We start from the raw sequence: 72,089 nt of genomic DNA, 5'->3' as shown, positions 1-72,089 counted from the left end.
ATCTTCTGTTCCAATCTGGGTTTCTTGCAGGCAGATGATATCTGCCTGCAAGTGTTGAACAGCAGGGACTTCAACGAGGCTGCGCTTGGTTGCCGACAGGCCTTCAACATTGATTTGGAGTATTCGGAGGGCTGGTCTGACTGCAATGTGATGCTCAGGCGGTGTCTTCTTGGCTTGGGACGTTAAGGCTCTTCTCATGAAGCTTCTCTTAGAATGTAGTCTGCTTAGAGGATTGTTCGTTTCCCCAGGCGGACCTGGGTACTGATGGGGGGCGCGACATGAATGCTGATCAATTACCCCTCCTGGGACCCATAACTCAGCCCCACACCCATAGTAATATCTCATTAGATCACAAATTACAATTGGTTTCCTCTCATGTTATCATGAACATCATTATGTGGAAATGACACCGTTGCAATTACAAATCATGAAGGTAAAAATATGCTCCATCGATGATTCCAAAAGTCTGTCCATAAGAAATATCACTCGAAAATGGTTCCTTCCAAATATCTGGAAAGAAAATGACAGGCTGTGATATACGCGAGGTAGAATTTCAAAGTAAGTAGCTAAGAATGTTGAAGACGGAAGAAGCGCTCCTTCGTTACTGAGGATAAACTCATAATTTCCACACATTTTCCACGAGAAAGGGTTATTTCCATCCCATGTTTCTTCATGAATGAAAACCAATGCTGCCCTGCACTAGTCACTGTGTGCAGATTACATCCAGCTGCGTGGCTCTGTGGGAAAGCACCTGACTTACTGTACAATGGTTGACTCAACACATCATCCCTCCAGAGGTGCTAAACAAAGTCCCACTTTGGTGGGAAGCGAAGAGCGGTCGAAGAGAATCATCCTTACCACATGTGTGAGGAATATTTCACCCCTTACTCAGCCCTGACAGTGGAGATGAGCACCACCCAGTGCTTGTGTAGTGTGGTGTCTATTCACACGTACTCCTGTGGCGAACCCTTCCTCTGCTAGCCTGCTACTTCAAGCTTACTCCATCTCGCTCCTCTAGCCTGTTACTCCCCGCTCTCCTAGCCTGTCATGGACTTTCTCTCTCTGTATACTCTGCTAGCTTCTCAGCCCGCTAGCCTATCACACTCAGACTAAAGATTCCGCTAGCCTCTCCACTGCTAGCCTGTCTACACCCGCACCTCCAACTTCGCCCGTTCCCCCAGCGGGGGTTCAGCCAACACTGCTGGGGAGGACAAGGTGTGGAGGGCGAGGTCCCGGACTTCTCTAGAATCTATTCACTGCTTCATCTCCAACCAACTCAACTCAACTGCCTCACACGTTCCCCTTATATCCCCCTCCTCATTAAGTGCTCTCAGATGGCCCTCATCAAGCTGGCGTCCTTCTGCCGTCCCTTGCACGTGTTCTCTCCCTTATCGTCTCTATCTCTCGCCTCCTTGGCGCCTACCCCGCGTTTGCATTTGCAGCCAGCCAATCACTGCCTCTTTCCCTCATTGATGGCGTCTCTCTGTCTGCTGTCACCCAGGCCACCTGCCCACACCTGCTTATCCTGAGCTGACCTCACTGTTTGCAACCCCGTGCATGAATGTAACTGCTGGTTGCAAACCCTGCACACATTACGCCACTACACTTGTTTAGCCATGGGGCATCTAACTTTTTCTTTCATGGTTTTTCTTTTTACGAAGAAGCTTTCCAAGGTTGAAAGTGTTTATACATGAGCTCTGTCCACCCATTATCCACCCATCTGCCTATAATTAGAGGGGTGGGGGGCTACATGAACACCCTTATTTTGTTGATCCAATATGAATGAAACTTCTTTAAAAGTTATGTTGCTATTAGAGATTTTCCCTAACTGAGGCGCATCTATCGAGGCAGAGCTGATTACCTCTGCTGAATTGTCTCATCACACTACTTCCTGTGCACCTGGTGCAAGCGCGACCATTATGATCGCTGACATATCCTTGGTAATCACCCAGAAGACACATTAATTGTAAAGCCTTACATATTCCATGCCTATGCATCATTTTTCTAACTTGCGTGCTAGAATTGGGCTGTAAGGGTGAGTTGGAAGGATTTTTTTTATCATGGTGACCTGTATTTGTTGAGCTGTGTAAATCGAGTTTGATACGCATGTGCTCAGTGGTACAAAACATCTTCTGAAACCAAACAGTTGTTTGGCCTCTAACATTAACATTCAGTTCGCTATAAACTTCACGAAGTGTTTACATCATAGCCATAATCTATCTCCTTTTGGATGAAGGCCTCTCTCTCCAAGCTGTTGCCATCCCTTAAGATCGTACAATCCATCTAGTTCCTACGTACGAGCTTATCTCATTACTCCATCTGGTCGACGAGGTACTTCCTGGCCTATCGCATTCTTTGGCTGCCATTTCATCATCGGTCTCGACCACCACTGGACATCGTTCCTTCCAAGCCCACTCATTTTCACAAGTCAATACGGTGGGTGTCTCTTGCATATGCTCTCCGATCCTCGTAACAAAGGCACTTTTTTACAAAAGCTAAAAAGTCGGCAATCACGAAGCATGGTGAATTATTTTCTGCTATTACACTGAGCCCAAAAAGAGAACAGGTTGTATATGGATGCATTATATATTTACAGTATCGTAAATATATAGCAACATGACCGACGTACACAAACATTAGATGAAACCTTTAATACTGACACTTTGTTAGGTCTCGGACACTGGCTCAGGACTTGCAAAGACGGAGTTGAGCACCTTCCCCATGCTCATTTGAGCATTAAAAACAATCACTTTTACATAAAGTGTCCTGTGTCGTGTGTGCAAGTATATGCTTTGTCTTTGTATTCCAGTGATATCACATCTAATGTGTAAGCGCGTTCATACGCACACATTCAAATTTAATTTCATACGATTGGACAAAGGCACTCCGTTGAAGAGAGATCCAACTCCATGTAATTTGAGCATGTGGGAGGTTCGCGTGCCGCAGTCAGAATACCAAGTACTGCTGGATTCTTCCTGTTGTGTAAAAGTATCTCATTAGGCCTCATGATTTATTTTTAATACATGACATGAGCTGCAGTGTTATCAGTGTTATTGCAATCATGATGCCCAGACCACCACGCAGTAGGACCTGCCCTCACCCAGACACGTATCTGTGAATAAAGTAGAGGTTTTTTTAGTGGGCACCGTGGGATGTATTGATTTTTTTTTCTCACTTGGACTATGCCTACGGGGCATGCGAATTGCTACTGGTGCAATTGTTTAAGCACATAAAGCAGCCTCCATGCTATGGGAAGAGCCTTGCAGTGCGCAGGCCAACATCCTCCTAGAGGAGACACTTTATGAATCATCTTCATTGAACATTCAAGATTTCTCTGACCTTAAAGAAACATAAAATGCACTGCTTTAAATAACGATGCCTTAAAATAGCATTTAAATAAGAATAATGAGCAAGATGTGATGGGTAAGTGCCATGTCATGGGAAGATAACAGTGGTTGATCTATAGACTGGGTCAAGGCCGTAATTATAATATATATTGGGGGGGGGGGACGCATCCCCCCCCCCCAATATTCAAATATGTTCATAATGTCACCCCCCAATATATTGCTATAAACAATATACAAAAATAAAAAAATATATATATGCTATGACAAATAAATGATCAGTCTATAATTTTAATGGTAGGTTTATTTGAACATTTAGAGACAGAATAACAACAAAAAAATCCAGAAAAACGCATGTCAAAAATGTTATAAATTGATTTGCATTTTAATAAGGGAAATAAGTATTTGACCCCTCTGCAAAACATTACTTAGTACTTGGTGGCAAAACCCTTGTTTGCAATCACAGAGGTCAGACGTTTCTTGTAGTTGGCCACCAGGTTTGCACACATCTCAGGAGGGATTTTGTCCCACTCCTCTTTGCAGATCTTTTCCAAGTCATTAAGGTTTCGAGGTTGACGTTTGGCAACTCGAACCTTCAGCTCCCTCCACAGATTTTCTATGGGATTAAGGTCTGGAGACTGGTAAGGCCACTAAAGGACCTTAATGTGCTTCTTCTTGAGCCACTCCTTTGTTGCCTTGGCCGTGTGTTTTGGGTCATTGTCATGCTGGAATACCCATCCACGACCAATTTTCAATGCCCTGGCTGAGGGAAGGAGGTTCTCACCCAAGATTTGACGGTACATGGCCCCGTCCATCGTCCCTTTGATGCGGTGAAGTTGTCCTGTCCCCTTAGCAGAAAAACACCCCCAAAACATATTTTTTCCACCTCCATGTTTGACGGTGGGGATGGTGTTCTTGTGGTCATAGGCAGCATTCCTCTTCCTCCAAACCCGACGAGTTGAGTTGATGCCAAAGAGCTCCATTTTGGTCTCATCTGACCACAACACTTTCACCCAGTTGTCCTCTGAATCATTCAGATGTTCATTGGCAAACTTCACACGGGCATGTATGTGCTTTCTTGAGCAGGGGGACCTTGCGGGCACTGCAGGATTTCAGTCCTTCAAGGCGTAGTGTGTTACCAATTGTTTTCTTGGTGACTATGGTCCCAGCTGCCTTGAGGTCATTGACAAAATCCTCCCGTGTAGTTCTGGGCTGATTCCTCACCGTTCTCATGATCATTGCAACTTCACGAGGTGAGACTTGCATGGAGCCCCAGGCCGAGGGAGATTGACAGTTCTTTTGTGTTTCTTCCATTTGCGAATAATCGCACCAACTGTTGTCACCTTCTCACCAAGCTGCTGACAATGGTCTTGTAGCCCATTCCAGCCTTGTGTAGGTCTACAATCTTGTCCCTGACATCCTTGGAGAGCTCTTTGGTCTTGGCCATGGTGGAGAGTTTGGAATCTGATTTATTTCATCTGTGGACAGGTGTCTTTTAAACAGGTAACAAGCTGAGATTAGAAGCACTCCCTTTAAGAGTGTGCTCCTAATCTCAACTCGTTACCTGTATAAAATACACCTGGGGGCCAGATATCTTTCTGATTGAGAGGGGATGAAATACTTATTTCCCTCATTAAAATGCATATCAATTTATAACATTTTTGACATGCGTTTTTCTGGATATTTTTGTTGTTATTCTGTCTCCCACTGTTCAAATAAACCTACCATTAAAATCATAGTCTGATCATTTCTTTGTCAGTGGGCAAACGTACAAAATCTGCAGGGGATCAAATACTTTTTTTCCCTCACTGTACGAATGTGAAATTTCGCCCTCTGCACCTCGTGAATTCCACTGGAGATGGGCACTGCCCAGTCACGTTGTATGAGCGCCTGGACATTTTGATTAAGACATTGACTATTATGCCAGAAAATATCTGATTAATTGATAAGTCAATTAATTTTATAATGCAAACTATGACCTGTAAGACTGGGCCAATTCCTTGATGGTCATATGAGATGCCTCTGTTACACGGTGCTGCTTGAGAGATGATCTTGACTTTCCGTCTCGAGGCCAGGGGTCGGAAACCTGCAGCTCCGGAGCCGCGTTAATCTCTTTAAGGACTGCTTTGTGAAGTAAAATTAAGAAGGACCACCGTCTGGTAAACACCACACAGTGCATTGTGGCTCTTGAAATATTGAGGAGCCTTTTTACCGAATTCTAAAAAAAAATGTTTTTCCTGTTATTTTGGTTACTGATCCCTGCTCCAGGAAATGATAATCATGACATATTTTAAGAACCGATTCGAACATATGTTATTATTACATTTTGCATGGATATAGGCACCACAGGTTACATATTTACATGTTCTCCATACTGTATACATATCTAACCAGGTGGCACCGTGGTGACCGTACTGTAACCCCGTGACCTCAGTCCTTTCCCCCATCACTCCCTCCCCACCCCCCCTCAAACCACAGGGAAATTAACCTAATTGTTTTATAAACAAGGTTTAAATATGATTGTATTAGATTCGGCTATATACCGAGCTAACCCAAATGACTTTTGATATTTTCTATTTACTTGTGTCCATTTGTCCCAGTGTCTCTCTCTCTTCCTGTGTTGCTCTCTTTGTGTCTGTCCCCCATCTGTCCTCATGGTTCCCATTGTATATCTTCCCTTAACTCACTCCGCGTGTCTCTATTATCTCTCACCCCCTGTATCTCTCTTCTTGTCTCTCTCCTTGTCCCTCTGTCTTCCTATTCCTGGCTTCGCTGTGTGTGTGCCGTATGAATGTTGCGCATTTGGGGAGCGGTGGCGCAGGGGATAGTGCGCTGTACTACGAACCCGGCGACCTAAGTTAAATTCCAGCTCACGGCCAACACCTGAACCGGTGTTGGACCTCACCTAGGTCGACTTAATCTCAAATGAGTACCTGGTGCGGTGTGGAAACATCGCGATTGGAGCGTTAAAGGTGGTCAGGCGTGGTGCTGGCAACCCACCTCCTCGTGTGCCGTACCACGGCTTTCATAGGCGCTCGCCAAAAGCACTTGACTCAACATGATCGTGCTTAGCATGTGTATGTGTGTCTGGTACAACGCCGTGTGTGTGCATTTAAAAACTATGTAAGAATGTGGCTTTATACATGCTTTCGTTCCAAACAGAGGTCGCCAACCTGAAAAGCTTGCTGAATTCTCTCAACGTATAGAGTAAAGCCACACACAGGGTGTTTGACGAGCAAAGCTCAATATATGGAGCAAATGTGAGGGCACGCAAGATATGTATAATGCGTATTTAGTAGCCATGTAAGTTTACGCTCCATAGAAGCCACTGAATGACGTGGCCTCATTGGGTTTATAGATCTTTTGCAAATTTAAATCCATGGGTTTCATCATATCTGGCTTTCCATCTGGATACAGAACTTTACTTTAGAGTGACACACGGAGCCATGCACTGCTAAGGGAGCTGCTGTCCTATTTGCTGCTCTACATGCTGCTGTCCCTGTCGTTTTCACGGGCCAGGACTTCAGTCATTCGCCGCCTCTTGCGTGGGTTGATGCGATTCGATCTATCGTGGCTAGCACTGGCGGAGCCAGTGGCGAGTGGGTGGGGTGGCACGTGCCCTCCCCCCAATGATCAGATCGAAATTCCTCATTTCGATCGGATCATTGGGGTTTATTAGTAAAAAAAATCAGAATTTTGCGCCCGCCACTGTGTAGCATATTATTACGTGCCAGGGACTCTATGAGATGATAGGACAATAGTCTGCGTCCATAATTGGCAATAAGTAACGGCAAAGCAGTTATAAGTTACTCAGAATTGTGCGCAGTTGCATATACAGTACACGACTTCCCTGAATGCAAACACCTTCAGCGAACGCGATGCCGATCACACAACGCGGTTCGAATTCGACCCTCGATCGATGGCTTCGCCATCGCCGCACATGCGTCGAATAAAAAGCAAGGGACAAGTCCTTACTTACTAACAACTCTGATCATTTTTATTTGCTGGAGGGGTTGCCCCCCCTACCTGATAATCCTGGCTCCGCCATTGGTGGCAAACATTGTCCAATTAAACCTAACTTGAGTGTTCATATTTCTATTCACTCGCATTGCTCCGTAATGTGTCACCCCTATTTCCCCAGTTTTCCATTGATACTTTTTTTTATAATTGCCTGGACCGAATAAATTATACAAAATGCGTGGTTGTGCCCCAGTAAGCGCAATAAGAAAGTGTCTCTAATTACATACAATTAGCTCTCAAATCACCGGGGCAGCATACATCGAGCATGTGGCTAATAATACCCACGTGCAAGTGTTTGACAGCATATAGACATAGCAAAACAATTAATGGCAACTGCTGTTCACTTGACGATGGGATTGCAGACCAGTTGGGATTAATAGTTAATGTTATATTGCAGGAGTAGGGTAGAAGTGCTTTTTCAGACTCTTTTTGTGCAATGTAAAGTATAGCCTGCAACGTCACATCAAGGCGTGACACGGCCATTATTCATATATGGCGTTCCATCTCGCTCAGAAATACATTCTAGCATTTATGGTGGATTTCAATTTAGTTGAGTTGTCGGTATTTATGGAAATAAAGAGAAAAAAACTTTTTTTCTTTAAAAACTAGAATATCTTATCTTACACATAAGTAAGTGTACCTAAGTAAAATACAATATAAATAGGGGGCACGTCTTGAATGCAAATTGACGGCAGTTAAACAGTAATAATATTGGAAAAGACTTATCTACATAATGAAGCGTTTTCTCTCTCAATCTGAGCATATTAACCCTTTGGATTATACATACGCTTGACCTTGGAATCTTTTCAGAATATACATGGGGTATAATATGAATTAATAATCTATATTTTAATTTATAGGTTGTTCAATCATCCATCCTATCTGCTCCATGAAAGGCTGAAATGAGGTCATATAGACCTCACCATCTTCAGTACATTTGCAGTGAAAAAGTGTTGTCATAGACAATGACGAAGTACAAAAAACAACAATGACAGGTGGGTTTCTGAACAACACTACCCGCTTCAATTTCCTTCACCTGCATCAATGCTACCTGTGTGCCATTGCTTCAAAAGAGCCAGTCTGAGCTGGATAGACATACAGCAGATCTCCTCTTATCCATAATGATGTGGAAGAACATTGTTGATCCTATTATCCACGATATTTACCCTGCATATCCACGATAAATAACCGTGGATACACTGTAAGTGCAGATGAGAATATGAATGTCATTGAATGCCTTATCTGCAAAAAAAAAGAAAAACTAATTGTGAATAGGATTCTGATTTGATTTGACAAATCGCATACCGGTCAATACCCTTGGACAACCCGTGGATTACAGAAAGAATTTGCCATGCAGCTCACAATTATCCGCAAAAAATATGCGGTTAATAGGAAGAGTGTTTAGGAAGCGACTGAAGCATGCCGTGTACAATGCACAGTATGTGCACTGCACTGTGCAATGAATGCCATCCGTGCGCTGCGTGTGCAAGGCCACATACAACAGCTGTGTGCGTGCGCTGGGTGTTTAAATGTCATATTCGTGTGCTATGGAATGGACAAATACCCTTCAGGGAGCAGCAGCCGCAAAGCCACAATGCAGGGGTAGGAAAATCCGAGCGTATTTAAAACGAATAGGAAGAACAGGTATAAAAAAATAAGAATAGGTTTTACCCTTTCTGGCAATATAACAGGTATTAAGATTTTGATTTAAAGCTTTCGTGACTGCAGGGATTCATATTCTTGGTTCCATGAGTAAAGTCACGTAGAAGGGAAACAAAAAAATATAAAACAATAAAATTCTCACGACGTTTCGACTGCAACACAAGCAATCATCATCAGGTGTGAAAATCACAGCAAGAAAATTTGAAAAAGTGGCGGGTTTTTTTTACGTTAGCACCACGGAGAGCGATTTGGCAGTTATTCAGATGGACGAGTCCATCTATGTTCGGAAAAGAGGAGGGGGGAGACGAAAATAAAGGATGCGGTCTGAAAGTCACCATAAGCATGAACAATCAATTAAGACCCGAAATGGTTTATCAAATCCTTCCATTGATTGTTAAGCCAGAATCTATCTTCTCGGTTGAAATTGTCTCTGTGTTGGTATATGTAGATAGCCTCATGAACGAATCTCTCACGGTAGCCAGATGTCTTGCAAATAACCTTTGTCTTGGAGAAGTCAATGTCATGTGAGCCTACTGAATTATAAGTGATATGCCACGGCCGAGGTGTTGGTCCTACCGTGTTTTAGGTCTGCTTTGTGTTCACGAATGCGGTCCGAGACATGTCGTTTGGTTTCTCCAATTTAACTACTACCACAGAGGCAACTTAGTTTGTAGACGCCAGGGTACTGTATGTCCGGAATCACATCTTTTACAGACGGAACCAGATCACGGATTTTATGTAATGTGTTGAATCGGACCTGGATCTTGCGTTTATTCAAGATTTGGGAGAATAATAGGTGTTAAGATGTTCAAACACCAAATAGAAACCTTTTGCAAGGAATTATGTCTGCATTAACCACACATACTTGTGATGAACATGCAAATAAAACATGCTCTAACACGTAGGCTTTCACGACTAATATCCGGAATACACGTTTTTTGGGTTAAATCGTGTAAATATAGAAATGTGTCGTTCAACCTGCCACTACCCGACACAGCCAATTAGTTAGGTTCGTCACGTAAAATAACATGGAAAATCGTTACCAGTACAGCACACCAGATTTGGCTGTCGCCTGATGAAGCTAGTTGTAATTACTGGCGAAACGTCGTACTCAGTTTGTAAATGTTGTGGCTTTGCTCTCTGTGCTTTACTAGTAACGCATTGGCATGTTCTGTTTTACGTGACACACCTTACTAATTAGCTGTGGCAGGTGGTGGTGGGTTTAACAACACATAATTACGCGATCTAACCCAAAAAAACTGTATTATGGATGCTCTGGTAACATGAACATGCTCTGATAATACAAGAACAGGGCTGCACGTGTTTTTTGCAGACACCATATGGAAGGACCAAGCAGGCTCTTGAGCCTTGAGTGGGGAGCTAAACTGTGACATTTCACGGGCAAGTTAAACTATTGATTCAATAATGAATCATAATGTTACTTCTCAAAACTTTGTAGTGTGCTTGGATGTTATATTTTTTTCCAAGTGGAAACGCATTCAGATAATCTTTTTTGGCAAAGGAAATCTGAGGAACAGAGGGATTTGAACTCCCTGCACTCTTAGCGTGGCACCATCCTCCAAATCTGCCTTCCATGAACGCAGGTTGAGTAGTGTGAAGCACATTAGCACCTCTCCAGTTATTCGCATTTCCCAGCCGTCTAATGAAATGTGACCAACTGCATTATCTCCGGCTCGCGTAACACCGCAGGCATTAGAGCAGAAGGTTTCATAATAATAATGCCTACGACAGATGTTTGTCATATTTTGGTCACTGTTATGCAGTGGTCAGGTTATGAAATGTAAATAGCTTAATGCGTTTGTACTCTTTACTTAGGACACTGCTGGTGATGTGATACTGAACGTTCTCCCATAAAACGCAAATCCTCGTGGGAATTGTATGAAGTAATATGGAATTAACTCAATTATTATATTTACTATCTGTATATCTTCCAAATGTCTGTATAAGAATGTGTTTGATAGTATAAGCAACAGTGAGCATATATCATATTAAAAACTGAACACATTGGTCAATAACACTGCCTTGAAATATATACTGTATTTGGCAACGTGTCAGGCAATTGCAATGATCCTTCTTCAAAGCACGATACGTTGAAATGTAGCACGTAAATCAATTAACATGTTCAGAAGATGGGTCATTGCCCAAAACGTCAACTGTTTTTATTTTAAGGCAGTCTTATTGACCACTGTGTTGTAGTTTTATTGTTTTTGCCTATGTACCACTGTCAATGCATCAGCATCACCAACGTAATGTGTTTAGGTAACGTTGCCCTCAAGGGGAGAGCTGTCATGCAGTGAAAACACCACAACTGCATGTTTAATTCAAGGCCACATCTAACATTAACATAAAATGTTAACCGAACCTGTACTGACGCCACCCTCCCTTCCACCCCCTTTACTAGCCGGCACTGACCAGTATCGTGAAGTACGGACTAACGACTCCCAACGTTCGGTATGGCATGAATTGACAAAGCACTAAACATTTAACCCTTACAGTATTTGATTCCTTTTTAAATGTAACACATTGCATGCGGCTTTGTCTATCCATCCCACTCTTTAGTTGGCACACATGATTAATCATTACACATTTAATCAATAAATGCTACATTAAATAACAATATGCTCTTTAAAGCATTAACTATTGCTTCTGTGAAAAGCTAGAGGCACTCACTGACATAATTTGAAGCTGAAGGAAAGTTGCAATTGTATTTAAAGTACCCAGAGAGTTAATAACAATTAGGTAACTACTACTGACAAATCTGTGAATTTTAATACCTTTCTACAGGTTTTAATTTTCGCAGTGAGGGGATTTTATAACATTAATGTGAAATCGCGACTGAAGTATCATAATCTGGGTGGCACACAAACACACAGGTCAAGGCGTCTTGTGCTATCTAATATGGATATATATGGAACAGTCATGGGCATTCAGGGAAAAAAATAAAACAGACATGTTAATTCCATCGCCTGGTATACATGTGGTCATGGGTTCGATCCCGACGCCTGAATATTTGGTGTTTGTATGATCTCCCTGTGGTTGCATGGATTTTTCTCCGGGTCCTCCGGTATTTACCCTCCACATTTTAAAAATAGACTACCGTATTTTCCCGCATATAGCCCGCATACGCATATAACCCACAGACGCATATACCCCGCAAAAATAGCGGTTTGTGTAAAACAAATTTCAGATAGCCCACACCTCCATATACAACGCATGCATTTATATCGTTAACGTTGTTACCGCAGCTTAATTCCATCATATTAATACGAAGTCTATATTTATAATACATTCCACTATCAATTGTTAACATTAAAATCATAACGTGCACAAAGAAAACAAACTTACCGGAAACGAGTGAACTTAAAACAGTAACTAAGTAACAAAAGTAAATATCCAATAAATAAGTAACACATAACTGGTAGACATGTAAGTACAGTTTTAGCACTGGTAGATTGCGCACTGTGCAGAGAATCGCGGCACTACGGTAGCGCCGTTGCCTCGCCCCAAACCACCACCCCCCACACCTCTCTCTCCTCCCAGCTCTCCCGTCGCCGGTAAACAAAGTGCGCCCACTTCAAACATCGTCGTTTTATAGTACAAACAATTCGAATAATTTAAAACGTGATAACATGTGCAATTTTATTGTGAGTGGTTTATTCAGCAGTGCTTTAGTCAAAGGTAGGTGTTGCATTGTGGATAGTCCTAACATGAAAAAATGTAACGAGTTATGACATGTCACACGTGTAAAATATTTTAGGGATAGCCCACACCTCCATATACCCCGCAGGGTCTTGTTTTGTTTGTAAAAAGTGGTATATCCCGTGGGTTATATGCGGGAAAATACGGTACTTGGCTTCCATAACTCTCCACATGATAAGCCACTTTGTTGCGCTTTCATTTGTGGCCAGGCCACTTCTGAAAAAGAGATATATCGCTCAATGGGCCTCACCTGGTAAAATAAAAAAAAGTTTAGTTTAAATCTCTGATTTTTTTTTTAATTAAAGATCAAGGTAACAAAAAGTTACGAACTCTGAAGTATTTCAAGATGTTTTATAGTTGTAAAAAAAAAACAAGCTTCTGAAAAGACACACGTAGGAAAAGGCACGAAAAAACTCGCACGCATATTGGTCGATTTTATTGCCAATATTGTTTATTATATAAATAATTGATTTTATAAATTGTTAAGAGACCAAGAGGATGTGAAGTAAAGTTGTATAGCTAAAAGGTAAAAACAAATTAACAGTTAAACCAAATCCAACGTGAATAGTTGGATGGCCGGTGCTTTATTCGCAATGTTCACCTGAAAGACAGCAAACAATCTGTATAAGTTAACATTTTAACTTACAAACATAAAATAATCATCACACACATGTACAAACGTACATCAAACACTTCTAAAAATAATTATAAATATTTAAACATATTAGCAATTAATTTCAAAGCCTGCCAGTGACTCGTAACAAGTGTTTTGTTTCCCAAAATATATATACTTCCTCAGCTTTCCAGAATGTACTAAATGATTACGTATATTTTAATAAATGTAGGAATGAACATAGAATAAATGGTCAAAAACATGTATATACGTATTGATGCAGTCTATGAGAATGGTACATTCAGGTTTTCCATGTGAACAGTGTTCTGGGAAAAGAATCACATCAAGAGAATTACGTCATAAATTCAGCTCTACATTTGTCCACCTTACTGGAATATTATTTACGTCAAATATTGTGTCCAGGGACACAAATGAGATGCAGCATATAATTTATTGTGCGGTCACAGTAGAAGCATGGGGTCACATGCCATTACGGGACAAGATAGGCAGTAAATATTTAAAAGACATTACATGCATGTGACAGCATAGTAAATAACATAAGTTAGGATAAATTACTTATAACAGTGTCAGTGCATCCATCACGCTCCTTGGACAATCCTGTAAACATTGTGGGTGATTTGGTGGATAAGGGGTCTTCTCAGCCAACATTAGGAGGCACTTTCTAAGGTCTCAATAACCCAATCAACAATTAATTGCATCGTGAATCAAACAGAACTAGCGTTGGTGATAATAGACATGCCAAAAGCAGCTCGCCAACTTTAAAGCAACCTGGTAATAGACTTGTGCGTGTACTAATAATCGACACGCAGCAATGAAACTTCAGTTGAGATACTGGTTGATTAGTTTTAAGCTTTTATTTTTATTCAACTATGGAATGACAGGTGATTAATGGTAATGATGACTGAAATTACACTGTGCACACATAGCATACATGTGGCATACCCACCCTCACCCTTGCTGTTTATGGAGGTTGCATCTCTTACGATGAAAACTCTTTGCAAAAAAGTATCTTACTGTGGGCTTATCAGTCTATAAATGTTTCACTTTAACCAAGTCTAACACAATGTCCCTTCACACACAGTTGGCAATGCTAAATGACCCGTACAGATGGAAATCATTCAATCCATGCCCTGTTTCTGTGACTGCATGAGGTGTGATCATATTCATAAATGCATAGACGCATTCAGTTTTCTTAAATGTAAAGCATATCTATTTAGTCACGACTTCAGAGGGATGCAAAAATGAGCTTTATAAAAGAGACTTACCTACCAAGTAGTTTGCACCTGGGTACAACAGTACTATCGTTCTCCTAAAGCAAGAAAAAGTGCGAAATTTAAACTCGGCTCAACATTCAATTATTTCGCAAAGATTTAAGCACATTATTGCCAGTATTCTAAAGCGCAATGACAATAACATATTATCTATGTAAACCCATCAGTCGTATCATGTAATTATTATTCTAGACGTAACATCACAACAAATTGTAAACATTCTGCAGCAGTGCATTGGTATGAATTGCATTCATTAGATTTGTATTAATACATATTATACTGTGATACATTTTAAAGATATATTTTAAGATAGTAGCATTATAAACAAGTGTATTGTATTTCATGCTCGCTGGAATATTAACATTTACCATGGCATGTATTACGTTGCTTTTAGTTTGTATTACCTTTAAATTAGTACCCCTGGCATTAAGACTCTTCCTGTTGAAATATCAAGTTACATTTTCTTAGTGCATCTCGTAATTAGTGTTGTTTTGTTTTACAAATCAATTAACATAAATTATAAAGTTTTATGCGATTAAGACAAAGTATTAGGGTTACCTTCTATTGCTGGGGTGCTTATTGCTTTAGAGATCCTTTGAAATCCCCTAAATTCTCATTCGAATCAGCATGGATTAATCAAACGCGCCTGCCTATAGATATGTACGAGCGGGGTTAACTAGCGTTGAGACAACACAAAGGTAACTTCGTTTTAGCACAGCGTTAAAGTTGGATTACTTGCAGGTGAAGTTTACATTTTGAATAGACGGTCGAGTGCAACGGCAGTTAGGCCGCGATATAATTTTCCGTGAATTTCAAATACAGTACAAGAATACAACCGTTAGTCAATAGACCAGTGTGATGCTCTGAACGTAATTATATTGCAATGTTTCAAAGCAAAGTGTTTATGTCACTTATAAGATTAAAGTATTAACCGATATATTTAAAACAGCACACAGAACTATGTAATAATATTACTTTTATTCATACAATAACATTTTATGCGATCGATTTAAGCAAAGATTATTAAATCAGCATTATAGATTACGATTCAAATGTAAATTGTCTATAAAAATGATCTTACTTTAATTCACATTTAATCATTATTGATAGCAGGGTACTTACTTTATATTTAACAGCAATTGTACTATAAATAACATTTGCCTTTGCTTTTAAATTGCATCTATTTAAGTATGAAAACAAAACTGGTATTTACTTAGTGTAATTGTTTAAAATATTAGATCTTCATGCTTGCCATAATTAGAATACAGCTTAAAACAAATAAGGTTTACAGACAGCTTGCGTTTTAAAAAGTAGTTAAATTGCTCATGATCGTACTTATTCATCCGACAAACTACATATCATCGACGTATAGGTTTAAACATTTCACTACAGACAAGCGATAGCTGTAACAAAATTTGGCGCACACAAAATGCAAAATGTACACCAATTCGTAGCAAAGTACGCGAAATGTGTGCGTCAGAATTACAGCCACAAAGTCTAACACTACGTTTTGAAAAGGTCACGCGATTAAGACTAGAACAGCAGAAAAATATCGGTGCACAACAAACAAGATGTCAATAGATACCATAGGGGTGTTCCCTGTTGGCGCCCTTCATGCTCCACACTGGCGCTGCTTTGAGGAGGCCATGAGTATTGGACCACCCATTTTGACCTACAGCAACAACGACGACCGCGTTAGGGCTATGTAATACAGAATCAACGTGGATCTTGGCGAGTAAATTATGCGCTGTTCCATGAATGGTTGATAGAAGTGAGATTTTTTTTTAAACTGACGTGCGCTTCATTCTCCGAGCGTAATTTGTTGATGTGGTGACAATGTGTTTATCAGCCTGCATTCCGATTGTAATTATTTATAGGTGTCTGTGTCTGAAGCAGAATGGTCTATTTTCTCAAAGAAGCTCTGACCAATACATATTTATGTTGGTGACCTTGATACAATCATGTAGATGGCAAGGGCCAGTCTATTTATACAATGCTAATTTGAATTCTCACTAGTTGGTAACCATTTAATCAACCCCGGAGGCTTATATAAGCAGAGTTAATGTCTGACCGGGTTTTAAATTTGCACGCTATGTGCACAGGAGCCTGAACTTCAGTCACTAGCTCTTACCAGACTGAAGGCACATTGGCTTTACGGCAGCAAAGCCTTTATGTGCTGGTTTCACTTGTTAATACGCTTCATCAGCACAAGTAAAGCACTGCTTCTGAAGCATGTTGTGCTTTGGGCTGTTATAGGGAACACATCCCCCCTTTCACTAATGGGCCAAAAATGGTGTAGGTTTGTACTAAAATATCAAATAACCTGCTCCAAGATGTCACAACAGTTTAAACTCTGCAAAGCAATGTGGGAAAAGGTCACGGTATTCTATTTCCTGACTTGCAATGTGCATGCCTAGCAGAGTGAACATATAAGCAATTAAAGGCTGTAAGTGTGGGCTTCTAAATGTATAATTAAAATGTTCATAAAGCATTACATTTGGAGCATAAGTGAGTACGACTGTTACGATTGAAAACAACGTATCATCTCAAATGCATACCAGTTTCATATGAACAAAATCAACAATGTCACGTAATTCACTGAATGTCATCTAAAAAATATCAGATTATTGCACACGGAACGTGCCACCTAAATGGAATATGCAGTGTTGGATTTATAATCATAACATATTAAATTCAATCCACGGCATAACTGTATGCGATTTTCAGTAAATGTATTTTGGCAAATAGATTCTAAATACACCATCTAAATAAATATATTATAATTTACAGACCCCTTTGTCGATCCACTTCTGGAAGGCCTCTTCCACACGAGTTCAGCTATGGGGGCATTTTTATGACACTTCACTTTGCTGGTCAGTGTTAATTGATTGAGGGGACAGGAGGGGCCAGGTCTTGTTCAGATAATGCTCTCCACTGATGTTAGCCATGGCCAGCAATGAAATTCAAGTCACCGTGGGGTTCAGAACGCAGTGTAATAACCAGAGTACCACTGCTCTCCCTCTCCCCACTGTGAATGTATTTATTGACTACTATATTTACCCAAGAATGTCAGTGTGTAACGCGTGTGACTTCACTCCACGTCCCAGCCCCCCTCATTAATAATCATGAACAGGTTACGTCCTCATGGGACTGCGTAGCGATTCGCGCACTGCGCTACGAACCCGGCGACCCGAGTTCGATTCCTGCTCACGGCCACCACTGGTGACGATTATTTGAACCGGTTCTGGGCGTCCCAAAGGTCGACTCAGCCTCAAACGAGTAACTGGTGTGGTGTGTGAACATCGCCACTGGGGAGACAAAGGCGGCAAGGCGTGGTAAATCCAAGTCCCGGGCAAAGCCGGGTAGGAAAGCTAGTCATCAATAAAACTGAACATTGTGGGCGAGTCTGAATTAACTGCAATATCTTTCTTTGCGAGGCCTGGTGACCACGCTATGATCACATCTTCGCCCCACCTGTTCACTCAGTTTCATCTCGTTCTGCTGGACAAATTCACATTCGGGAGTTATCGCAGTGCCTGCTTAGTGTCCCACCAGCCCTTTAATCCACCGAACCAAAACTGGTGCTGTATATGTGTGTGTTTAAGCTCGAATAAAATATTTCAATTCATTGTCTTTTTAATGTCCGTGTCAAAGTGCCAATGCAGATTCTCACCAAAGTCATCGTATTCTCCCAAAGTAAGGGTATAGCTGTAGTCGCAGTATTCTTCAGCACTGTATAATAAGAACATACCAGACAACCATTCATACGATAAAATGTCAAAACATTCAAAGTACAGGTGGTCCTCGGAGATATGTCAGGTTATATTCCTAGAAAAGGTGCCACAAGTTGAAACGATGTATGTCTAGACCTATTTTCCCAGAGAAACAATTATATAAAAGGGGGTAATGTTCCTGATGAAAGTCCGATATGATTTTTTTTTATATATATGAATACAAATCACATGTTGAATCGACTACCAATCATATATAGAGTACAATGATATTATTACGAAAAGTTTTTACCTTGATTCCTCGTAATCCTGGCTTATTTGGACTGAATACAGTCATAGCCTTTCTGCCATGTTCTTTTCAACACCATCACGAAATCACTGACCTTTCCCTTCATCAGCCATTTTTAAAGATTAAATCAATCAAAAATGCGTATACATCAGCTAAGAATGCAGAGAAGGTTTAGCACCGGAGGGCGAAGTCGGGAGGTAGATTGACTGGGTGACGTCCTTCCCCTGCACCTCCGATTAGCACGGTGGGCTACATATGGTGTGAAAGATGTTTAACATACATATGTAATGAGCGACTACCGACACACGTCTAGTAGAAGGCTTCTTATTTATTAAGAGCACACAGAGCGATAACACTTCGTAACGCGGCTACACACTAGGCTGTCCAAACACGCAGCCCCTCTCCGTCCTGCGCTACGCTGGCTGATTGACGAGCGTAGTGGCGGCGACGGAGCTGGTCTTGCGGAAGCACAGCCACGTGGTCGAAGACGAAGAGATGACGACGGCAGCGATGCAACCAGGACCCAGACCCCACACTAACAGCCTCAAAACTCTGGTTCTGTGCTCCTTATATCTGCTTGGCATGGCCAAGCTCCACCTCTGGCCACGCTCCTTTCTAGAACCTAAGAGACCCTTCCGGATGGTTCCCGGAGCTTCTCGACTGACACCGCCCTTAACATTAACCCCAGATACGCCCCTTCATAATAAGGCATTATGTAATGCAGCTATAACCGTAATTACCCTTACAGACCGGCAGGTGTCACCCTGTCATTACACATACATGCGTACGTATGTTTGTTTGTCTGCAGAACCGGCGCCTCAGTCGGCGTCATTGCTGTAAGTGCGAGTCCAACCGCCATGATTAACAACGTGGCTGTGGCGTTTGGCGACCTGCTGAGAGTGCGGATTGACGTAAGTCGAACCGACTTTAGTCGAGGAACTGCCCGTACTGCTTAACCATCAATATTCAGTCGTGTGGCAGAAATACAATCCGCTATACAATAATCCACAAGTTGTGGATAATAATCCACAAGTTGTGGATTATTGGCGGTTCGCGACTGCTTCTGTAATACATAGCACACCTTGACGGATTTAAAGGGTATCGTGGACCGCAAAACGGCAATCCGTGGCAGTGGGAGACGGGCTAAGGCAAAGCTGCAGGAGCAAAGCTTGCAGGGAAACACAGAGGACTTTATTGAGAAATGTTTAATATATTTGGTTTAGCAAGTTTTATATTTTAGCTTTGCATCTGCACAGACTAGGTGTGCTATTGTGGCAAATCGCCCGATGCTGGATGTAATTACCAGCAAAACGTCGTACTCAAAATTGTAAATGTTGTGGGTTTACTCTGCAACACACTGGTGAGCTGAAGTAGTAACGAATTGGCGTTTTTTTACGTGATAAATCCCTTACTAATTTGGTGTGTCGGGTGCTGGAGGGTTACGACATATTTATACTAACACGATCTAACCCAAAAACCAATATTATTCATAATTTTAGTTGCGAAAGCCTACGTGTTAAACTAGGGGTGCTGTGATTTCTTAAGACATGTTTTTGTAGGGTTTTAGACTTGGATATCAAGTGTAAAAGAAATTCACAAATATTTTCACTTTATGGCAAAATTGCCTAATTGGGTCTTAGAAACACCCATAACCAATTTACTGCAGATTAATTTAACCTCAAGTCACGTAGCTGCACTTCTCCTTAGTCCGCACATTATTCGTTGATGAATGGAGTCTCGCACAGCTTTTCCTTCCGTAATCCGTGCCACACCGCATTCACGCAACATTTTTTGCAGATGATAGAACCTCCCCCAAATAATCCCATATCAACACGAATGTACTGTATATGATTATACAATGTACTGTATAATCATACGCTGTATAATCATACACAGTACATTGTGTATGTTTTCACTTTTCTAAAACATAATTCTGCAGATGTTTTAGGACTGTTTTATCGTTTTATTCACAGCACAGGTTTCACTTTGATATATATGTACTTTAGTTGTATGATGTTATAACAATAATAATCATACTTTTTTTTTATATCACACCTTTTACACCCAGAGCCCTTCATTATAAAATGCGGTAAACAGTGGTATGACACTTCCAGTCAACTGCATTTTCACCTTACAAACAAGAGTAAAGGAACTGAAAATTGCCCACACACCACGCAAAGTACATTTATTTCCATACCTGTTCGTCTGGGAGGTACTGCCGGCACCATAGTCCTCTTCGTATCCATTCTCGTACACATCTTCATAAGCCTAAGTAGATTAAGTCACATGTAAGTAAGTAGAAGATTATATTTTTATGCTGTATGTGAAAAAAAAAGTTAAAGTTAATTTGCAGTGAAATGAAATTAGTGAGGCGTGAGAAGTGGTTAATGAGGAGTGTGGGCGACGCACTCGGTGGGGGTGATGCACGAAGGTCGCAATGAACCCTGCCGTGAGGTGCCACATGCACGCCCACATGGCATCTCATCTGCCAATGAGATGCTGGTGACTCGAGTCGATTTAATTCGCAATTTTAGCAAGGGAGATGTGCAGCCCTGTAATTGCCTACTCGCACCGCTGGTGGCGGAAGGAAATCCAGCGAAGGGAGCTCTGGAGAACCGATTCCACGCTGCCCATACATCTTGGAAGAGCTTAGAGTACCCACACCTTACACCACCATACATGATCTACCGATCGACTCATTACCATTTTAATATATATTACAATAATACCTCCCAGTATAAGCCTTGGCTTGGGCACACAAGTTATTTTTTAACATTATGTTGCATCCAGGGAGTAACACGAAAACGAAAACCAGAGCCAAGAGCCGGTTTCCAACCATTTTATTTTTCGGGATGCAATCTGAGCCAATGTTTTTTTGGCTCCAAATGAAAACTCCTCAAACAAGGGATGCAGTTACAGATTTCAGAGCAGTTTTGCAAAAATAAATATATCTAAATAAATACTGCACTTTGCAGTTCAAATTGTAAAACTAAGGTGTAAAAAAATTGCTACGATCTCTATAAGCCAATAACATGGGGCTGCAGTCACTTGGTGAGATGTCTCATATATTGCACAGTCTGTTCTGGATGACCACAGTCGCACACTACTGGAGAGTTTCTACATCATTAGACCTCCTTTGCCAGTACCAACATGTAAAAATAGGGTTTTTCCCCTTTTTCTGGCAACAAAACTGAAACCTTTTTTTACAAGGATTCATGTCTGCATTAACCACAATACCTGCAGTCAAAATGCAAACAAAAAACATACTATGATAATATATGCATTGTCCTTGAAACTGATTGGTCCACACCAAGGGACGGCTTTCTTTTGAGCCTCGACCCAATTGGTGCTCGACCAGATGACGCCAAAAGGCGTACAGCTCAAAAACAATGCACTATCAAAGTAATGAGGGCTCGGGGTGAGCGTCTACATCATTAGACTTCCTTTACCAGTACCAACATGTAATAATAGGGTTTTTTCCCTTTTTTTCTGTCAACAAAACTGAAACCTTTTTTTTACAAGGATTCATGTCTGCATTAACCACAATACCTGCAGTCAAAATGCAAAAAAAAAACATACTATGCTAATATATACATTGTCCTTGAAACTGATTGGTCCACACCAAGGGATGGCTTTCTTTTGAGCCTCAACCCAATTGGTGCTCGACCAGATGACGCCAAAAGGCGTACAGCTCAAAGACAATGCACTAAAGTAATGAGGGCTCGGGGTGAGCATCTACATCATTAGATCTCCTTTGCCAGTACCAGACAATGCATATATTATCGTAGCATGTGTTTTGTTTGCATTTTGACTGCAGGTATTGTGGTTAATGCAGACATGAATCCTTGTAAAAAAGGTTTCAGTTTTGTTGCCAGAAAAAAGGGGAAAAACCCTATTATTACTGGAGAGTTTTTAAGTTTTAATTTGTGTATAATGTATTCGCATCTGCCATGGTTTGTGCGGATGTGCTTTAGGGTGGACCATGAGCCCTCGTGGGAAATCAAACCCAGGGATATTCTGTGTTGGGTCTTTCAAAAGGTGTTTGTTTTTGAACTCTATTCAGCTCTTCAAGCTTCATCGGGGTTGAACTGGCATTGTTGAAGCTTCAGCGTATGGGTCCAAAAGGGCTTGCTTGACTTAAAGCGATGAAGAGGGATATTGTTAAGGTCCCGATTAATGTAAATGCGACTGTTTCCCTCGATTTGCAGGATCTAGGGAAATAGCAACTGCGTCTAGGCCAGGATCCCGCTTGTTTTTCAGGGATCACTGACTTAACGATGGGGCTGATTCTCCAGAGGATGATGATGATGCACTCCAGGAGTTTATAGGTCGTGCACAGGAGTGATATTGGCCTATAGCTTTTCGGTTCATCAGTTGGTTTACCCGGTTTAGGTATGGCAATGACCATCACCTTCCAGCATGCTTTTAGGATGCATCTAGTTTTCATGTTTTTGGTGTACAGTTTTTCCTTGCATTTCTTCATTGCAGCCAAACCCTCTCTCAATTCCTCTGTGCTAATGGCGGTGGGGTTTGTGAGGAAATTGAGGCCAATGTCTGGGGTAATTGGCGATGGATCTCTCGCTTTATGTTTTTGTCGAGCGGTCCTTTTGTGTTATCCACTAGTTTTGAGGCTATAGAGTTGGGCAGGACTCTTGCGGCCCGGTATTCTGTTGGATTAGCAGCACCAAGATGTCGTAGTAGGGCCCTGGCACAGGGGCTGGAGTGTGTGAAGTCCAGCCTTCAACACACTCAATCCAACCGCTGATGTCTGGCTAATGACTCTCGCAGGACCTTTCCAACCTGTGGGCTGCCCGACTGGTTGTACTGTCAGAACAGGTCCTGGGTATTTTTTTGTTCAACAGCGAGTGGATTATTTACGGAATGCTCTTCTTGGCGGCTGCAAAAAGGAGGGCAACAAAGTGGTGATAGCATTCTGGTGTAGTGGGAATTCAACTCACCAGTCTCTCTGCAACCTCCCTATAGTGGTCCCAGTTGGCTTTGATCAGGTTCCACCTTGGTAGTCGTTTTAACACAATCTGGGGATTTTTATGAAAATGTGGGTGATGATGGGCCAATGTTGACTTTTGGGGAGGCTTGGAGGTATTTTGCGTGATGCGTGAAGTGTGCTCCCACTTGATCTTTTAAAACGATGTTAAGGTCTAGGTTGTAGCCACGTTGCCAGTGAGCAGAGTGGAAAGTTACTTGATGCTTGGGATCGAAAACCTGCATAACCCCACATAGTATGGTGGCTGTTAAAGTCACCAACGTATAGGGCTGGGATCAGTGCACTTTGGAGTGCTGGCTTTGGCCATTTTTAATTAGGGGCTTTGTACACGCTGGTGATGTGTAGGTGGCTTCTTTTTCAGTTGGTGAGATGGCGTATAACTTTGTGATGGCGTTCTTTACGTTTATGGCCGAGCAATATTTCGGGTAGTAGTGGCTCATCATGAGGTTATATCCATGGATGTGATAGCGACTGGCATGTAAGGCATCAAAGATGTAGGTTTCTTGGAGCGTTAGGACGTCAATTTTACGTGTGTTCATTATGTTTGCGACATACTCTCACTTCGTCAAGATGAGTCCCTCAATGTTCAGTTGGAAGATCCTTGTCCCAGGGCCTATCTGGCATGTTGTTTGGCCCTGAACAGGGTCATTGGCGTGGCTTGTGTTGATGCTCTGGAGACTGGGAGATCGATGATCGATGTTCAGTCGCCGCGTTGATACCATTCATTGTGATATCTCACGTAACAGAGTGGGCCGCATGAAAGCTGCCATCTCCCACTCCATTTCTGAAATGTTTACCATCTGTATTATTATTCACACTATTACCGATACCAAAATGAAGCTCTTAAATATTGCGAATACGAAATAAATAACGGTGTTGGAAAAGCATCCCCATATTTACAATGGTATAATGACCCCTTTTAGAGCTGATTCGATTCACTCTCATTGCCCCAGGAACATTTATTGAGCGCCAAGCAAGGTCTGCCTGTACGGAGCGTTCATTACAGGTTCATGCCAAATATTAAAATGGTATTAATTTTCTTGAGGAATGCTGGCCAAATTTGTATTTCTATGTTTCATTGTGTATCCATGTTTGGCTCCAATATTGTCCTGCTTCTGCCACTGTACCTCCCGTTTTCTGTGCATCTACCTTTGTATCTACATCTCACTTTGTGCATTTATATTTGCCTTTGTATCTCCCTTTGTCTTTTCATCTCCATCTTTGTCTGCAAGTTACTACACAGAGAAAGGGAGCGTGGGAAAAGTGCTTTATAAATAAAATGCATTATTATTTCAAGAAATTCAAAGCCAGTCTTTTCCGGTGTTGCAACACACTCAATATTTTGTTAAGAAATGGTAACAATATAAAAACACAAAGACCTCCTCTGATGTGACATGCATTCTATCCTACAATGTAAGCTACACGGGACGTCATTGTTTTCCTAATTTAGAGCAAATGTGCAATATTTTAATCGGTTCAAACCGGTGTTTACAAAGGGTTAACCATAACCGAACCTTGAAAACACACTATGAACCCATTTAACTTGATCAGTTCGCGTGGTTTTCGATAGAAAACCAAACGGTTCGACTCCATTGCTGCAGTGTCTTAACAGCTGATGTAACATTTCCTGTGCTGTGGTTATTCCTCAGGAATCGGTGCTTTTGGCATATAGGCTGGCAAATGCACATGCTGGCCCAGGGGGGCAGTGTATGATCACCAGGCCTCCCAGCTGACTGATGTTGTAAGTGGGGTGTCCTACCGTCCACTCTTCATCATCATAACCTGTCTCTTAGGCCTCTCACACACATGCGCAGTGCTGTTGGAGCAGTAGTTACCTTTGCAAATTGCATGTGCCAGTGTGTTACACTAACACTGCATACAGTGCAAGTCATGTACAGCAAAAGCTCTGTTGTCCGGTAATTTACCTTCAAGAATGTTCTATTAATCAGCATCTATCATAGATGGCAATACAAATCTTCCTTCACACATCCAGAAAAATTCCGACAGCCATCCGGCTTCTCGTGAATGTTGTTCACGGGAGCTTCAGGACGCTGTCGAGCGGTGGTGCTAGTGGCAACCTGTACATGCAGTACTGCACTACTGGATACTGTATTCTGAAAAGGCTCCACTGCTTTTCTACAATCAACTTGGAATGCTCTACAACTGACTGGTGAGTACCTCTGTAAAATAGTCAATTATTTATTTCATTATAGTTAAAATGTAGTCTCAAGTTTTTTTCTTGAAAAGTGTAATGTTACTTGGAAAATATGGTGAACCATAAGTATAACTCTCAGATAACCGGCACATTTCATTTGTCTGGCACCCTCTATTCCCCATGGATGCCAGATTCCAAAGCTTTTGCTGTACATCTTTTACAAAGTGAACTAACACCATCACACCAAGTCTCGGTGGTTTTGGGCATAGACCACTGAGTGGAATATTCATAATTTCTGGTTTAGCATTGTGGGTGAAACCTCACAGCTAAAAGGAACCATGCCACTTTCTTTTTTCAATCAACTGTGCTGCTGGATTATACTGAACACCTTTCTCGGACAATGCAGGTATTTATTTACCCATTTATTTCGCAGCCCTACTTGAAGGACAGTCGTGATAAGCAGCCATCGTAATACAATGAATAAAGAAAATGCTACAATCAGCTAATATTTCTTAATGTGTGTAGTTTCAGTGGGGTATTATAATGAGTATGTATTTTATGTCTTCACAAACCAAACTAATTATACGTAACTAGAGAAACACATGGTCCTTCCAGTCCAATGTTATTCAGCAGCATTTGTCCAAGCATATATATTTATGATGCAAAGAAGTTATATTTGTCTGCTTTTTCACATGTATAAAATCCTCAAGACAGCACGTAATAATTCAAATTATTTTGAATAGCGCTACTGTGATTTTTGCTTGTTTTTTTTTTACTATACTGAATAGGTATATGAGATGGCATTAGGAAAGGCACATTCACAGCCACATATAGTCAGGTAGTAGGGTGCAATAAGCATTACAGCCCTAGCATTCATCGGGAGAACCCCCGTGTCTTCATTGTCGGTGGAAACTGCGCTAGCTTGGTTCTCACAAAGTCCTCACGGCAGTCCTACCGCACCGATTGAGAGGAATTCCACTTGTGAGGTACATGGAAACTGGGAAGAATATCTCACAGTAGCGGATGGGGTGGGGGGATGCTATACTGAAGTGAATTGGCTTGAGTGGTGTGTTATGCACCGGGTATAAATGACCCTTTTAAATATCCCTAGAAAATTCAAGACAGCAGCCATCTGAACAAGGCAACGATCGATCCGACAGGGATTTGTAATTCGGCAGCATTATTATCCCTGGGCTGGCTCGAAATGTGCTGCATACTCAGAGCCGGACGGACCCCGGAACAAGCCTTTACAAAACTTGGTCAACAGACTAACATCCTACATAGAGCGTCATCTGGTCGAGCACCAATTGGGTCGAGGCTCAAAAGAAAGCCGTCCCTTGGTGTGGACCAATCAGTTTCAAGGACAATGCATATATTATCATAGTGTGTTTTTTGTTTGCATTTTGACTGCAGGTATTGTGGTTAATGCAGACATGAATCCTTGTAAAAAGGTTTCAGTTTTCTTGCCAGAAAAAAGGGGAAAACCCCTATTATTAGAGCGTAGGTTATTGAAACAGGATGATAATATGTGTCATTGTCACAGCACTGACCATAACGTCGAACCAATCACATGTATGTATGTTCATCTTATTCACACCATATAGAGCAAACTGTGCTAATTGGAGGTGCGGGGGAAGGACAACAAACTAAACACAAAAAGCAGTTTTAAAGAAATGACTCTTAAATCCAGATTACATCATATGCGAGAATACAGCAGTGAAATATAAAACGATTATGTATTATACTTCAGAATGGACTATAGTGACATGGAATGAACTGGGGAATGTGCTTAATTTTGAGCCAATCTTTCAATGCCTTGTGCACGATGAAGCAGTGCCTTCATATGTCCACAGATTATTGTCAGTGAATAGAAGGCTATCTTAATAATTGTATCATTTTGTATATAATATATCATGACTTATAGTAATTGATCGCTGAAAATGGTGTTCTACAATTAAAGCCACTTTGTTGCAAGCACATATAGTACTTGCCATGTTGTTAGAATTACAGGAAAAACTACTGAAAAATACACGCCAAATTAATACGCGTATAATACCCTCCTTACGGCAAGCGACATGGCAAGCATATATAGCTATATGTGTAATTCCTTTACAATATTAATAATTTTACGTATAAAGCGCTTTCATTGAGGGCCTCAGATTGCTGTACAAGACACAGCAGACACAGCATGGCAAATAACTCACCATAAAATAAACGATAAAATAATTAAATAAACGCTGCTAATCAATTCGCTGAATTATCTATAAGTTTAATAAACGGAAGTGGACAGATCACATTTAAGACGAGCTTTCAAAATGTCTCTATAGACTCAAGACATCCTGATGATGTCCTCATGTCTTGTGGGAGGGCATTCCAGAGTCTCGGGGGTGCTGCACGGCACACAGCTTAGTCACCCATAGACCGAAGCCTCAACCTAGCAACTTAGAGAAGACCTCCATCGACAGATCTTAGAGACCCTGAGGAGACACATGGGTGCAGTTTGTCTCTAAGGTAGGCTGGGGGCAAGGTGGTTATATACTGAATATATTTTATATATTTAGTTTGAGTGATTTGGATACATTTTGATTTAAAGCTTTCGTGACTGCAGGGATTCATATTCTTGTTTCTTTCGGTAAAGTCACGTAGAAGGGAAACAATAAAATAATAAAAAATATAAAACAATAAAATTCTCACGACGTTTCGACTGCAACACAAGCAATCATCATCAGGTGTGAAAACCACAACAAAGAAAATGTTTAAAAAGTGGCGGTTATTTTTAACGTTAGCACCACGGAGAGAGATTTGAAAGTTTGTTCAGATGGACGAGTCCATTTATGTTCGGAAAAGAGGAGGGGGGAGACGAAAAATAATGGATACGGTCTGAAAGCCACCTTAAGCGCGATCAATCAATTAAGACCCGAAATGGTTTATCAAATCCTTCCAATGATTGCTAAGCCAGAATCCATCTTCTCGGTTGAAATTGTCTCTGTGCTTGTATATGTGGATAGCCTCATGAACGAATCTCTCATGGTAGCCAGATGGCTTGCAAAGAACCTCTGTCTTGGAGAAGTCAATGTCATGTGAACCTACTGAATTATAACAGTGATCTGCCATGGCCAAGGTGTTGGTCCTACCGTGTTTCAGGTCTGCTTTGTGTTCACGAATGCGGTCCGAGACATGCCGTTTGGTTTCTCCAATGTAACTACTACCACAGAGGCAACTTAGTTTGTAGACGCCAGGGTACTGTATGTCCGGAATCACATATTTTACAGACGGAACCAGATCACGGATTTTATGTAATGTGTTGAATCGGACCTGGATCTTGTGTTTATTCAAGATTTTGGAGATCTTAACCAATACATACTTCACTTGGAATGGAACTTTCTACAAACAAACTGAGGGCACCCCAATGGGCTCCCCCCTATCTCCGGTTGTAGCCAACATTTTCATGGAGAAATTTGAGACTGACGCCATCCAGACTGCCACTCTGCGCCCAACCTCATGGAAGAGGTACGTGGATGACACTTTTGTCATCTGGCCACATGGCCGGCCTGCTCTAGACCAATTCCTCGACCACATTAATTCCATACATCCAGCCATCAGATTTACCATGGAAGTCAAAAAAGATGGCAAGCTACCTTTTTTGGATGTCCTAATAAAAAAGAGACCTGATGGTTCAATGAGCCACTCTGTCTACAGGTAAGCTACCCATACGGATGCTTACCTGAAACCGGATACCCACCACCATCCATCCCAGAAGAATTCCCTCATCAAGACTCCGGACCATAGAGCCCAATGCATATCCGACCAGGAACATATAGCCAGTGAACTCAAGCACGTACACCGAGCTCTTAAGGCTAATGGTTATTCTGACTACACAATCCGCAAAGCTATCACTCCAACCATGAAGAAGGACCCTCTTGAGGAGCCTTTCAAAACCATCACTTTACCCTACATTGCGGGATCACAAAAAATATCTCCAAAATCTTGAATAAACACAAGATCCAGGTCCGATTCAACACATTACATAAAATCCGTGATCTGGTTCCGTCTGAAAAAGATGTTACTCCGGACATACAGTACCCTGGCGTCTACAAACTAAGTTGCCTCTGTGGTAGTAGTTACATTGGAGAAACCAAACGATATGTCTCAGACCGCATTCGTGAACACAAAGCAGACCTGAAATACGGTAGGACCAACACCTCGGCCGTGGAAGATTACTGTTATAATTCAGTAGGTTCACATGACATTGCCTTCTCCAAGACAGAGGTTCTTTGCAAGCCATCTGGCTACCATGAGAGATTCGTTCATGAGGCTATCCACATATACAAACACAGAGACAATTTCAACCGAAAAGATGGATTCTGGCTTAGCAATCATTGGAAGGATTTGATAAACCATTTCGGGTCTTAATTGATTGATCATGCTTAAGGTGGCTTTCAGACCGTATCCATTCTTTTTCGTCTCCCCCCTCCTCTTTTCCGAACATAGATGGACTCGTCCATCTGAACAAACTGTCAAATCTCTCTCCGTGGTGCTAACGTTAAAAATAACCACCACTTTTTTCAAATTTTCCTGTTGTGGTTTTCACACCTGATTATGATTGCTTGTGTTGCAGTCGAAACGTCGTGAGAATTTTATTGTTTTATATTTTTATTATTTTATTGTTTCCCTTCTACGTGACTTTACCGAAAGAACCAAGAATATGATTTGGTTACCTTTCCTATACGTTGCATGCATATTGTGTTTTCGTATTGCTTGTTGTGGTAACTTCCTGATCTGCCCCTACTGGACATTTGTGAAAAAGAGCTTCAGAGCTCATTGGATTTCTCCAGGATAAATACAGATTCTGGTTCTGGTTCAGAGCTGTGTAGGTTAACAAAAGTATTTTAAACTGAATCCGACGTGAAACTAGAAACCAGGGCAGGGAGGCCAACATGGGCATGATGTGATCTGAAGAAGATTTTTCTAGACAATGCAACAAAGTTAATAACATTCTCACTACACATTTTCAAGAGCACTGATATGAATTTGGAATTGGTTATTCTAAAAAGGTACTCAAGATCTCCAACAATTCTAAAATGCGCTATAAAACCACTGTGCATCTTAACACTGCTGTGTATTTCAAAGTGATTCATGTTTTCTTAAGTGCAACTGACATCCTGGAGGTATGTTCACATACACAAGTGTTGGCCTGCTGTTGCATGTGTGGTTCTTTCCGAGCTCTAAAGTATTGATACTGAATGCAATTATTTTTACAGGGTACGATTTCAAACAACTGGTTATCTGACCACCAGTACTGCTGAGACGGGATTTGAAGCTGACTCACACACAGCACTCAGACGGGGCTTCTGGGTAGCTGCACGGTATATGATCCCACATTAGGCCACTATATAGTGCAATTAATTTTATGATAGATTTTTTTGTAGAAATACAAAACATTACTGAAGCTTTGCAAGCTTATTGGAATAATTTGGCCTGAGGCATTTCATTTTCGTTATATATGCATGAGGTCTTAAAGAAAATCACTTAATCCACCAGAGCACATTTTTAAAATCCAGCAGAGCATTGTCATAGAAAAGGGATTATATTACAGTCTTTTGAAAATTGTATTTATTGAGTTATTCATATTTTAGAATTATATACGTATCAAGCCACTCCTTGATTTTACCGACATCTCTTGAAAATTAACAGTAGCTCATTTTCATTTACAGCTGCAAAGTAACTATAACAACTTTCATTCGAAAAAAATGTTAACATTGCAAGATAATTACATCTTAAAGTGGTGACAGAATCCATAAGTATAAAAACAAACACGCTGGGGTGGAACAAACTAATTAAAATGTGTTGCAGCGATAAAGACTTTCATAGAAGTGAGAGTCTGCATAGAATATTAATAAAAAGTTTCGTCTTCAAACGTGTACATGTAGATGGCCCGTATTTCCCCAGTGTTATGAGCTTATCTTGCAAATAAAAAAAAAATCGTGGTACTTATTTCTATCCAGCACACAACAAAGACACTGACCACCATGTAGTGGTATTGAAGGATAAATAGCACCGTTCGTGAGTACCTACTGAGGCTGACATGGTACAGGGATATGGGGGGGTGGTGTGCCCAACACTGCACTTTCGCTTCCGTGGTCTTCCCAGTGCTGATGTTCATGCACAACGGCGAGTACTTGTTAAAAATCTGACAGCGAGTTGAGACATTGTCACTCATCAAGGATGCGCGAGGCAGGGAATCAAACCGAGGTTGCCGGGATCGTACCCACCGAAGTCCCCTCTGACGTGTGCACGCTCCGATGCAATCTAATGTTCCCAAAATAAAATATATCATGTCAACAAAATTAAGAGTCAAACTGGGAGAGGTATTTAAAATAAGTCACACTTCGCCTCCAAACATGTTTTTTGGTCCCAAAATTTTTACACCAAAACACAACCTGACTACTCTTATCACATTTGCAGCTGTGAACAGAAGCAATGTAAGAAATGTGTTTCACATTTCTTCACTTGCCGCAGTGAATGATATCATACACAGCACATATGTAGTGCCGTATGGTTTTACTTTTATTTAAAACTTAAAAATACATTCCTTTCAGATTGTATTACCAATTTTTTTTCTGAGTTGTCACATCAGAGTTGTGTCCCGAGGCGTGGAAACGTCATTCTGGACTTTCCCCGGTCAATGGAACATCACGTCGTGCCAGGGAATGTGGCCCTGCAAGACGACATAGGAGAAGTAATTCTGCGGTCATTGCAATAGGTCTCCCTGACTGCGACACTGGATAGAGGGTGCTCTTTCACAGTCTTCAAAGCTGACTCCCCACACGTGTCCTCATCCAATTAAATTCATAACCACAAGCTGCGATCGACCAAATCAAGTGAACAAATAAAATTAATTGACTTTTTTTGTGCGCAGTTATCGGTGACTGAGTTGAGACCATCGGCTTGATTCTTTAGAAAAATACCTTCAAATTCATGATAGTGGTTATTTTTTGTGCCTACGTACAACATGAAAGTGGTAATGAGCAGCCGAAGGATATTTACCCACGTAGACTCCCACTCACACGCATTCATGTGTGTATATGTGCCGTCAAAAGTTGGCAGTGTCTTCTTAGTTCAACGAGCTTTGTAGGCATAAATTCCAAATTGCTATAGCAGATAGTTGTCCCACAGGACAACAACTACAGTATTGATTTGGCCTAAAATTGGTGTTTATTTTATTGACTCAGCAGGGATGCTGAGCTGAGTCAACCCAACAGGGATTTGAACTCTGAGCATCATGAACGTGAGAAGGGTGCCCTGTCACACTTCCGCTCGATGTCATAAATGTTCAGTGGATACCCTAGCGAGCACCTTGTTTTAAGCTAGAATATCAATAAGTAAGCACATTTTGAACATATTGTACTTGTGTAGGGGCATAGTGTATTAGCATAGCGCTGGCTGCTGGCAGGAAACCGGATCTGCGGCGTACGGCAGCCCTGACATTAGCAGGCCAGGATATACACCAGAGGGGGATCTAGGGGAAAGGCACAGAAAGGGCACACCAAGAACCCGCGTGTAGGTTCCAGAAAGGGGGCTTGGCCGGGGGCGGAGCGAAGCCATGCTGACAGTATAAGATGGGCCCCTGTAGGGGACCTCGAGGCTGTTGTTGGAGTGGGACCCCTGACGTGCTGCTAAGTATTCGTCACCGTTCTTCTCGTCGTCTTCACCATTCTTCTCGTCATCGTCTTCACCATTCTTCTTGTCATCGTCTCCGTCTTCACCATCTCGGGGTGCCACCAGTCAGGCAGCCTACCAACTGCCCTGACTGAGTAGCGTTGTCGACAATAGACGGACTAATTATTAAGAGTGTTAACCCCGATGGTGCTTGCTAATAAAGAAGTGCCTCCAAGTCTTAACGTCTCCGAGTTAGACACTACACTTGTGCCAATATTACAGCCAACAGAGGCTATGATGAAGGTGCTATATTGCACAGATAGGTATAGCCTGTCAGTAGGGGGTCGATGTTATTACGTGATTTTATCCAATTAAGTAATTCACGAGTATTTTTTTTTATTTGGCAAGGTTGGACCGTGACGCTGGCACACATAACCTACACTATTTTTTTCAAATAACATCACGGGATCTTGAACATCCACTGTCCACCAGACTACACGGATTTTTGTTCAACACATCCATAGAATAACCAGGGCAGCTGCAGGGCTCGAATCTCTGTAGCAACGTGACTATCGCCACACAACACCGCCTTTTCTCTCTCTCCCTCCAGTGCTAACTCTGACTCACTGTTGCACTCGGTATTCATTTAGACTGCAATAATGTAAGAAAGGCCCAGGCCAGGCTCAGGTGCCAATTGCCGGTGGTGATGTGAACACCAAAATATCTAAAACTGGGTGACCAGGATCATAGAGTGAAAGGTCTTAATCACTGTGCCTTCTACTTTGCAGTGCATGTGAATTCAGGAGGTAGCAAATCCACTCTCTGCCACATTCCATTTTTCATAGTGTACACTCTGGCAAATAAACACGGCAAAAAACATCCAAACCTCCGACATACTTGCCCAGTCGATGTGTAATTTATAATGGCCGGCACAAGCTGTGCATTACTCTGTGCATTGTCCAGAAGGCTCATGTCTTTCCACGCTCCACAACTAACTTCACCTCAACCACCCGATGTGATGGCAAGGCTTTGCCTCATGTGCCACCCTGAGGATTATGGTGCACGTATGTAACGCACAAACTTGGAGACATGGCCATAATCAGACTCTTGAGAGTGTGTGGCTAGTAAACTCCATCAAGATAGCACAAGCTTCATTAAGCGACAGTAATTACAACTAGCTTCATCAGGTGACAGCTGTCGCCTGATGAAGCTAGTTGTAATTACTGGCAAAACGCCGTACTCAGTTTGTAAATGTTGTGGCTTGGCTCTCCAACACACCGGTGTGCTGTACTAGTGACGAATTGGTATGTTCTGTTTACGTGACAACCCTTACTAGTTGGCTGTGTCGCCACATTTATATATTTACACGATCTAACCCAAAATCTCTATTATGGATGATTGAGGCATCGTTCAATGATTGGGTATTTTATTTCTAGGTTAACATTTCGTAAATAGTTACGCTAATTATGTTGCATCTGCCGGATGCTGCTGCTTTGATTAATTACGGTTATGTCACCTGGTCGAGGAGCTTTCCCTTTGTGTCACACGGTTTAAGCAGTGTTTATTGTTTCACATGAAACCTCTTGCACTTTATCCTCATCACCTAAAAAAACGGGTTGATTCCTGGTAGTGGGAGAAATAAATCCACGCTGTCACCTACAACTTGGTAGTTGCGTTCCTGTAAAATACCGCGCTATGGAAACATCGCTCTATAATATATAATAATGGGTAAAGCACAGTCCGTGATGACACATGAGATGTGTATGCAGGCTGAACAAAGACTGAGGCATGTGGGTAGTATCCATAAGCATCCAAAAGCATCCCGCCTCATGCGGCGCTACACCGAGGCAGCCGTAAAACTGCTTATTCCTACTTGCGTGACGTAGTTCCTTTCACTCAATCGCGTTATATATATCCAATTCGCATCCGCGTTATAAAATATGCGTTCCCCAATAAATTCATGGCGTTCTATCCAATTCGCGTTATGCAAACAACAACACGCAGCGTTACAGGAGAACAAACAGACTGTGTAAGGTTTCGTAGCGGGAGCCATGAAGGAGCAATGGCATTAAACGGAGCCCAAGGATTGTAAGCACTCACGTAGTCCTCCTCGTAGGCCTCCTCAGCCAACGGGGGCGGCGGTGGAGGTGGCGGCGGAGGCGGCGGCGCCGCTCGGTACGCGGCCACTGGCCGCATTCGTTGAGGTGCCGGGACTCCCCTGCCGGCAGGGAGAGGGGGTGCCAGTGCCCGGGCCAGGGCGAGGCCCCGCGGGGCGGCCATTCTCTGGGGAACCGCTGAATGTAGCCCGCGGCCGCTTTGAAAAGAAACGATCATAAGAAATGAGACGTGGAGAACAAAACGCACTTGCGCAGCTATGAGTGTTCCCTTGCGCACTATGGTGGAGTTCATCAAACCACTGAAAATGGACAACAGAAAATGCTATTAAAAAAAAGTTCGACATCCATCAATTGTATTAGTCTGAGTTATTTAATGTTTATTTTCTAAGGTTTTTTTTTTTACAGCCGTCTGTCAGTCCAAGCTGAATGACGGCCTCCAAACACCCACAGACCGATTTGGTCAGGGGGATTGTGTAACCGCATTTTTCCCACATGAGTCCGTGTTGTGGGCTGGTAAATGAGGAGGCACAAGAGTGTTTCAGTCATCACTCGCCATTGTTGTTAACCACAGCTGGACTTGGTGACATTTTTCATACTAGTCAAATTCTCAAATGAAGCCCTCCATCAAGGATGTTTACAGTACAGTGCACGGACCACCATGCCACAGCTGCAACCCTTTTCATTTGCTTACTCTACAAGACTGTTTAATAAGCTGCTTGCATTTATTATGTTTCCTCAGCAAAATATTACTATCCCTAGACTCCTGGATGATTATATATTTTAAAAAACGTCGATGAAAAAAAGTAAATGTAGTGGGATTACTCTCCAACACACCGGTGTGCTGAACTAGTAACTAATTAGCATATTTTGTTTACATGATAAATCTTACTAATTGGCTGTATCGGGTGGTGGTAGGTTTAGCGACACATTTATATTTACACGATCTAACCCCAAAAACCTCTATTACGGAAAAAAATATAACTTGTCATACAGCAGATCACTGTCGTAGAAGTCAGTGTGGAAAGACTTGGTATTATTACATGGCTAGGGCAGAACTTAAAATACTATGAATGTTACGTCTGTGTCCCTGCAGTATGTAATCTTGCCGATAAAATCCTGAAGACCCTGCTCTATATCCCAGCCCCATGCCCTTCACCACGAGACGCTTCAGCACGCTTCTGAACACATTCGTCCTTGCTGTAAAGTGTCAGAGTTGCAGTTGGCTTTAAAAGCTTTCCACAAAAGCCCAATTGCATTATAATGGTAACACTACCTCTGTAAATTCAGCAAGTCAAATAGGCGCCAGTGAAATACACAGACCACTTTCTTCTTCCGGGGGTAACGTGTGAGTTTATCCCCTTGTATGCTCACCTAATTACTGGCCTGAAAGAGTAGGATTAATTATTTGAAGAAATGAAAAGTTGGCCACGTGGATATTCATAAGGAAACATTTGTGTAAATACAATTACATAACATGACACAAAGAGGCAGGCTTCCTGCTTTAGATATCTAAAATACGATTCAATCATGAACAGATCTGAAATCATATGAATCGGCCACTTTGTCAAATACATAAATGAAAATCTACTGTACATTGGGGTTAGTGACTGCATTACCCACATTTATGTATGTTCACATTTGAATATCGAGATGCTGATTCTGAGTAGAATAAACTATAGAGTATTTCCCCTGCATGGATATACATAATCCAAAATATTTCAAATTTTTCTAAATACATTTTTTCTGACTGTTGATATGAAAGTTTTATGTCCACTTTCCGTTTTTTTTTTACATTTCACGTGAGTTGAATGTTGTAGTTAAAACTCCTTAATCTTACACCGCACTCTTACCTGGGAACACTGAGTTAGCTAAATTCAAATGGATCATGGGCTTTAGAATTATTTCATTTTAAACTTGGAAGTTGAACTCTTCCCATTATATATTGACTCAATGTTCTTTTTGGAAATGTAAATATATACAGTGAGGGAAAAATATTTGATCCCCTGCTGATTTTGTACATTTGCCCACTGGCAAAGAAATTATCAGTCTATAATTTTAATGGTAGGTTTATTTGAACAGTGAGAGACAGAATAACAACAACAATCCAGAAAAACGCATGTCAAAATGTTATAAATCGATTTGCATTTTAATGAGGGAAATACGTATTTGACCCCGTCTCAATCAGAAAGATTTCTGCCTCCCAGGTGTCTTTTATATAGGTAACGAGCTGAGATTAGGAGCACACTCTTAAAGGGAGTGCTCCTAATCTCAGCTTGTTACCTGTATAAAAGACACCTGTCCACAGAAGCAATCAATCAATCAGATTCCAAACTCTCCACCATGGCCAAGACCAAAGAGCTCTCCAAGGATGTCAGGGAGAATATTGTAGACCTACACAAGGCTGGAATGGGCTACAAGACCATTGCCAAGTAGCTTGGTGAGAAGGTGACAACAGTTGGTGTGATTATTCGCAAATGGAAGAAACACAAAAGAACTGTCAATCTCCCTCGGCCTGGGGCTCCATGCAAGATCTCACCTCGTGAAGTTGCAATGATCATGAGAACGGTGAGGAATCAGCCCAGAACTACACGGGAGGATCTTGTCAATGATCTCAAGGCAGCTGGGACCATAGTCACCAACAAAACAATTGATAACACACTACGCCGTGAAGGACTGAAATCCTGCAGCGCTCGTAAGGTCCCCTTGCTCAAGAAAGCACATATACATGCCCGTCTGAAGTTTGCGAATGAACATCTGAATGATTCAGAGGACAAACTGGGTGAAAGTGTTGTGGTCAGATGAGACCAAAATGGAGCTCTATGGCATCAACTCAACTCGCCGTGTTTGGAGGAGGAGGAATGCTGCCTATGACCCCAAGAACACCATCCCCACCGTCAAACATGGAGGTGGAAACATTATGCTTTGGGGGTGTTTTTCTGCTCAGGGGACAGGACAACTTCACCGCATCAAAGGGACGATGGACGGGGCCATGTACCGTCAAATCTTGGGTGAGAACCTCCTTCCCTCAACCAGGGCATTGAAAATGGGTCGTGGATGGGTATTCCAACATGACAATGACTCAAAACACACGACCAAGGCAACAAAGGAGTGGCTCAAAAAGAAGCACATTAAGGTCCTGGAGTGGCCTAGCCAGTCTCTAGACCTTAATCCCATAGAAAATCTGTAGAGGGAGCTGAAGGTTCGAATTGCCAAACGTCAGCCTCGAAACCTTAATTACTTGGAGATCTGCAAAGAGGAGTGGGACAAAATCCCTCCTGAGATGTGTGCAAACCTGGTGGCCAACTAAAAAGAAACGTCTGACCTCTATGATTGCCAACAAGGGTGTTGCCACCAAGTACTAAGTCATGTTTTACAGAGGGGTCAAATACTTATTTCCCTCATTAAAATGCAAATCAATTTATAACATTTTTGACATGCGTTTTTCTGGATTTTTTTGTTATTCTGTCTCTCACTGTTCAAATAAACCTACCATTAAAATTATAGATTGATCATTTCTTTGTCAGTAGGCAAACGTACAAAATCAGCAGGGGATCAAATACTTTTTTTCCCTCACTGTAGATATATCGACATATATGAACAATTAATCGATGGAGAGAAAATGAAATGCATATTGCCAATTATGTAGCGCATTGACAATTCGATTTGGAGCACGTGACCACGAATAAGCAAAACTAGACTGGCGCTGGTGTACGGTGAAAATATTTGCTTCTCATAATCCCCCCTGCGCATTTGTGGAAGGTGACCTTTCACAACATGGATGCGCTGCAGCACTGCCCACCGTGTGAGCATCAGCCAAAGTGCAAAAATTGGAAATGGGAGCCCAATGTGCAGCCTAAGCCCACCGTGCAGTATGAACCAAGATCAAGCCCAGCAAGCAGGACTTCCTCACCTTCAGCGTCTGCAAGGTTGAGAACTTGTCTCAAAAAGGTCAGCCTTCCCGGCAACTACCATTAAGACAGGGCTACATGCAATGTGAAATGAAACGCAGCATCGCCGCATCGACCTGCGGCATCGCTTCCACAGTGGCTAAGCAGGCTCGGGGCCTGGTTAATAGTTGGACGGGTAGTTGCCGGGTAAAAGGCAGTTATATTGGACACAGACCGTTCAGTGGGGAATGTAGTCCCTTTGAGCTAGCGATCAACTCACGTTCCAGCACGGTGCCCAGGTGGTATCGTGCTCAATTGAGGTGCCAACTTTCAGAATGTAAAATTTAAGTCCTGCTCAACCCGTGGGCATTCAAGAACCCGTGGTGCGTTTTGCGAAGCGAAGCGAAGCTTCATTCTCATAATATCCCGGTCAAATGACCTCTGCCGTAAGATCTCTGACTTGGTAACATTTTTCATTCTTCACCAATTCTCAAATAAAGCCCTCCATCGAGTCTGCCTGTTAACATCCAATCCAAGTGTCCTGTGTGAAAACCTAAAAAATAAAATAATGTAACAATTTGAAATTTCCAATTTTAAGAGCCTCGCTGAATCTCCTAACACGTATTACGAGCCTCATGCTTGGCCTGGAAGTCCAATTCCTTCCAAAATATGTGCGCGTGTGTGAGAGAAACCACAAATTCCTAGAAAAAGTCCACAACTACAAGAGAGAAAAAACAATGAAGCTGCACAGAAACATACTCGCTGTCCTGCCCTGGTAGGTTTGTTATTGCCCAGAATGTGAATGTGTTGCACACCACTTCATCTTGGCATGAGACCATGGATTCAATCGTTACGTGATCCACTAACAACTACCTCCAAGACACCGGATTGAGAGCGTGCCTCAACCGCACCCCATTTTGATTTATGTAAAATATTAATGGCAGTGACGGCGGTGATTTTAGATCTTGTGGATGGCGCAGTCAACGTACTCCATTTAACAATGTCGACGTGTAGCAATTGTTATTTTGTCACAATGCTGCATGGCATACACGTGCACTAACAAGGTGACACAGATGCATTGGGTGAAATCAAACAGTAGGCAAACCGAAAATAATCAATTAACTAATGGACTATATCCTAGCATTACCGGCATAGCTAATTGCACAGGAAATGTGTTTGGTAGGCATTGCCTTCCTATGCATTGACATTCACAGTGAGCACATGTGTGCAATTGTGGTTATCACTTTCATGCATCAGCGTGCAATTTGCTAAGGGCCTATCTACTGTGCTCCTATATCTCAGCATTCTATGCAATGGCATGTAAAACGGACAGCCAATCTTTCTAGGTCGCAGGTCACCATCTTTCCACGGGGGTGAGACGAATGTCATCAATTACAAAAGAATCCTGTCCCACAGACACTGCTAAGAATGACCTAGCATCAGCTAAAAGGTCCCTCCTGTTTTCAGGTCTTCCTTTGGCAAAGAGACAATGGCTTCTACCCTCCGGTTGTCTGAATGCACAGCTGCATTAATTCAATGCATAGCAGCATAGTCTGCTTAGGTTAATCCAGTTTTACTACTGTATTTTCAATTTCACACCATCAAGAGTGTTAATTGTATTGTATACCATTGACTAATAACTTACCTGCAAATGAAACATACATACGCACGTATACATTTATATATGCAATTTAACGACAGTATAAAGAGTATTAATAGGTGCATGCTTTGTTTGACAATGACACCGCCTGAGGATTCAATGTGTACCAGTTGTCTCCATTCACACACAATTGATATGAGAGAAAAAAAAAGGCATGACACACACTTGCTGGTGGAGAGAAACGGAAGAAGTGGGAAAAGCCAGTGGAGAGGAGACAAGTGAAGCCTGGGATTTAGGGCAGCACTGCCCTAGTATCTATGTCAACCGTGGAAGCTCAATTATCCGTGCACACTCGGTACCTGGCAAGGGCATGCTGCAGCGATGGGAGCGGACGGATGGGAGGCAGAGGCACTGGGGCATGGCCCCTGGCGTGGCCGCCTCTCCCGTGGACCCCAATCCCCACCTCAGCATCGTCCTCTCCTTTGAGGAAGCTGAGTTCACGGAGCTGTTGCTGTCTGATCTCGTCATTGTAGTCCTGTGGAGGCCACGAAGACAGCATTGTATATTTTTTACTGTATTTATATAGATAATTGAAATATACATTTAAATATGTAATACATCGGCCAATAGTCATATATGTTATATATGTATTATTGATATATATATTATTACGTATTTATATATAATTATCACAGCGGCCAGTAGTAATGGATAAGGAATAAATGCATTGAATTGAGCAAGGCTATACGAGCTTGGGAAAAAAGATGAGGGAAATAAATTCCAAAATCGAGCAGGCTATTGTTTGTAAAAATGGTTACGATTGTATAACCATTTAATATACATGTAATGTTGGCGTCCATTTAATCAAGTAACTAAATTAGAATGTGGTCACTTTTTATTCACACAAAATAAATTCGTAGTTCAGTGCTCTAATTTAAAATATATATATACTACACACAACACTTTGTTTTTGCAGTGTCAGCCATTTCCTTAGAGTGGGAAAAATACATTATCAGGAAATTAAATTCATGCTGAGAAAGAGAAATGCTGCCTGGTTAGCTATACAGCCATTAGGTTTTTTTTCAAAACTGCATATACACAATTATATCAAGTTTTATTACTTTATATGTTTTCATAATTTCACATAGTTTATTAAGTTGTTTTTCATTTCAAAATAATGTCCGATAGTGGAATGTGGCCCATTGTTGCTTTTAACTTAAAAAAAATGCAGCGTAGCAGCATTGCTCAAAGACGAGCGGGCTAAATCTCAAGATAGCCTTCAGGCATGTCAGTCTTTAACATGATGTGCAGCATCAGTCATCAGCCTGACTTGTTAACCTCACTCTCGTTTTGCGGTCTGCATGCACTTAAAAATATATATAATTATTTGTTAATGTGGAAATATATCACCAAGTAGCACAGCTGATCTTTTTGTGATGTTTCGACAACACCTTGGTCGTTAATCATTTTGTTCCTTTGGGAATTTGGAGCACCCAAAATAAATCCCACGCATAAGGTGGACAACACTGAAACCTTCGCAAGTTTTTCAGAAAACACACGGTCTTTGCTATGAGTGTGTCGCTGTATGGGTGTGATGCAGGGATCATCTCTACGCGATGTACCAACCCTGCCTCATTTACCAGATACATCACAACGTAATCAAGGCTGATGGCAGTGATGCCATCACCCTTCAGCCCGGCCTCCTTCCATCTGTTAAATTTCACAGCTGTCACACAGTTGACACCTGGCCTGAAATTTTGTGCACTTCACACCACTTTTCTATTTGTCAGTGACGGGTTTGCGGCTTATTACGGCCTGGTCCCACTGCAAGGGGATTAATGCCACCCCGCCTTAAATGGCGGGTGAGCGGGCAGCGTGAGCACGGCCAAGGCACAGGTGGGTGGCAGAGGAGTGGGTGCTGTGAGTGCCTGCAGCGTTTTGCGTGTGTAATGACTTGACACACTTCTTTTGAGATGGTACTTTATTTAAGACACGTTCACTTGACATCAGGCGGAGATCCCACTGCAATAGCCCAGAGTCTCCCGCGCATCTCCCTTATATTTCAACCGAGGCCACGCCCCCCTTCTCGATCATTCTCGCCGACTCTGGACGCTCGCTCTACCGGCAGACTCTACCGTCCTCTTCCGTCACCTGACCATGCTACCTTCTCGAACATTCCTGTAGCCACCAGTACCTTCGCACTCACAACTTATACCCCTGTCATTACCTCCCGTGGCCGCTAGTGCATTCGTACTGTAGGCTGACTTCCCTATCATTACCTCCCATGGCCACTAGTCCCCTCACACAGCATGCAGGTTCTATTGTCATTACAACCCCCCCCCCCTTCTAATACCAAGACTTAAAAAAGACAAACATATTAGGGCAGAATGAAAAGCCACAGCCGCATGGAAAATAACCCGTCACTCGACCACAGAAACCAACAACAACACAACATGATGACTGAGTGGTGCAAGCCACCCCACGCGAACAACAGCAACCGCACCGGGGTACACACAAAAAAAAAACAGTTGGCCTTGGGAGTTGACAGTCCGCCTCGTGGCTTGGAGAGCCGCAATCGCAGCCGCTAAGCTCTTGACTGGGCCCCTGATGCCGGTCCATCGCACGTGGCCGAGTCCTGTGGACCTCTGAGAATCAGAGGGTCGCATTCTGTGGGCGGCACAACACATTTCCCGGGCTGCACAACCATCCCGGACGACTACCCTGGCATGTCAGACACACCAGACCTTGGCCACTCTGGACATGGAGATGAGATGTCTGGGCGGGGACGGACATATGGTTTGAGACGCGATGGTGGACAATCCAACGGTGACACCCCACCTATACTCTCATGCACAAAAACCGATTCACTTCCACAATCTCGACCGGTCTCCACTACGGTTGTGCTACTTAGGTGATATCCGCAGCGGCACATACGTAAAACGCAGCCACGCTCTGTCACCGACACTCGCCCGGACGCAATCTGCCACGGCACGGTTATGTCCCGCATTTATTTCTTCGAAGCCGCACCCAGTTAAACTGTATGGGGACCCGTGCTCCCACTCGCACATCAGAGAAGGAAAAATATATAAACTAGCACTCGACAACGCGCCCAACAAATCGTCCACATGCTTACACGGCATGCATCAGCCACCACCTGTTTGCATGTTCCTTCTCCACCAGACTCATCCGATATGAGTTCTGGCGAACAGCGCTGTGTCTCCCGTATCAATATGGTGCAGCAATAGAGAAGTACGACCGATGTCGCACTTGCTTTTACTGAAAACATCTGAAATTGCAGCAACAATGACTTCAATTTGGCCCGTTGTGCCTTAGGCAAATCATGATTGCCGTTACAAGGGCTTCCACCCACGTTTCATCTGACCCAGCTCTCTCCCCCATCGCTTCCGCGATATCTGTTGCCACTGCCCCGCAACACGCGGGCTCTCACCTCCATCGCTTCTGCGATATCTATCGCCACTGCCTCGCAACACGTGGGCTCACATGGGCTAATACAGTAAGCCGCTGGAACCACACCTGTCCTTCCACCCACATTCAACACTTGCAGGAGTGGCTCTTGGCCCGCTCTTAGGATCATCTGTGCACCCGCCAGCGTAAGCTCACGGGCCACACTGTTGGACGGCATCAGGAGAACCACCGCATCTGGGTCGGCCGAATGTAACTGCTGCGGTACCGCGAGGGAACCAACATCTGTTTTCCCGGCGGGATCTCTACCGACCCCCTCACCAAGACCTGAATCCTGACGTTGCACCCGCCTCCCTTCCAATAAGATCCCAAAAAAATAACTGCTGCCCCGACAACATCTCGTTACACATCTGATCCGTCAATTTCCGAGGGCATTCGATTCGAAAAGTCGGTGTCCAACAAGCATGGGATACCCCGCGTTTATGAAATCACAACAGGACCTGTCACCGCAATCCCCCCAATCCTTCGAAACCTGTCACTCACCCGTGACCGACACAACCAAAACAACCGACGAAGGATGCAAGGTGATAATGGGGCCCGGGGGACACAACTGCCTAGATGTGTGAGGTGACGTTTCGGGCCAGAGGTCTGTGGTGTCGCGACTTATCTGCCGCCGTTATGGAGTGGCCGCTGGTGGGAAGACAGATGCTGACGACGCCGCTGTGCAGGCGTCGCTCTGACATCCCGGCATGATGTGCCCCGGCCGACCGCACCTGAAGCAGGCGATGGCAGGCCCTCGCTGCGGAGCAGTCACCTCCCCCCTTGGTCTCCAACCTTGAGGCCATAGAAAAGTCTTCCCCCGGCGTCGAGCCCACCCGTGTACCTCCACCGTCACCTCCTCCCCCAACTCCGGACCCTCCTTCATTGACGTCCCCGCACTCCCTGCTGACCTTACTGTCGAGGCCGACATCAGATCACCCGACCATGCCACCACACAAGGCCGCCGGTTCATCCCATCATGCCTCCCACCGCTTTTGCTGCACTAACTTCCTCCGTGTATTCGATGGGGGATTGAACACGGCCGCCATTTCACCATACGCCTTTTGTAGCATAGCCCTTCGCTCCTCCGGCACAGCTTGGAACACTGCAAGGGCGTCGTCGTCAAGGGCGGTAGGCAGGGCTCTCAGTGCTTCCTCTTCTGACCATCCGTTGGCTTGATACGCTGCCTCCAACCTTCGGGTGAAGGTGCACCAGTTGCCTCCCGCTGCTACAAATTATTTTACGGGCGTCATCCACCGCGGCCGGTCAGTTGCTCTTACCCGTGCCGCCAGAACTGCAGCCGCCTCGGCCACCATTTTGCCAACTCACGAAATGGCGGCCATCGGTTGAGCGGTTTCCAACGCGGGGACTCCAACCGAGCTCTCCGCCACTCCTCTTGCCGCTGCCGCAGCAAGCTGCATGGTGAGCTGTCGGCCGGCCCCCTCTCTCCTCATTACCGCCGCCCCTCCCTCTTCACCGGGAGGGTTTTTCACCCCCGCCACCCGGTGCTTGCTGCATGGGGGTCTCCTCCCCGTCCGAAGTCGTCGTCAGTGAGTTCTCCTTGCGACCATGCCACGTCATGATGACACCCCACTTCTGACCCACAGTTGTAAAGATGACTTGACACACTTCTCTTGAGATGGCACTTTATTGAAGACATATTCATTTGACATCAGGTGGAGATCTCACTGCAACAGCCCGAGTCTCCCACTCATCTCCCTTATATACCAACCGAGTCCACGTCCCCCTTCTCGATCATTCTCACTGACTCTGGACGCTCGCTCTAACGACAGACTTTACCGTCCTCTTCCGTCATCTGACCAGGCTCCCGTCTCGAACATTCCCGTAGCCACCAGTCCCTTCGCCCTCACAACTGATACCCCTGTCATTACCTCCCGTGGCCACTAGTCCCCTCACACCGCATGCAGGCTCTATTGTCATTACAACAGTGCATGCTTCTCAAGCCATTCCTCCCACCGCTGCATAGAAAAGTCCTTCCAGGATCACTGCGGAAAGAAGGGGGCAGCTAGGGCGTACATAAACTATTCCCATCAGAGGCATGGTCTGCCAAATTCCTGGCATGTCTGCGACTTGCAGCTCAAATGCACACATGTGCATACCCTCATACACACACACGTTGAGACGGAGCCCGTAGATAATTATGTAAACACTTGCATAATACAAACATATACGACAACAGCAGCCGCCATTCACCACCAAGTGGCGGTGACGTCATGACGGCGCATGTGCCAGGGGAGGTGGACTCCGAGACCACGTGACATTTCGAAGGTTCGCTGACAGACCCAGGTGCTACGGGTTGACTGACTGAAATAATTCATAGATGCACCACCTGCGCCCCCCACTGTGAAAACTTGCTGCATTTTAGATTCCCAGTTGCTCTGCTCATTGTTGTGAGCTTGGCTCCTGTACCCTCCATTGCTGTTAGAGGGCAATTACCTCCAACTGCCTAGTAGAATCCTTCACATGCCTCTTCTATAGAGGTCGATCTTGACATCCCTGGTACCAGTCTTCGGCAAGTTCACTTAGCTGCACATCCTCCTGTACCGCATCAGTCCATCTATTTTTAAGCCCGTGCAGTGCCCGTTTTCCCCCCTATATCTGGCCAAACAGAATCAGCTTGGGCATGCGAGTGCTGGGCATGCAGGTTACGTGACCCAACCAATGCAGCCTTGCCTGCCAGAGGAGCTTACTGATGGGAATGTGTCCAGATCTTTCAAGCATGTGTGAGCTCACACAATCTAGCCTGGTTAAACCCAGGATGGATCATAGGCAGGCAAGCCTGATATTTATAACCCGGCGCAGATGTTCCATTTGAGGGGCCCACGTTTCGCAAGCATAGAGGAGGGAGGGCATGACTGTGGCCGAGAAGACCCGAAGCTTCATGTGCAGCGAGAAACCAGCTAACCTACAAAGCCAATGAAAAGATAATGCTGCCAGACTGATTCAGAGTGAGAAAATCTGCTTTCAATCGGGAGCTGGTCATAAGCAGTGTCCAGGTATAGAAAACTCTCCACTCTCTCCACAACTGCCCCAATGGGGAGTTCAGGGGTTGGAGTGTTTGATGGCACAAAAATTCAGGCAGGTGCTTAGTTTGGGTGGGGCTGATGGTAAGGCCCCACCACGTCTTAGTGGCACGCTCCAGGTGTAGCAGCGGTGCCTCCCACTCATTCTCTGAGCGAGCAGCAATCACCAGATCATCAGCATACATACCACGGTTGACCAATATGGAGCCAGAGTACATTGCTGTCACACCCCAACGTTAACAGGGAAGGGCTCTGACTCCTGGCCACGTAGAATTACCCAGAACTGCCCACCATCATGAAGACCCTTAATGATTGTGAGCAAAAAGTCAGGAACTCTGAAAGCACGAAGAACAGCTGAGTCCTGGCCGATTGATGGTATCATATACACGCATACACATATGCACATGCAAACAATTATACACCAAATACAAAGACAAAACAAAAGGGGCCCCCATATAGTCTAAACAGATTGTTAAGGCAAGTGCTGTTAGCGAGCACCTATAAAGGCCAGCACAGCACACAAGGGGGTGGGTGGCCAGCACCATGCCTGGCCACCTTTGTCTCTCGAGTGGTGATGTTTACACATTGCACCAGAAACTATTATTATGGCCGAGTCGACCTAGAGGAGACCCAGGACTGGTTCAGATAATCATCATTGGTGTTGGTCATGACGGGGAAGTCGAACTCGGACTGCCGGATTTGGAGTGCAGCAAGATAACCACTGCGGCGCCACCACTCTCCGTGTGTATCTATGCACTGTACACATGTACTGTATTCACACATTTGCACACATATACACGCTGGTAGGCGGGCATGAGGAGCACATGGATCAAAGAAGAATAAAAAAAATCAGAAACATCACATTGACTGCTGAGAACACTAAGTGGACCTGGGCAGGACACATTACGAGAAAAGATAATGGCCGATAGATGAGACTGGTGAGAGAATGGCAGCCAAAGGGGACTATGTGACTGAAAGGAAAAATGATGGCAAAAGTTAATTTGCTGACATGAGATGGATCATGGCATCGCAGGACATGAGGAGTTCTTCATCCAGCAGTGGATAAACAGTGGCTGATAATCATGATTATAATTATTATACTGACATTGTCTATTTCATTGTTAGTATAATTCCTTATTTTCTATATGAAAAATTAATATTCCCTTTGATCTATAATGTTTATGAAATTATCACAGCAAACCAGCGTGTTTGAGGAGTGCCATATTAATGGCCCTATTTTGCACAAAAAATAAAATTTAATCACGGTTTTTTTCCACGCAATTATATTCCAATTATGTTATCAGAGTCACGAGATGAAACATTTTCATATTCAAAACCAGTGCACCACCCCATGATACAGAGGATCAAAAACACATTCGTCAACAACAACTTATAATAGGTGACATTATGAGCAATGGCCCATCTTCATAGCAGACAGATCTCTCTTTATTTAGGTCAGTTATATTTACAAATATGTTGAAATTTTTATTTATTAATTCTGCTTATGCAGCAATGTGTTATTTCACGCAAAAAAAACGTGTTAACTATGTTAGGCAATGGCTTTTATAAGGAAAAGCGACAAAACTGCTGCTGACATCATATTGGATCGCCACTTATCTACACGAGAGACATTGTTACTGTTTTGTTCATAACAATCAAACCGAAAATAGTTTTAGTCATCAAAGCTGGAAAAAAAAAACTAATTAAATTGAAACTCACTTTAATTTGATGACTTCTTTGTGCATTTATTTGCGACACATTGTGTATTTGAAAACCTGGTTTAAGCATAGGTGGCTGCCCACATTCGTACCACATATCTCAGATGTGCCGGCTTAGTACTCACACAAAGTATCAGCCCTCTTCGGACAACCCAGCCATCTCAATTTCACACACAACGTTATTTCCATGCTTTTAAAATTAATATGCATTTTAAAAACAAACATTTTATGGTTATTCTACGTTTCTAAATTGAAATCCAGAATTCCTGAATAAATAACTTCGTGTCAAATTATTTTTGGCACTCTTTTTGTAAATTGCATTATCTCATGTTTTCACAAGACGTCAAAATATTCTCACTTAAAAATGGAGCCAACATTGTGGTGTGCATGACACTTACGGGAACAAGATATTTTTTTACTTCGTCGAGAGCGTGACCCATTCGTCTGTAGGCTTGTGATGGTGGTGCAAACACCTCAATTAGTACGTGCAGATCCTCATTCAAATGCGCATACTTGGCTTCGCCGCTTTTTCGCAGATCTTCCTCCTACAGGGTGCAATATTTCAATGCATTAATTGATTATCAAATTAAGCAAAGCCACGTTCCGTGTTAGCTTTTTCACTGCATAAAGCACAAAGCAAAAAATAGGTTGGTGTTGCAAACAATAATTTTAATTGAAAACATTTTTGCAGACATTTCCTGCAGTTTAGTGAGCACGTAAAAAATGGGAGAAGAAATGGAAATCGCTATTGAAAATAAACCCTTAATGAGGTGGCTGGGTTTCCTAGGGTACTAATGTAACCATGCCGTGATACTCTGTATGAGCCTCAGTGTAAGCCTCAGGGCAAACTAAGTAACATGGCAGCCATGTAAAACCGCTTGAGGCGTTTCTACTCATATTCTTAAAAATTATTGACGATTTTCCTAAGTTATGTCATTTGATTATTGGTGTTTTCACAAAATTCCAAGAATCATTGAATATTCCATGGTTTATCTTGGGGCAACTCGTGGTGGCTGGCCCATGACTCCCGAGTATACCAACTCAGAATACATGTGTAGTGACATCGCGGATGTCACTGTGTAATGCCGGCCATAGAGAGGCACGGCGTGGGATGTATTGACATCGTGGGCACCACGTATATGTGGGCAGTACCGGCCTTGGAGGGGCTCGGTGAGCGCTGACTGGCAGTGCTGGATGACACCACGCTCTGCGTGCAGTGCCGACCCCGACAGGATAGGGTGTGCGAGTGCCGGCCATGGGAATAGGGTTACTAGGAGCCATGGCACTCTGGTTGACCCCGAAGGACACGTAACCTGTAAAGTGTACACAGGGCCCCCAGGTGGGGGCTAGGGGTGGTCACGTGTCAGGGTCGAGATCCTGCTTGAGGATTCTAGAAGGTGGTCGTGGCTAAGGGCGGAGCCAGCCACGCCACAGAGGATATAAGCTGGGTCCCCGAGAGGGACCGGCTGCTGTTGTTCATCTACGTTCTACGTTCTACGTCCTACAGAGTCTCCAAAACGTGGACCTGGACCCAAGTTGTGGTCCGGTCTGTTGTAGCTAGTTACCGTGTAATTAGTGCAGTTAGCCTGTTTGGTCCACCACCATAGGTTGTTATCTGGTTAAGGGGCAGTTACTCCTTTGTGTTGGTATTAATAAATGTGTTGCCTCCAAAGAGTACGTCTGCGACTCAGTTTAACTCACTACACATGCATTCTTATTAAAATTGTTTAATAATGAAGGTTAAATAGCTTGAACTACATTTTAACACCGCTTATTTTTTTATATATATTCAGCATCCCCATGTGGAGATTTGTTTTCATTAACATCTTTCCTTCGGCATTTTATTAAGTCTTTTAATACAGTGGCACTCACATGAGTTGCAGCTTCATACTTTCCAGATATTTTCAACTCCAAACACAAATTTAATCAAAGTAAACTGAGGAACACTTGTGAAGTGAAGCTTTCCGTGGTTTCTTGGAAGCGAAGTTTCGCTGTGTTCGTGTCCAGAGGGGGTTCCACATGTGCTCGGTTTTGATACAGCACCCAGCCAGGGTCACCACTGGTTGCTTAGAAATCTATGCTTTCATTTTATTCAATCTCACAGCAGTGAAAATCCTGCGGTGATGGTGTCAGAGTGGCTGTTCATTCATCAGTCCAACAGAGTGCCCTCTCCTATCCCAGAAATGGAGGTACATATATGGGTCACTAGGGTCAGAATTGATGATGTTGCCAGTGCCCTTTCCACCAGTAGCGGAAATATTGTCCTCCAATAGGGCATAAGAAGTGTGTGCATATGATACCTCCCAAGAGTTGTTCATACATGAAGCATGAAATGTGGAAACATATCTTTAACTTTTACGTATTTGTAATGCAGTGACGGATTAAAAAAAAAATTAAGCCGTATATTTTTTTAATCATCAATAAACTCAAGTTGAAAGTTTCTCCACGCTGATACAAGTGTCGTGCAGTGCTCACGTTTGTTGACAATCCTGTACCAATGGTGTCAATTCTGCTGTCCCGTAATAGTCTCCATTCTCTCCATAGCAATCACTTTCTGAAATCCTATCAAATGGTCGTTGTTTTATGTAAGATATAAGAATGAAGGAGTGAGTCATCTACCCAAAATAATTACTGTATGTCGACCAAAACGTCGCAGGTATTCTATTGTCTAACACGCATTCCTTTTGGAGCCATGAGCTTAACCTATAACAATGCAACTTTAAAGCCGATGATGCTTGGAAGGCCAATTGGAGTTCACAAAAACTCACTAACAAACACCTCAGAAGAGACTTGATGCAGAAGATCTCCGGCTTCGATCTTCCATGAAGCTAATGGGCGGCAACCCTAAACTCATCCAGTGCACAAACCATGGCAGATGTGGATAACTTGATGCACAAATGGAAAATGAAAACTCTCCCACAGTGTGTGACTGTGGTCAACGAGAACAGGTCATGGAACATATGTGAACATTACGAAGGGGCCATCACAGCAATGCACTCTGCTACTCCTGACACATCACTTCAATGTAAAACATTGCTCTACATCAACATCAGCCATACAACGATTTGCATGTATGTTGAACTTATTTTGCACTGTACGTAGCCAACCGTTCTAATTGGAGGTGCCAACCGTGCTAATTGGAGATTTCCACATCACTCAGCTCTGTTGTTGGACTTAAGTCTGTCAAAGAAATTCCGCATTCCTATACCAAAACTAATACTTCCCTCTGAACAACCACTCATGACTGCCCACCGAGTGGCGAAGGCTGATTAGGTGATACTTATTTTACAAACCCTGAAGAGTTGATATGTTAATTTGAACAGACTATAGAGTCATATAAACTAATTGAAAGCATGACATTATCTTATTTATTAGGTATGCAATGCCTTTTAATAGACCTGCATCTGTTGTGGCCAAAGATGTCTTAAGTGTGTGGAGTACAAGATCCGACCGAGTCTGCCGAGCGCTCGGTGAGCTGCATTGCCTTCCAGTTGCCGAACGAATACATTATAAGGTTGCACTCATTACACAAAGTTCTTGCCACAAATAAACCATAATATCTTGCTTATCTCTCTGGTCATTCTCACAGCAACTTTTGGCTAGCCATCGAACAAAGACGGTCACTGCTTTCAGATGCTCTTCTGCAGCTGTCTGGAATGCTCTTCCTTCTGATGTTAGGAAGCCACTGGAGCTATGCACTTTTAAATCTAAATTGAAAAAGCATTTTTTTAAACTGCTTATTATGTTTGGTTTGTTGTCCTTCCCCCGCACCACTGATTAGCACGGTTGGTAACGTACGGTGCAAAAGAAGTCCAACATTCATATAATAACAATATACTACATGACTAAACTCTATTTACACTTTATTCAAGTAACATGGAAATTTATCCAGGAATTCCATGTTTGTTTGGTGAGTGTATTTATTTGCAACTTGATATTATCTATTGTATATTTAACATGATTTTGGAATATATTGTAGTTAACTCGAATATAAGTGCACTTTAATTTTGCAATTGGTAAGGAATATACTTCAAAATTTTACTGACATTAGAATGTCCATACTTTTTTTACATTTACGATTGAGACTGTTGTGTTGTATGAAACTAATTTATCCAGGAAAGTCTTACTGACAATCAAGATTAAACTGCAGTAATTGTGAATAGTTTACCTTTGGATGTTGTCTTTTGGGGATGATTACCTATTTGAATAGCTTCACATTTATGTTGCTCAAGACGTCTATGAATTTCTATAAATTTGGATACTTTGCCATTTAATTGGTAGGGCTTCATCTATACAGGAGGAAACCAGAGTATCCAGAGAAAACCCATGCATATGCTCGAATGACAGTGAAAAGTCCACACATATGGCTTAATTCACCCACCTGCTCTACTGTTCTGCCATCTCCTACCCACCCGAAGTCCTGTGCATTCAGTCTTGAGACTATTTTTAGAGACTTTGGCTTAAGATGTGTGGTGATTTCCATATCGAGTGTTTTCACTTTTGCACAACAAGAATTCCACCCACGAGATGATGACCCTCAAAGATGTAGTGATGAGCAAGCTATGTTCTGCAATGTCATTTACTGGCCACCTCATGGCTCGATTGGTGAGTGTCTCATGCAAATTGTTACGTTTTCACGATCAACCAACGACCCCCATCTCAAAAACACTTGAATGCAGATACACACACACACCACAAGTTAAAGTGTGCTTGAAATGTAAACAGTATTGGTACATTTATAGTGGAATGTGTCAGGTTACTTACAACTAAAAAGTCATGTTACCCACCTTGTCTCTGTCTCGCATGGAGCCTTTACCAAGGATTGACAGTTTTGTCCCAGTTTCTTCCTTAAGCCTCTTTAGAGAATTCCCTCTTGGGCCCAACAGCTTGCCAATAAAATTAAACTGCAAGGGGAAAAGAAGAACAATGCATTATTTCAAAATAAATGTTGGAATAATGCAGCGTGCTTGTTTATGATTACAATTTATCATTTGCAGTCGTTATGATGAAAGAAAAAAAATGCTTTAAATTACACCATTTGACTTTGTGATAAAATAGTACGGCAATCAATGGCACAGCTAAAATGCAGTGATTGTGAACAATTTACCTTTGGATGTTGTCTTACGGGGATGATTACCCGTTCGATTAGCTTCACGTTTCGGTTGCTCACGACGTCTATAAATTTCCATCCATTCTCTCCAGAAGGGTTTCTTCCCTTTTGGCTTTTTTCCGCCTCTGCCATCAAAACAACAATGGCAATTATAATACGTTATTTCCAACAAAAATACGTAACGATGTACTTGCATTAATTATCATCATCTTGCAAAACCACACTGAACTTGCAAGTACCCGTGTGTAAACTTATACCAAATATAAAATCGGCAAGTATGCTATGTTTAGTCAAGGAAGGATAACATTTATTTTTCTATGCAAGCAATGTGGTGCTTTCGTTGTTGCACATTTACCGAAAGATCTAAAAATTTAACTGACACAGACGGTATCATCTTGTATGTGTGCTCCATAAAATATTCACCGCAGGAGGAATATTCAAGCTGGCAGCACGCAATATGCATCTGTGTTAGTTCAATGCCTTTATCACTTTGCTCATTAATAACAATGACATTTGATCACTGCATCGATTAACACTGAGGCAATGTGTGCATAGCGCACAACACAATACAATTTAAATCATATGGACAAAAAATACATGAAGTATAAATAAATATGCACGTAACACATTCCAGGCTGCTAGAGTGGTAGTGGTGTGATGCGGGATTTGTGCACCTAATGGTATTTGTTTGCACATTATGGCAGCAAAACCATCAGCGGTGCAAGATGGTGTTAATTTAAAGTGCTCCCCAATGTAGGCGCTACGAATAATTTGTTGTTGAAGGCAGCAGTTCAGTGAGGGTATCAGTTGGCTTACAGTCAGATGCTGCTTTGACACAAAGTAGGCTTTCGCGACCAATATTATTCATAATAAGAGTTTTTGGGTTAGATTGCGTGAGTATAAATGTGTCGTTAACACGCCACCACCCGACACAGCCAATTAGTAAGGTTTGTCACGTAAACAAAACGCGCCAGTTAGTTACTACTTCAGCCCACTGGTGTGTTGGAGAGTAAATCTACAACATTTACAATTTGAGTACGACACTTCACTGGTAATTGCATCCAGCATCATCGGGCGATTATGCCCAAATTGGCAAAACCTGGCAAAAAAATCGCCCAATGATGCTGGATGTAGTGGATTTACTCTCCAACATAGTAGTGCGCTGAAATAGTAACTAATTGGCACGTTTGGTTACGTAACAAACCATAATAATTAGCTGCGTCGGGAAGTGGCGGGTTAATGACGCATTTATACTTTCGCGATCTAACCCAGGAAAAAACCTTTATTATGAACGTGCTGCTTTATTTAAAAGACAATAACGGAATCATAATATCTGCAAGGAAGCAGGCAAAGAAGTTTTAAAGGCTGCTCATGCTTGGTGTGTTTGGCAGCGTGGCGTCGTGACACTCAACCCCTCTGACACTCCTTCTAACTCCACCGTTGAGTTAAGCATCGTGCGGGCATAGTTCATCTTGCAGAGTCAATAAAATTACTCGACGGGAAGTAAAGTTCACGTGAACTTTATAAACTCCAGCTGTGATGTCATGGGGGTGAACATTATGAAAATGCACATTTGGAGATAGTCACTGCATTATCATAGCAAAGTTTGCATAACAAAGTCTGCGTTTTACAGCATGTGTGCAATTATTGGGAAAGTCCCAGTAACATGAGTTTTATTCTTAGCAATGCATACCCAATGGAAATTAGTACCTGAATATTTCCTGGACCTCTCCGATGTCAATTTACTAGGTTATTTTTTTTTATTTAAAGCTTTTGTGACTGCAGTGATTCATTTTCTAAAATATACATTTTATTATTTTATTGTTTCCCTTCAACGTGACTTTACCGAAAGAACCAAGAATATACTAGGTTAATGTTAACAGCACTTATTCAACAGTCTATGAAACTAAATGGGAGAAATTGGGTTTGTTTGTTGCCATTGCGTGTAGATATAGCCACAGTGGTGGAGTGGTAGCACTCTTGAATTATGCACCTGATGACACAGCTTTCATATCTGGATAAATCTAACCGGTGGCAAGCGGTGGGTGAACCAGGCTTTATTCCTCATTGGTTAACTCAGCCTAAAATAATAATAAAAAATACATACATGAAAATGTCTGGGTGAATAATGAGTGGGACTTACTATTGTTATATGTCCTTAATATAATACTTATACTGAGAATGACCACCGATAATACCTCCCGGTCATTCACGATGACCGCATAAGAGAGAAAAATGTCACAAAACCAAGATCGTGTCTCAAATGATGGATACAGGGTTTTTTTACTGTAATGGGAAGAAATAAGAAAAAAATTAATGAGTTAAACATTTATGCTGCTACTCTTCCTCAGGAAATGACTTTGTACTCCGAAATCATTGCTGAAATATTCACACTCGAGTGGACACAGGGATGGATTCTAGCAAACAAACCTCTGGCTTTCTGTGCAGCTTTCTTACCGCATTCACACTGGAGTGCTGTCATGTGCGCCAAACTGTTCTTCAGCAGGAATGGAGGAATATTGTATATTTTAACATGTGTAATATATTAAAAATGTTTTAAACAAAGTCTAAACATAGTCTTTGGGTCTTTTAATAGTCACGTAGATGGTTCAAGGTAATATTTGGTATTTATAACGCTATTATAACATTTCCAAGAGGTTTAATCTGTCCTGAATTTGTTCATATGTGCTTGTCTGCTTATTAAAAGCTGGTATTTATGCACACTGTGCACTAAAAGTTATTTCCTTGCCAAATGAAAACACAGTAACATGCCCTTTTCAAGTTTGTAATAGCAAACCTTTCATTAAAGACACATGAGATTTTGGGTTTTGAGTTACGTTTTGAAGTTGAAAAGTAAATCACCCAGGATTATATATAAAAGAACATGGACAGGAAAGCATCTATAATCAGGTGAGTCAATTTAAACTACAAACCTATGATTAAAAGTAGGTCTGGGTTGGACAAAACAAACCACAACTACAAAACGGACAACCAAAAACCAGAGTGGATCGGTGCACATTTAGACCATGTAACAACAGTTCACACAAGATTAATAGCGAGCATGTATGTATGTATGTTGAACTTCTTTCGCACCATACGTAGCCAACCATGCTAATCGGAGGTGTGGGGAAGTACAACAAACTAAACAGAAAAATAAATTCTAAAGAAATGAATTTTCAATCTAGAATTAAAAGTAGATAGCTACAGTAGCTGCCTAATATTGGAAGAAAGAGTGTTCCAGATGGCCACAGAAGCGCATCTGAAAGTGTGCGATGCAGTGACAATCTTTGTTCGATAATTCACCAAAAGCTGCTGCGAAGATGACTGAAGTTTTTGTGGCATGCACTACGTGTGTAATGAGTGTGTCCTTTTCGATTTAAAGCTTTCGTGACTGCAGGGATTTATCTTCTTGGTTCTTTCGGTAAAGTCACGTAGAATGGAAACAAAGTAATAAAAATGAAACATAATAAAATAAAATAATATAAAATTCTCATGACGTTTCGGCCACAACACAAGTAGCCTTCTTCAGGTGAAGGAACATAGCTATTTCTGTGACCAGTCACAAGCTAATCCCTCAGCTATTTCAATGCTAAATTCTCCTGTTTGATATGTAAACTCCTTTGTCAAGGTGCTTCACTTCTCTCACCTAACTTAAAAGACGCTACGAATCTTAGCAGCGTTCATTGAAGCGCTGTCGTCCCGACAGTTCTGTTCCTTCACCTGAAGAAGGCTACGTGTGTTGTGGCCGAAACGTCGTGAGAATTTTATATTATTTTATTATGTTTTATTTTTATTACTTTGTTTCCATTCTACGTGACTTTACCGAAATAACCAAGAAGATGAGTGTGTCCTTATAAATGTATTCGTTCGGCAACCGGACACCGATGCAGCTCAGCGAGCACTGAATGGACATGGTCGGATCTTGTAGTGACCATCACGACACGTGCCAAAAAAAAAGTTGTACACGCTACAGCTTGGTAATGTTTTGCCAGACATCCTGTAGTGAGTTAGAATATTCGAGCTTCGTCGACAGTATGCTACACTCTACTGTGTTGGCTATGCCACGACTTGGTAATCATGGAAAAAAAACTTACAGATAAATGAAAGAACTCTAGAAAATCTATATTTTTAAAAGAACTGCATTAATACTGAGTAAAGAACCCAAGAGTGTATTGATGAGTGCATATGTGATGAATGCAGCCCTTGTGCATTGTTATTTTCCTTCTGAGGAGCATCACAACTGAAAGTGGATTCACCAAATGTAGTATTGCAATGAAGTTTGGGATATGGCTTTATATTAAAAAAAAACACATCTTAAGTTTTGAAGGTTTGCTATTGGAATTAACAAACTAATAAATGTGATGGTAAAATATTAGTGAATGCATGAAATACAAATTTCGACCAATGCATGTCTCGTAGTCTCACTAAATCCACCATGACTGTGATACACTTTCTAGCCTTGCGGCGTTGACATAATTCAGTCCAGCTTTGGTATTGGTGTAAACACACACACAGCAGTACATTTGTAGCAGAAGACATATTATACCTAGTATTGTTATGCCATGTTCCCACAACCACTGAGCAAACTGGCTCATTAGCCTAGGAATGGTCCAAAACCATTCCAGCACAGCTTAGATCCTGTCCCAACGTTTCACGAGCCACATATCTCCATGGATGTCCCCCCACCTCTTGCTGTCCCCTCCACATACGTCCCTTGCTGCCAGAGGAAAACGACATTTTTTTAAATATATAAGCTATCCCAAGCAACAATACTGGATAGTATTATTATTTACTTTTATAATGCATTTTCAGTCTTTTGGACCAAAAACACAGCCCTTCCGCATTAACCCAGTTTCCAAATGTAAAAGGTGTGGGTGCATGCAGCCCTGAAATTTCTCGCTCTTGCCAATGCTGGAGGATCACCAATAGAGTGAGTTCTAGAGGGCCCATCTAGAGGGCAATTGGCCTACTCTGCCATGCTGGTCAACGTCTGAAACAGCGTGGCACAGGATAGGCCAGGTTAGCCTGGGCAAAACGTGTTTCTGCCAGTGGGCGATACAGGCCAGTTAACAAACGACTTTTTGGTGCCGCGGGAAGGCTGCTTCCTGTACGTAGACTCAGTAAGGATGCCGGGGCATTGGGGGTCGAAAAAAAACCCATGCTAGATCGCTTCCCAGTATGAGTTTATAGTCCCTTGCTCCCAAGAGCATACATTTCCCAGTTTTGAACCTGAATTGTAAATGAGCCACAACTGCCCCATGGGATGGATAATAAGAGATGCTGGCACTTCTCATGGACAGTCTACAGTGCTCCAAGGTAGGATATCAGCCTATAAATCCAGCTCCAGATCTTCTTCCATAAACAGCGTCCATCCCTGTCTCAAGAGTGTCAATCAGATTACCAAGAAATAGCACTAGCTGTTTTTACACCACTGACCGTTGAACACCACCCTTTCCATATCACGCGAGTGCATTCATACAGTATGTTCACATGAAATTCATGGAAACAAGTGGCATTAAAGGGATAAAGAAATGCACTGTCCATATATTTGGGTACACGCATGTGTTAGCATGATGAAAATGAAAAGAAAATGTGTCTCCACGCTTAAACACGTGGAGAGCGGTGGCGCAGCGATTATGCACCCGGCTCGCGGCAACATCGTTGAAGAATGTATGAACCGGTTTCTGGGCCTCCCCTAGGTCGAATCGGTCTTAAACGAGTACCTTTTGTGGTGTGTAAACTTCAGCGTTGGGGAGAAAAAGCGGCCAGGCACGATGCTGACTGTCTACCCCCTTGTTTGCCGTACCGGCCTTAATAGGTGCATGCTCAAAATTGGTAATGGCTATATGGGGATCTTTGTTTCGTCTTAGGGGTCGTCCAAAAATGACGTCACGCGATTATGGACGATTTTTGACCCCCCCCCCCCCTCGTCACACGGCGTCACAAAAAGTCAGACCCCCCCCCCCTCAAATATGATGTCACAAAGCTCTGCCCCCCCCCAAAAAATTAAACATGCTTCAAATCGCTTTAAACTCTTGTCATTGTAGTGCGTATTTAATGTGCCGCTGCACTCTGATGTTGTAGGAGAAAACATTTATATAAAAAGAGTATATTTCATTAAGTAGAACGTGTTGTCTATATTTAAAGTTGCGAAATTTGATGTGACGTCACATTTCTCAAATCCCCCCCCCCTCTCGTCACACATCGTCACAAATGTCTAACCCCCCCCCCCACCCTAGGTGCGTGACGTCATTCATGGACGGCGCCTTATTCTCCAATGGTGGCACTGGTCAAATGTCCGCATTCTTCCGATGTCTCTCCACTGAATGACCACTAGGTCATTCACTTCCCACGAAGTTGGTACTCTTCTCATGAGTTTGTCTAGGACTTAAACACGTGGGGTACGATGGTACCTCCTCACAGGGTCTATTCTAATCTTGCAGATGGCAACGTGTTCAAGGGAATCAATGCCAATGTTGAGGTCTGCTTGCCACGAGAGGGTTGGTGTTCGTGCTATTCCCCATTGAACGAGCACAGATGACGGCGTTTTAGTACTCTTTTGGTTCTTTCGGTAAAGTCACGTAGAAAGACATTAAATAATAAAGGGAAGCATTGTTAAACGCATGGGAAGAAATAAGTGTACATTTGCATGTAATACTGTAATAAATACTGTATAGTAAATAAAACATAAAATAAAGTAACATGAATAGAAATAAAAATCTGTTTTATTTTCACTTACCTTGAGCCCTGATGCTGGCTTGCTCGTCGGAACGGGGGGGGGGGAGCGGGAAATCAGTCACCACAATTGCACACACACACCGACACACACACACCGACACACACACACCGACACACACACACCAACGACACCCCCCCCGCCTCGTATGGCATTAACACTGTTGGGGCGAGTGTTGTTAGCGAGCACCTATGAAGGAAGGCCAGCACGGCAGATGAGGGGTTTGAGTGGCCAGCACCACGCCTTTGTCTCCCGAGTGGCGATGTTTAACTCACCGCACTCGGCACTCATTTGAGGCTGAGTCGACCCAGGGGAGGCCCAGGACCGGTTCATATAATCGTCACTGGTGTTGGCCGTGAGCGGGAATCGAACCCTGGTCACCGGGTTCAAAGCGCAGCGTCGCGCTAACGCTACGCTTCCGCTCCCCACACACACTCACTTACACACACACTCACTTTTAGCCACACGCACGCACACTCACTCACTCCCCACGCGAGGCTGACTCATTATTAAATCTCGCGAAAGATCGACCCGCTGAACAAAATAGTTCCTCGGTTCAAGTTTGCAATTGCGATTCGGCGTTTGAAATCACTTTTGGGGAAAAAATTCCATTTAAGCTGGTTCGTAAGTGAGGGTGTTCGCAAGACGGGTGTATAGTAAATAAAACAGAAAAGAAAGTAACATGAACAGAAAATAAATTGATTTATTTTCACTGACCTTGATTGCTGATGTTGGCTTGCTTGTCAGAAGGGGCATTTCTAGGAGACTCAAAACACCTCGCGAAGGATAACCCCGCAGTTCGGTTCTTGAGTATGACCGAACGTTCGCAAGTTGGATGGTTAAAAATAACATCTTATGGTGGTTCGTTCGTAAGTAGGGATGTTCGTAAGTCGGACGTTCGTATCTCGGTATGACTGCATGTATTAATTGCACTGAAACTTACTGCCACCGTGGTGCTGCCTGAAGAGCGTGTGTTGACACAGCAGGGGCACATACTTCACACCAGGAGTGGCATGTGACACGCTTGCTACGGACCACATTCTCTCTTGGGATATTGTATAAGCTCGGAAGCAATTGTCACCCTATCTGCCTTTTCAAACAGGAACGAGTTCCTTCGACACTAATCTCGCACTTTGTTGAAATGTAGCTGGGATACAATTTTTATTTCCACAAAACTCCAAAATGAAACTGCTATATTTTGTTTTGCTGCGATGGCTGCTTTACATCAATTACTGCGCACGTATGATTTCTGTGGAGGTTACAACCGGATTCTGATGAGTAAAGGAAAGGAATAATCTATAATAACCACAGGCTTCCTTAACTGTGCTTACAAAAATATAATGCAGGTCAGGCAGTTGTAGTAAAACTACACCACGAACTCTAAAAGTCAAATGCACAGGCCTGCAAATATTTGCTCCCAACACTGCGCTCCACCAGAGGGAGCTCTATAGAGCCCCTCGAGAGAGATAGTATTTGGCCTACTCTTCGACACTACTGGGCATTTGTGCAAAAGAGCTTTAACGGATTCCTCCAGTATAAATATTCGGAGATGTCTTGGAATGAGGTGGGAGTACCCACACTTTACCCTACCTACCGGTCGACCGACCTTGCTGTGCTCAATTATGCTGCTGGGTGGAATGTGGCGGGGGGTGGTAGGGGGTCAATTTAAGAAACTTCCATTGTTTTCTTTGCAGCACAGGGAGATTGACCCAGTGATGAGTGGATTGCAAGTCCAGTGTGTTAACCATTATCACGGCAACATCCCTTCACTCACCTAACTATATTTAACTTTTTTTGTGCTGCTACATGAAGGACATATACGATTTGCTTATTTATTGTGTAACCTATGTTCTCCACAGCGACACTAATTATTATATTCAGTTATGTATTACGTAATTTTGCGTCCAACTCGGACCCATATGTTCAAGAGAGGGTCCTTGACTAGGACATTTGGAAGTTCATCAGCATCGGTTCAAGCAAGCCTGACTCTGCTGATGACACACTGTAGGTCAAAACCGGTCCAGATGATCATTTTATTGAAACAATGCTGCTGCCAATTTGCATTCCCAGAAGGCCTTGTGGTTGACGGGAAGTCTGAAAATATTTTAATTATTTATGTGGAGGGACAGATATATGAAAGCGATACATTGCTTACTTTTTTATGTAATCAGCGTTATTATTTTGTGTTGAATATATAACAGTATATTTTAAGCAGCCATTTTGTGTTCCTTCCACACAAAGATGATCAGTTTTGTAAAAAGGTAACATTTTATGTCCCACTCTTAACATTACTTGTACACTTGTGTTACCAAACTGCCCTTGCAGTTCACAACAAACTGTGGCATGAGATGTAACAGTTCAACCTCTGCGCTCAAATTCCTACATCAACGGGACTTTCTCTGGTAGTTAACTTTCAAATGTAACATTAGCAGTGTTCATTTTCTGAGCTCTTTCGGTAAAGTCACGTTGAAGGGAAACAATAAAATAATAATATATATATAAAACAATAAAAATTCTCACGACGTTTCGACCATAACACAAACGGTTGTCATCAGGTGATGTCGAAACGTCGTGAGAATTGTTATTGTTTTATATATATTTAATTATTTTATTGTTTCCCTTCAACGTGACTTTACCGAAAGAGCTAAGAATATGAATTACTGCAGTCACGAAAGCTTTAAATCAAAATTAGCAGTGTTACTGAGAAACCAATGTCAATAACTCTCATCATTGTTGCTGTCAAATTGTACAACGATCTATGCATCCGTTTGTCCACTCAGAAATGAAATTAGCCAGGACCCTCCTGACTAAAATAATCTTGATTCTCAGAAAGGCTTTTCTGAATAAAAGTATGGCATTATTATTATCTTCCTGGATAAACATATGGCATTATTATATAAATGACATTAAGATAACATAAAATTATTATCATCATCATTTACCCATGGGTGCACATTTCAGGGGGCATTTTTTTCAAAGCGCCATTTTAATTGTGAACAATGTCCTGTCACATGGTGTGCATTTCCCATACGAGGTACATGTAGGAGTTGTATAAGAGAAGCATTAACTAGGGTTTTCGTGAAGGGATTATGATTGCACGCGTATTGAATGTGAAATTTTAAAAAGTCGAGTTTATAATAATATTGTTTTGAAAATAATGCTTTCTTGAATATCAACTGCCAGTGCGGCACATTGCAGGCGCCATCATTCACGCATGTATGAACAATTCGTTGATTGATGAAGCCAGTTTATATATTTTTTAAGAACAATTGCGTGACACTAAGGTGTAAAGTCGTCGTTGGATGAGCTGTACCTGCAAATGCAGACAACCGAGGATCCTTGACCCATGCCACATTGAAAGGGGTAAAACTTCGATTTAAAGCTTTCGTGAATGCAATGATTCATCTTCTTTGGTTCTTTCGGTAAAGTCACGTAGAATGAGAATAAAATAATAAATTGATAAAATAAAATAACACAATAATATTCTCACGACGTTTCGGCCGAAACGTCGTCAATTTATTATTTTATTCTCATTCTACGTGACTTTACCGAAAGAACCAAAGAAGAGGGGTAAAACTGATTTGATGACATAACAACTCTATATAATTGCATCTCACTGCCTTGTGGGAACATAAGATACTGTGCTCAAGGTTTAATTTGGAAACTTAAAAGTTTGCCTGATGGGGATTATTGGTTGGTTCAATTTGAACAGAACTTTGACATATGACTCACGCGATGTGTGAACATCTGAAATTGGCTGTGTAAATATACATTTTTCCCTTTCATCCCTCGTGAAAATGTGGCAGCAGGTTCCAGGATATAAAAAAGTGATTTACGGTATTTATAACATTCAATTTATAGACGGGACTGAGAAAGAACACTTACCATTTAGGCCACCCCTCTTATATGTGTGGTTATCTGTGTGCATTAAATATCAGATTTAACGAAAATAATAATGATAGGGTATTTACTGTCACTGAGGGAAGGAAATGTTTCTGCCAACTGGCCTTCTCCAAGAAATAATCATTTAGATAACTATGTGTGTATATATATTTGAATGTCCTTTCATATTGTGAAAATATTGTCATTGTAAAATGTGTTTCCATGTGTGTGAGAATACAAATTCGTTGTGTTTATACAGAGCGTGCGATGTTGACACGATTTTAATTTTGGTGAATACAGTGCAGTACAACGTCGCATATTCAACTCAATGGGGACAGAATTATAGCCGGGTATGCGAAAGTGTTAGATATGCGAATCTAAATTTACAATTACATCATGCACAAATACGCAACTGGGCAAAAGCAAAGCACAATGTGCTTTAAACAAGGGGAAATGTTGCACGGTGCTTTAGAAGTAAGGGAATGTGCTTGAGATTCAGAACACATTACTCGATGTTAAAGGTCAGATTTGTGAACATGTGTACAAAATGACACTTATACCCAAAGGCGCAAATATGACACTGAGTGTGGGCAGTTACCGGGTCAGGTGGGATATTTGACTTTGTTCTGTATATGCACACTTTTCACCAAACAGTATACTCTAATTTCTTAACAGGTTTCGGTCGTATATATTATAAAGCAATTAATCACTATTCACACATAATTTTTTTTCCCTACACGCGCCATCTATGCTTTATGAGGGAAACTATGTAATCACGAGTTAATTATTACATTCACGCATGCCTTGCAATATTTAAACGTTGGAGAGTTGACGTTATCACAATGGTTCACAGAGGTCATACAACAAGAGGATTAACAGTAGCCAAATAAAGATGCCAACGTGGGACTAACGTTGCCATGTTTGGTTGACCCACCGTTGTTGGGACCAACGTTGCATGTTTCCTGGGGGTGTCTTGTCCCCCCACCCCATCTGGTTATTTATGCCGTCGAGAAAAAAAATAGCATCACTATTCAGCATCAATTATCACCAGCCTTGCTTCGCGGCAGCAATTTGAGTCGAGCGCTGTTGTCATCAATCCCAAAACGAATGCACACGTTAATATTAAGTAATTGGTGTAGCTTATGAGGCAAAAAGTGAGAGTTGAGCGTTTTTGTCCGTGAAGTGCGAGTCTTCGAATGCAACGGTAAGTTCAATGAGTGCTTCTTCATGAAGGAACGCAGTAACTAGTGCCCTGAAGTGGAATTAAATGCACGGATATAAATGCATCAGTGTTTGCACCGTGGGCCAAAGATAAAAGTATTTCACATCCCTCCAAAGGTGGTGCGTGTACACACACGCACACAACTGTTATTTTCATGGCCACAAAATACCAATTACAACGACTACGGTAACAAATACCAGAGGTCACAAATATGAAACAGTGCAGACCTACAATTGTAGCCTATCATTAAAAACTCTTACCTCGTTTATTGATGTACTATGAAGATGGGCCATTGCCTGAAACGTCACCGTATATATGTTACTTTTAAGGCAGTGTGATTGACGAACGTGTTGAACTTGAAGGAAGTTTAAATATTACTTTAAATATACATTGTCGCAGAAAATAAACGTTAATGTACAATCGATACGCGTGCATTAATGGGCCATCCTTAAATGCCCCCCCCACACTGAGGACATATGGCTGACAAGGCGGTCCAGGTATTTAAGCACCAGGTGATGGTAGCAGAGTGGCTTACCGCTCTCTTTAACTCTCAGAGTTGTTTGCTGCCGAGACACACGTGGAGCCCACTTGCTCGCCACCGATGAACCCGACTCATTTGTTCCTATGCACTTTGCCACTACAACGGGTGTTACGGCACACGCAGCGCCACGGAGCATATGCATATTTCATACAGGCTACAAGCAAGCGGGCACGTGTAAGCATATATAATGTAATGCAATCAGTGCTAAGTGCTGCGCACATTGCTTCCGTGACCCCATCGCGGTGACCTTTGAAAGCAACGGAGACGTGCCTTTTTTTAACAAGCACACCTGGCTTAGTATCCTTTCACCGAAAGGTCCCACAGTTCAGGATATTCATTTGCTTCGAGACGTGCATACGCAGGGACACCGCAACACAGTGCCATTAACTAATGTGTTTTTGGCTGATTTACGGGATCCATTCTAATGCCCGGTGGTAATGGGCTCTGGCTGTGTGGTGTTTGAGTCATGCTGCTGCTGCTGCTCGTAATGCGTTTCTTGCGCAGTGCTTGCGTTTTTCGTTGTGTGCGTAAATCGTCGCTTTACACGTGCTTTCTTGCGGCCCTTTGTGTATAGTTTTTTTTTCCCATTCGTTATTTTGAACTGCGGTACCACCACAGTACATCATTAAAACGTAGCCCTTGGAACGAAAGCGTCTCCCTTTGCTGGCGTCGGCTGCGTATCATTGTTGTGTACAAATATGCCCATTGTTTACTTAAACCGCGTCTTGTCGACTTCGCATGTCTCAAACACGTAAGCATTATTCACCTGCTCGGTGGCTGGGTTTTGGTAACGTGCGTGTGTGCGCGTGTGCGTTCAGGCTGTGAAGGGCTACATTCGCGGAGGGGAATCTTTGTCTTTTTGTGTGCATCGTTTGTACGTGTGGTTTGTGCTGAGAACTGTGAGTGAAGCGTATAAAAGCCACTCTGCCTGCCCGCTCATACACTCACCCACCCACCCATTCACTCACCCATCCACTCACTCACCCACCCACTCACCTGCTGACATTTGCCTGTCCGCGTGCCCCAGCGATGCGCCCTCCGGGCTGCCCTTCTCGGCCGGTGGCGGCGAGGGCAGCAAGTTGCCACCTTCGAGCTCCATGGTCCAATCGCCTTCACTGCAGGCGCTTTCCTGCCGCCTTCCCTTTCTTCACCACAGCTCTGTTGTCTCCTCTCGCAAAACAGCCTCCCTATACCCCCTCCTCTCCTCCTCGCTTCCCACGGCTCCCACGCTTGACCAGAGCCCGCACCCAAGCGGGACACTCCGGGGGCCAAGGTCCCTCTTACTTCACCGCTGTCTTGCTCCCGGTCGCTCTTCTCTCGGTAGACTCTCTGCGTGCGCTAAAGCTTCCACCTTAGCGCCTATTTAGCTTGAGCCTAGCTTCGGCAGCTCGCGTATGATTGCTGGCCGGGGCTGCGACTATTCGCTCGTCGCCAGCTGTTGTTGTGCGTGCTTGTGTGTGTTGTGCGCTCCCTATACCCGTCCCATGCACGAATGTAGCAGCAGCCCCTGATAACGCCTTCCCAGCGGATGCTGGATATTCATTACCAAGTCCGTCCGCTGCGAGGAGTAAATACGCCTCCACGCTCATCAATGTCGTCTCCTTTTATTCATTTATTCCGTCCGTCCTTTAGTTAAACAGAATATCCCCAAAAGAAGAATGAATGCATTTGCCCGTAACTAGAATTGATGTCCCTTCTTTTTATTAATTTTAATAGTTTAAATTGGGAGTGCCTATGTGTGTCTGTGAATGTGCACTGTGGGCATGCACTGGTTTCTGCTGGGGTAATAATAATTATTAAAATAATTCATTTATTTGAGCCATAGCATTGCAAGGGGATACTATACAAAAACTGTCTTGCAAACAAATGTATTTGCTCTGAGTAATTTTACATGCATGTATGCGTGCTTTGGCTTGATACTTGTTATATCCAGCAGGTATATGGAAAAAAGATAGAATTAATTACGTGTACATACATATACACATTAATGTATACACCTCTATGGGCAAATGTATGTACAAATATTCCAAATACATTTACTTGTAGACACTCATGGAGAGAGTATTAGGATATCTCTAACAGTATACTGTATCTACATCAGTAAACTGTATATCTACACCAATACTCTATGTGCGTATAACACATAAACTCCACACATTTGTCCATACCATTGACCTAAAATGGCCTACCTCAAGGCTCCGTACTAGCACCATCACTATTTAACATATATAAGTGACCTGACATGTACACCATCTCGCAAGTTCATATGTGCATGTGACATAGCCCCTTTGCTGCACAGGGCACATACCTCAAGAACATTGCCAGTACTCTCACAGCTGATCTTAATATTATTGGAGGCATATTTCTGTCGCTGGAGACTCCGACCAAATGCTTCCAAACCACCGCAAGCACTTTCCACTTGAATAATCATGCAATGGATACCAACCTTTATGTGTCCTCCTGTGGAGCTCAGTGCGCTATGATCGCCTTGCAAGATATCGAGGGATTATAAGGAACAGAAGCCTGATGTTCAAGCCCCGCATAAAAAAAAATCTGTGAAAAGACTAAACCAAGAATTTCCCTGCTACGGAAACGTGCAGTAACGACCTGCGGCACCTCAGCCAATCTCCTGTGAACTGCCATCCTCTCATTGATCAACTCAGTAGTCCTGCACTCCAGCCTGGTCCTAAAGCTCGTACACAAAACAGCTGTACGCACAATTAAATAACACATGTGCATCTACTGAAACTGACACCAACCCCTTGGGCTCCCTGTTCTAGCAAAAATTATGCCACCAAATATCCACAGAGACATGCAAAATGCAAGGCAGTTACACGTTTTCTTGGCAATGACAACCTATCCATTAACCAAGACCTCAACAATGTATATTGCCACCGACTCGAGTACCAATCCTCCTTCTGGGATCGCGCTGCTGTTACTCTTCTACAATCTCATCCAACTCTATAAGAATGCTGGCAAACAGATTGGAACAACGCAGACTTCCACAATAAACACCTTATTCGAGACCCAAACATCACACCTCGTGGCTTTCTCAACCGCATCAGACCATCAACAGGCCGATGCACACATCTTCATGAATGGAAAATTAAAGACAAGCCACAGTGAGACCGTGGCCATGCAACCCAAACTCTTGCACCACCGATTAGCACGGTTGGCTACATACGGTGCAAATAAGCTCAACAAACATACATACATACATGAAAACTATGGCCCATATCGTGAACCACTGTAGTCTGTGCTCCATCAATGGAGGAAAAGCAAAACGATGAAAACTCTTTGCTGAAGCCATCTCATAGCTAGCAGACCTCGACATTGGTATTTAGCTCCTGACTATTGCCATACACAAGAATATAATAGAATTTTCCTAAATTGGGAAAATAATGCAATAGGTGACGTTTTGGGCAATGGCCATTCTTCATAGCACACGGTATAAAACATGTTATTAATTTGTGTGTGTGTGTTCCACGGTATGTGTGTATGTGCGGCGGCGTCTTTGTTTTGGCGTGGCGCATGCGAGTGGCCGGGCACAGAGAGGGCCCAGCCTACTGTGGAGTGCGGCAAGTATGCAAGCTCCCACTGATCGTCGGCGAGGCGAAGGAGGTTAATTAAATTTTACATGAAAATACGTTTGCCCACTTCTGCCAATTGCTTTGATAATTAGTGCATAAATATAATTTCATTCACGAAGAGAAAACAAATGCACACGGGAATGCCATACTGTACACACACACACCCGGTACTGGATTTATGATGTTCATGCAACCATGCAATAGTCTGCATATATGGTAGACACAAACAGTGGTGCTGCAAAACTGATGCTGGACAATTTTACTCAGCATCGTTGTCTTCTCTACATGCGTACAATGGGATATATGCATTGAAGTGTGCACGTGTCATGAATGCCTCCTGTTACATTGTATATCATTCCCATCACATGTTTCGGCTTATAAGAAAATCAAGGTTCACACTTGCATGTATTTTTATGTTAAACGTTTATTTCGGCTGTAAAAGTATAAGGAAGGTATTTATCGCAACTTGCGGCGAAACAGAGTCACTACTAAACGCGTTTTTCCATTTACAGCGGTCATTACGCGTGTGTGCTTTAGACGGCGGCGTGAAGCGCTGCGTGATGACATTAATTTCACCTTCAAGCTCTCAGGCGCATAGTTCCAATGATGTTCACTGAAGGGTCGTTTATCTTTGATGGAAAATGAACATCTAACTGAAAGGAAACCGCCCCCTTTCCCAAAACAACGTGCGTGTATTGGCAGTGTCTAACACGGGGTTGGCACATACAGTATATGCTCAGGCGTTATTTTAATGTTTCATAAAAAAGCATATTTTTTCGTGGAAAAAGCCATCCGCTATACGTTTTAATACAATAACCACGATTACAGTGACAGTGGAACACTGTGTTCACTATTTAAAAAAGGATATAGTAAGTTCTCTCCCCTGGTCCGGTAATGCTGCAAACAATACATTACAACACACCTTTATCCCTGGTGTAGTGGTGCATTTCCGCATTTCATCGGCTCGGTGATGGGGTTACTTGAGCACCCAGAGATTAATTATGTCCATGAATCATCTACACGCATTGCAGAAAGACGTCTGGAATGAGGCAGTACAGCAAGTAGGCTGTACACACATTTATGCTGAATTCAAATACCCACTATTTGTCCCTACGTTTTCTTCAGGCATTCTGGTTTCCTCCCACACTAAAGGAATTGGATAACATCACACACCAGAGCCTAATGAAAATAATTGGAAAATTTGTGAAACTATCCTCTGTAAAACATGAGCCTATTAATGTGTCTCTGAAACAATTATTGAGATCAAACCTCCACTTAAATGTCAACGGTAAATCTGACTGCCAATATATGGTAAAAGGTGCAGCTCTGCAAATTGCTCATACCACTGCTGTCAGAAAGGCCTCTAACAGATGGTATTTAGCCTCATTACCCATACTGTACTGGCCAGCCATCTTGGAAGAGGTGGGGGTACCCACATTTTATCCCATCACACATGACCTGGCGATCGGCTGTGGTGTACCCATCTATACTGCTGAGTGGATAGAGGTGGTGGGGGGGGGGGCGAGATTTAGGAATCGTGTCCTATTGTTTCAACTGCAAATATACATGAGATTTAAAAATGCAAACAGCAGTGACCCTCGATTGAAGACTTCACACCAAATCATCCCGATATTAATCACCATTGGATTGGTTATAAGCATAGGCATAAACGTGCAGAAATTTGACGTAG

The 72,089-nt window shown here is 42.6% G+C and overlaps 1 protein-coding gene across 11 annotated transcripts; it reads right to left on the bottom strand.

The window, feature by feature from the left end:
* Positions 1-13,175: 13,175 nt before the first annotated feature.
* On the bottom strand, positions 13,176-68,417 carry LOC116942633 (KH domain-containing, RNA-binding, signal transduction-associated protein 2-like). 11 transcript variants are annotated; one of them, XM_032954772.2, is made up of 12 exons: positions 66,804-67,753; positions 54,426-54,553; positions 54,106-54,222; positions 49,717-49,863; positions 41,454-41,629; positions 35,591-35,804; positions 20,869-20,939; positions 18,325-18,383; positions 16,237-16,323; positions 15,056-15,089; positions 14,646-14,689; positions 13,176-13,347 (listed from the first exon to the last, which is right to left on the bottom strand). In XM_032954772.2, exons 1-10 carry the CDS (start codon positions 66,949-66,951, stop codon positions 15,058-15,060), a joined length of 1,179 nt encoding a protein of 392 aa, XP_032810663.2. In that variant the 5' UTR covers positions 66,952-67,753; the 3' UTR covers positions 13,176-13,347; positions 14,646-14,689; positions 15,056-15,057. The 11 variants fall into 11 exon arrangements, with proteins under 11 accessions (XP_032810663.2, XP_032810664.2, XP_032810668.2 ...); XM_032954773.2 differs by having other exon boundaries at positions 14,650-14,689; XM_032954777.2 differs by having other exon boundaries at positions 15,210-16,323; positions 66,804-67,751.
* Positions 68,418-72,089: the final 3,672 nt, after the last annotated feature.

Source organism: Petromyzon marinus, chromosome 15 (genome assembly GCF_048934315.1).
Source record: "Petromyzon marinus isolate PM22_M1 ecotype Great Lakes invasive population chromosome 15, UKy_Petmar_22M1.pri1.0, whole genome shotgun sequence".
In the NCBI taxonomy this organism is placed as follows: Eukaryota; Metazoa; Chordata; class Hyperoartia; order Petromyzontiformes; family Petromyzontidae; genus Petromyzon; species Petromyzon marinus.
Note: the sequence above shows the minus strand (reverse complement) of the source record. Positions and strands in the feature narration are given on the sequence as shown.

Coding starts and splice junctions, on each gene's coding strand:
- LOC116942633 (XM_032954772.2), bottom strand. CDS start 66,951: ATGCATATGCTCCGTGGCGCTGCGTGTGCCGTAACACCCGTTGTAGTG. Junction 20,940..35,590: donor AGGCCTACGAGGAGGACTAC/GTGAGTGCTTAC, acceptor TAATCTACTTAG/GCTTATGAAGATGTGTACGA. Junction 16,324..18,324: donor GGGAGAATACGATGACTTTG/GTGAGAATCTGC, acceptor TTGTTGCTGTAG/GTCAAAATGGGTGGTCCAAT.